At 41.6% G+C, this 72089-nt stretch overlaps 1 long non-coding RNA gene across 1 annotated transcript; it reads left to right on the top strand.

The window, feature by feature from the left end:
* The first annotated feature begins 33687 nt into the window (after nucleotides 1-33687).
* Nucleotides 33688-68048, top strand: LOC134492383 (uncharacterized). The gene is made up of 3 exons (XR_010067436.1): nucleotides 33688-33823; nucleotides 64734-64881; nucleotides 67991-68048. It is a non-coding gene; the product is annotated as an uncharacterized LOC134492383 (long non-coding RNA).
* The last annotated feature ends 4041 nt before the right edge of the window (nucleotides 68049-72089 follow it).

Genomic DNA, 72089 nt, shown 5'->3' with positions numbered 1-72089 from the left:
TTCTTCAAAGTCCAACTTTCACATCCATAGAATGTCACAGGAAAACTGTTGTCTCTACAATTGTGATCTTTGTAGCTTTAGAACAATTGGAGTAGAGACAGAAGATACTGTTTTAGGAGAGTAGGTTTGAATTTTGTCCATTTTAAGCTAGTGACTCAGGAGACCTGGGATCTCTCCCTCCAGAACATATCACAGACAAATTTAAGATGGTTACAGGAAACTTACCTAATGCTTATTTGGCATCAGTAATACATTTATCCTGGGTTTCTTTGAATAAATGTTCAGCTCCAGATAATTTTGTCTAATAATTTTGTCGTTTTGTTTTCAGAGTAACTTTTGATAGACATATCATTGAATCTGATGGGTCTAAAGGAACTGGAGGAATAAAACCTGCAAGTTGAAATGATCATGCTTCCTTTCATGATCTTGATGAAGGACCTTGCCTGTGTTAAGCATGAGGCATGTGCATATCAATCTAAATGGTTATACTGTATATTGTTAGATTGCACTCTCCTCTGTCTTTTTATTACTGTATTTTTTAAAGGTAGCTTTTAATCGTTTTTAATGGTGGAAGACCATGATTGTTACTTGTGTTTTAACTCTGTACGCCGCCCAGAGTCACATGCACGGGAGATGGGCAGCCATATAAATTTAATAAATAAATAAATACATGAGGCAAATGAAGCAGCCCTCTGATCTGTAGCATGACCTTGAGAGATGGGGAATTATTATTCCTTTTCCTTCCTTATAAGGTTAGAGAACATGCAAAATTGGGTTGAGGAATTGTATGTTTCACATTTCACTGCAAGCTTTTCAAGCCAACGTGCAACCCAAAACTGAACTTTAATTCAAAACTGACATTGGTCTATGTTTGTGTGTGTGTGTGTGTGTGTGAGAGAGAGAGAGAGAGAGAGAATTATAATAGGGATTTTTTTGCCATAATTTCATATTAGGTAAAACTGCAAGCCAAAATGCCTATGTCTCCCAAAATGCATATGTCATCATTTGCACCTCCCCAGTGGACTAGCAGCAAGCCTCATTGAATTCAGCAGGATTTATAATATGCATATGATTACATTGCTTGTTTATTAAAAGTAATAGACTATATGATTCATTTACAAATTTTATTTATTTTTTCTCTATCCCATCTTTATTATTTTTATAAATAACTCAAGGCAGTGAACATACCAAATACTTCTTCCTCCTCCTCTTTTCCCCACAACAGCCACACTGTCAAGTGGGTTGGGCTGAGAGAGAGGGACTGGCCCAAAGTCACCCAGCCGGCTTTCATGTCTAAGGTGGGACTAGAACTCACAGTCTCCTGGTTTCTAGCCCATTGGCTTAACCACTAGACCAAACTGGCTCTAATTGCTTAAACATTTTAAATTGCTTAAACATTTTAAAGGTATTGGAATTGCCATTGCCTTAGGATATAAGAGCCAGCTTTTTTAAAGTCCTAAGAAAGACACAAGGCCACAGCTCTAGAGGAACTCTGATTTAAGTCTTAGGAGAAGGATGGATAACTTGTGGCCCTTCAGATATTGTTGGGTGTCCAGTTCCAGCCAGCATGAATAATGGTAAGACCTGGAGGCAAATGACATCTGGACTACCTCAAATTGTCCATCTGCACAAAAGGATCTAGAAAATTCAAAAGAAGTCTTAGAAAAGCAAAGCCAATATAATGGAAGACTCTTGGTACAGCACTTGTCCTCCTTCCATTATGTTTAGACCATTTGAAACATTTTTAACCCTCTAAAGTAATAAGAAATTCTACTGGAGGTGTTACCTCAACATTCAAGATATATTTGATTTGGTATATGGATTTCTTTAACTTACTTCTCACATGGTGGAACTCAAGACAGCATATGTGGGGTCTTAGGTTGCTTCCCATCCAACTATTCAGTTCCAACTGCTTAGCTTCAGCAAGGTGATTGCATCATGACTCAAAGACAGGAAAGAATGTTGTCCCGCTTAAAATGGTCTATCTCTAAATTGTATACAGGGAAGGAAGGAAGCTTATTCTCTGGAGAGAAGAAGTCAATTCCACCCATACTAGAAGATAAAGACAGAGAAAAGGCTAGTCTGCTTTGTTGTTCCCCAATGCGTAGTAGGCTCTTTGCCAAATTCTTTCGAACACCTCTATACTACCTTATTAGGTCTCAGTTGGAAAGAATTTCACTAACAGGCACAAGGTGAGGTAAATATGGTGTTTCCGTGCTTTACCCTTTCTTCTGCAGCCAACCCTCTCATCTTTGGCTCTTAAACATCTGCTTGTTTGAAAAACATTCATAAATAAACACCAGAAATGCCTGAATTGCCGGTCTTCCTTCCTGGAAGAAATTGAACATAATTAATCAAAATCCAGTGTTCCACTGACTCACTGCCTCTGAGAAATAGCATACTCTCTCTTGTTTTTGAACTTGCCATCACATCTCCATACGTATCTAATCAAGATGGCAAAGCAATCTTATGGTTGTGAAGATCTATCCCTTTCTGTGCCCAGCTGACTACAGCAGGTGGTCACATTTGGGTTTGTTAAAATGTTCCTTTACCCTGATGTTAACGAGAGAGAATGCTAAGTGCAGCAACTGTAGAATGTGCAGGAGCACTTAATGTTTCTCTGTTTTGGGGCATATCTGGAGGGAAACAAAGGGACTTTGGACTCAACTTACTCAACACAGTTATGTGTACACGCACATTGCTGGAGCAAGTTAGAAACACAAAATATTGACAGTGAAAAAAAAAACAGGCAGCAATAAAGCTAGCATGAGCTTCTCCTTCCCCTGAAAAAAAGCCAGCAAAAAAAGTTAATTGTTAAAAGTTGAATGCCTGTTGGAAGAAGGTCTGAAAATATGAATATAACAGCCAAGATAGTTCTTATTAGGCTCCTTTCACTAATTCTGGGGCATTTATTCTAACATAATAGCAGAATAGATCAGGAAGCATAAGGCCTCTATCAGGAATTCAACCAGTCTTAGAAGCGCTGCATTGGTTCCCAGTTTATTTCCTGGCAAAATTCAAAATGCTAATAATGACCTTTACAGCTCAAAAAAGGTTTAGATCCAGAATGTCTTAGGGTCCCCATCCTATATCAGTTTGATGGTGTGGGAGAGCACTCACCTCCTGAGTGAGAGGCAGGAGGTGAGGGGGAGCAAATGAGATGCCCCTGGCCGACCAGTGAGAGAGGCCGAACAGGGAGCAGTGTGATTGAAGAATGAATGGGTGGGTGATAGCTGGACCCATATGGCGCTGAGGGCGCAAGCTGGTGTGCCAGAGGGCTTGCCATTGCCCTGTGGGTAACTGAATATGTGTGAGGGTGTGTGAGTGGGTGGAGGGACCTCTACTCCAAGCGGGAGACTCCGGAAGTGCTGGAATGGGGCTAGGTGGATTTGGAGTCTCTGGGGGCTGCAGGGCGGGCCATACTATTGAGGTGGTGACAGGCAGGGGACGTTATGGCGGGAGCCAGAGGGCAGGCTATCTTCGGAGAAGATGCCCCCGGTGTTTGTTACCGGTGGCATGTTCCAGCCCTCTGCACTCAGACCCAGGCCCTGGTCAGCAGACCCACAGGGGCCCTGGTTTTCGGCTGTTGCTACTTAACGCCAGGTCTGTTAACAACAAAGCTCCCCACATAAGTGACTTGATCACTGAGGAGGGGGCAAACCTGGCATGTATTACTGAAACCTGGCTGGGCCCCGAAGGGGGGGTGCCCCTTTCGGAAATGTGCCTGGCCAGGTTTACGGTATGGCACCAGCTGAGACTCCAGGGCAGGGGGGGAGGGGTAGCAGTTGTCATCCGGGAGTCTCTGGTGGCCTTCAGGGGCCCTGCCCCACAAGTGGCTGGTTGTGAGACTGTTTTTCAAGTTGGGTGCACAAGAGCAGTTGGGAGTGTTGCTGCTGTACCAGCCTCCCTGCTGCGTGGCAACCTCCCTGCCTGAGCTGCTGGAGGCCATCTCAGGGTTGGCAGTGGAGTTCCCCAGGCTTATGGTTCTGCCTTCAACCTGCCTTCCCTGGGGTGGACCTCTGAGGCAGCTCGGGAGTTCATGGCTACCATGGCAGCCATGGGCCTGACTCAGATCATTTGCGACCCAACTCGAGACTGGCCTCACCCCGGATTTAGTTTTCTTGTCGGAGCAGTGGCAATGTGACCTGAAGGGAGAGTTACAGCTATCCCCATTGTCATGGTCAGATCACGCCCTGGTGGCCTTGAGATTCTCTTATGCCACCCCCCTCCGTAGGGAGGCAGGACCCATTCGATTGGTCCGCCCCCAGCAACTGATGGACCCAGTAGGGTTTCAGAGGGAGCTGGGGGTTATACCCGGGGATCTGCTGCACGGTCCAGCGGAGGCCCTGGCCACCACCTGGAATAGGGAGGTGGCTGGGGCCTTGGACAGGATCGCACCTGTGTGACCTCTCTTGCCTCATCATACTCGATGCTCCCCGTGGTTTACGGAGGAGCTGAGGGTTTTGAAGAGGACTAAGAGACATCTAGAGCGCCGCTGGAGGAAGACAAAGACCGAATCCGACCGAACACTGGTTAGAGCCGCTATTAAGGCCTACCTGGTGGCGATAAAAGCGGCGAAGCGTCAATACTTCTCCGCTCTTATTGTGTCTGCAGAATGCCGCCCAACGGCCCTATTTAAAATCACTCAATCCCTTTTGGGGAAGGTGGGTGCAGTGACCCACCTACAGGGCTGTGCAGAGGAGTTTTTGGAGCATCTACAAGACAAAATCGCTCAGATCCGCTCTACGCTAGACTCCAAGTGTGAGGCAGGGTCTGCGGAGATACCAAGGGATCATACTTACCATGTTATCTGGGAACAGTTTGATCCTGTTGGACCCGAGAAAGTGGACAGGATCCTCCAGACAGTAAATGCCACCACTTGCCAGTTAGATCCATGTCCCTCCTGGCTGGTGAAAGCAGCTCTGGAGGTGACATGAGGTTGGGTCCAGGCAATGGTTAATACATCCTTGAGGGAGGGGGTGTTTCCAGCTGCCTTTAAGGAGGTGCTGGTACAACCCCTCCTCAAGAAATGATCGTTGGACCCTACTGTACTAGATAATTTTCGTCCAGTCTCCCACCTCCCCTTTTTGGTGAAAGTGGTGGAGAAAGTGGTGGCATTACAACTCCAGAGGATTCTGGAGGAAACGGATTATCTACACCTCTTTCAGTCAGGTTTCAGGCCTGGGTATGGGACGGAAATGGCATTGGTTGCACTTATGGATGATCTCTGGCAGGAGCGGGATCAGGGTAGTGCATCCATCCTTGCTCTTCTTGACCTCTCAGCGGCTTTCGATACCATCAACCATGGTATCCTTTTGGGTCAGCTCAGAGAGTTGGTGGGCGGCGTAATTTTGCACTGGTTAACCTCCTTCCTCCAGGGCCAGTGTAATGGTTGCCTAATCCCAAATACTCAGTCTCACAAGCTCGGGCTTAAAGATAACTGATTTATTAAAGGAATAGTATGCAAATACAGAGAAAGCTGAGAATGAGCCAAAGCGCGCGAAATACAAACTAAATACCCTCGCTTCAACCCCAATCCTGCCCCTCACCCCACCATAGTAACCACCCCCTCCCAGGTGTTGGCAACCGTCACACATCGGCCTGGGAAAGCAACCTTGAATACATGTCATAACCCAAACATACATTCCTGCAGAACAGCAAGGAGATTACAGCCTGGCACGGCTGAAATTCCCCTCCCCGCAAATGACAGACACGGAACAGGAAAGTGACATGTGAAACGTTACGATGTATTCAAACCATTGGAACGATGAACATGACAGCCAGTCCCAGTCGGTGGTGATAGGGGGGGAGAGATCCAACCCTCATCCTCTCCTTTGTGGGGTGCCGCAGGGCTCGGTCCTCTCTCCTCTCCTATTTAACATCTACATGAAACCACTGGGCGAGATCATCCATCACCACGGGATGAGGTATCATCAATACGCCGATGATACTCAATTGTATATCTCCATCCCGGGTGAGGTAAGTGATGCTGTGACTGCCCTCTCTTGGTGCCTGGGGGCTGTAGGGGTCTGGATGGGGAACAACAGGCTTCGGCTGAACCCCGGTAAGATGGAGTGGCTGTGGATTAAGGGTTCCTCCGTATCCGGGACTTTGTCATCTTTAGTTCTGGATGGGGTTGCACTGCCCCAGACAGACCCGGTGCGTAACCTGGGGGTCCTCATGGACTCATGGCTCCTGCTGGAAGAGCAGGTGGCAGCCATGGCCGGAAGGGCCTTTGCACAGCTTCGTGTTGTGCACCAGTTGCGCCCTTTCCTGGATCGGGAAGCCCTTTGGATGGTCACTCATGCCCTTGTTATCTCCCATATAGACTACTGCAATGCACTCTACATGGGGCTACCCTTGAAGAGTATCCAGAAGCTTCAGCTGGTCCAGAATGCGGCCGCGCGGGCTATTTTTGGTGCCCCTAGAAGGGCGCACATAACACCTTTGCTACGTCAGCTGCATTGGATACCAGTTTGCTTCCGGGTCCAATTCAAGGTGTTAATTATCACCTTTAAAGCCCTACATGGCATGGGACCGGGTTACCTGAGGGACCGCCTCTTCCCCGTATCATCAGCCCATCCCACCCACTCATGCTGAGAGGGCTGCGGACCCCATCAATAAGAGAATTCCATCTGGCGGGGTCCAGGAGGCGGGCCTTCTCGGCAGTAAGATTAGCCCCATTGCTTTTAGCCTTCCGGAGGAAGTTGAAGACCTGGCTCTGCCACCGGGCTTGGCCTTCCGGAGGAAGTTGAAGACCTGGCTCTGCCACCGGGCTTGGGGCAGGGAGGAGAATCGACATACTTGGGGTTGGCTGATGCCCTGAACTGCCCCTCCTCCATGATGGTTGAAGAGATCATAGCCTTCTGGATTTTATGAGCTGCGGTAGTTAAGAAATTGTTTTGGTTTTAATGGGGTTTTAATGGGATTTTATTGGAATTTTATCGGAATTTTATCATGTATTTATTTGAGTTTTTATTGTATATTTATTCTGTGTTGTAAACTGCCCAGAGTCCCTCCGGTTGGAGGAGATGGGCGGTGACAAATTTGATAGATAAATAAATAAATAAAAGTCTCCTTGTATTAGTTTTAATGAGTCTCCCCCGTCAAAGCATAAGCATTCGAAGAGTGGGATGTCAACTTTTATAAGAAATAAATACTGTTGTCCCAACGCTGGAAATGAAAACCTATCCCAGGGGTCTAACTTTTTTGAGCTGGAGATCACACCTGGAATTTTGAGGGGCTGGAGATCATGCTTGGAATTTTGAGAAGATGCTTTGAGCATTCTTTAAAAATGGCTAAAAGGAAAGATCTGCCTGTTCTCCAAATTACTATCATGGTGGAGATAAGCATTTACAAAGCACAGATTTATCCCACCTGGTACTGTTACCTCCTCAAGCTCCCTCTCCATCTGCCCTTTGGGCAGGTGGGCATGCTTCCACTGTTTTTCTTTTTGGGCCTTTTTGAATTCCAGAGGCATTCTTGGAAATAAGATGGTGCTGGGGGCTATCCCTCTGACCTGCAGCATGCCAGTTTCCCATCTGTTAATTCAGAGAACATTCTAAAATGTAAAAAATCAGGTGCAGCAGGGAGTCTGGAGGTGTCAAGGGAAACATCCACAGGTATGTGGGTGGCCCTGAGTGCCTCACTGGAGACTTCAGTTTTAGGTATTTTAAAATCAATACATTATTGAAAAAACCAGATTGTGTGTTAACAAAGTTGTTATAAAAATAAATGTTGTTATCTTTGTTTATTATAAGGACTTGCTTTCCCATTCTTCAGTCCTAGGATTTTAAGAGCAGCTTTCTTTTAGCACCGCACAATGATAGGCAAAGATAAGTATGTAAAAGCTGCCATTCCTTTTATAAGGATGTATAAACCCAGACAGAAGGAAGGTGGTTGCAGTGCCAAGCTTATATTAGGGCACTCACATCAATGTTTGTGACAGTTGAATGAGTGCAGTGAATGGATTACAGCCCACAGCTCGGTGAGTGTGCAAATAAGGCATGCAGCCCTTGACAGCAAGGCAGGTACCTGTGCCAAGTGTACAAGAAATGTAAACATCAGGTTGCTATAAAATTCTCATTGCTGAATCATGGATATGTTTAATAAGTAGCTGTGTCCTTTTTTAGTAAAGCAATGTGGTTTACATTTAAGATTATGTTAGCAGTTAGCAGTACTTCTGTTGCAATTCTATTTTCCAGGGGATTATAACTTGGCTGTAAAAGGTTGACTTGGGAGATGAAGTTTAACAGAGACAAGGTCTTGGCTCAGCCATCAATGTGGGAAGTGCTTTTTTGCAGCAAATTTTAAAAACATCATTCCAAATAATTACATAGCAAAAGTATGGTACATGTTTAGCTATTTACAGGGTAGACTTATATGACATCTTACCACGGTCAACCGATATAGAAACCACACTTTTATAAAACCTCAGTTCGTAGGAATATCTGAAAATCTGGAAGCATTCCTCATATTCGCAGCATAGAAAGAAAAGGGGATCAGAACAAGAAGTGACTGTGCATAATCTGATGCTAGACATGCTGCTCAGATTGTACAAAAACAGCTATATTGCTCCCCAGAGATACCACAGCTCTGAAATACGATAACTGCTTCCTTTTTTTCCCCCCCCATTCAGTTGCCATCCCTGCTCCTGGAGCAATGTTGAGATAAAGATTTATACATACAGGGTCCTCTATGCTGGGAAATCCCTGAGACAATATTTTTATATATTTAGAAGAAACTCCACAAGTTAACCCTGTTTCAAGCCCATTTTCACCAGAGATGATTCCAAACTCTTGTATCAACACTTCCTTCGGAAAATGGAACAAAAGCAGATATAGTGTTCACTCACAGTAACTGAAGGTCTTCTCTGTAAGTTAGTTGAATCAGCAGAACAATATGCCAGCTGTCTAAGTTTTAAACATTAGGGGGGAAAAGCTTCCAAGGTCCTTGCCATAGAGAAACAGTTCTGCCAGGACAACAGTTTACCACCCTTTGATGCCAAATGCCTGGAAGGAAGAGTGCACAGAATGGCTGAGACAGCAGAGACAGTAAAATTAAAACTACAATTACAATATTGACAACTACCTTATTTACTTGTCCCCCTCCCACCCCAAAAGGTACTAGAAAGTAATCTGACCACAGATCTCTGCTTGGCTGGGCCTCCTACAGAAGAGGAGATCTGAGATGAACCAGGTGGGGACACCAGGATTATGATGAGACCCAAGCTGGAGGACTTAGAGCAATGTTTCTCAACCTCGGCAACGTTAAGTTGTGTGGACTTCAACTCCCAGAGAATTCTGGGAATTGAAGTTCACACATCTTAAAGTTGCAGAGGTCGAGAAAGGGGAGAAAAGGGGAGAAAGCACGGTAGATACAGGATAAAGAGAGGGTCAAGAGAGCATTGAGAAGACTAATTCCTGGGAAGGGAGAAAGGTGACTTCTACAGCAGCCCCCAAAGAACAGAGGACAGTGGTGCTAATGCATATGCAGGGGTTCATTTTGCTTTCAGGTGGTATACTGGCACCCATACTAAAAAAAAATCTTGCTTGGTTAACTGTAGAAGTCATTGGCTTTAAATTCGTGAAATAACAGTTTTCCTCACATATTCTGATTTCTTTCAGTCTCATAAATATTAGAATTCAATGGTGCCTTTTTAAAAAAACGTAATCCCAAAAATAACGATAAGCACCAAGAGAGCCCACTTCTCCATGCTGTAGGAAGCCTCTCTTAGGGTACATGTACTTAAAAGAAATATGAATTGGGTGATTTAGAAATGGGGTGGCCGGTCTTAGTGTCCCTTTAAGGCTACAGCGTGGCTTGGAAGTGGTGACGTCCCAGCCTCCGGGCTAGCTCTTACCAGTCAAACACGAAACGCTGTTATTTTAATATAAGGGAGGGAGTAACTGTACTTAGTGATTTTTATAATTGTGCTAAAGGGGAAATAATAATAATAATAATAATGATTTATAGAAATAATGTGATTTTGGTTTAATATAGAATAAGAGATTATGGAAAATTTTTGTATATCCTTGCTGTTAAAAGTCAGAAGTCACATCTTTCTGTAATGCTGTAAAAACTTTTCTTTCATGTTTTCATATCTTTTTAGTTTTCTTGTGTTTGTAGTTTTTTGTTTTTTCATAGCTTTTATCTTTCTCTTTTAACTTAATAAAACTCATTTTATATATATATACATACATACATACATACATACATACATACATACATATAGAATTCAATGGTGCCTTTTGGAAAGGCTTTGGGGAATGCACCCAAGATTTTTGCAACCCTCATATAGCCAGCCCACCACCCCATGTCTCAATTTGTGCAGTCCTGATTAGAAGGGCAAAATAAGTTTTTCAGTCCCCAAGGGTTAAAATACGATGGAAAAACTAGCTGCTCTGACCCAGTCAACTTGAGATGTCCGTTCATCAGAACACCAGAGTGGTAACAGCAAAAAGATGTAATTACCTCAACTCCCACTGGGCTGGGTTTGCAGCTAGTAAAGCAGCAGCATTTGCAACAACAGAAGCAAACTCTGATGCAGCAGTGAAGGGCAGATTGAGGAGGATTTACTGCCCCCCCCCCCCATAAATAAACATTCCTGAAAACCAGTCAAGTGATCAGAGGGTACTTTTGGCCCTCTCCATCAGTTTTATCAGTGTGTCCTGTTTAAGTTAGATTTAAGTCTCCTGGAATCTTAAGAAGCCAGGGTCCAACTTTGCATTGATAGGGGGTTGGGCAGGACTTTTGCTAGGTCAAATCAACTTAGGACAAAAGAAAAAGTTGCATGTCACCTGCCAGTCTACGGTGCTATTCCTGTTATCTTCCTGGGAATGCAGGATCTGGCACACATTATTATTATTATTATTATTATTATTATTATTATTATTATTGCCTTCAAGTCAGTTTTTGACTCCTGGAAACTGCCTGGACAATTCCCTGCAGTTTCTTGGTAAGTTTTTTTCAGAAGTGGTTTGCCATTGCCAGCTTCCTAGGGCTGAGAGAGAGAGACTGGCCCAAGGTCACCCAGCTGGCTTCATGCCTAAGTCAGGACTTGAACTAACAGCCTCCCGGTTTCTAGCCTGATGCCTTAACCACTACACCAAACTGGCTCTCCTTATTGTTATTACATTATTATAAATGTAACCATTTATAGTACAAAAAATCCTCACCTTGTTAACAATACAACCCACTACAAAATTCCTACAGCTCTGAAACACATCCAAATAGTTTTGAAAACCCCATAATATAGGGAGGAAGAGCCAGAGGAAGAACAACAAGCAAGTCTGACTTGGCAGACCATAAATAAGGAAGGCCCTTGGTTGGGGCATCTCCTTTTTCCAGTGCTGAGAAGGTTGGAATCAGATACAGGATGAGCTGAATGAGATCACCTTCTCCTTTCCTTCAGAAATCCTTGTGAAGGCACAGCCCCAGATGCCAGTCAGCTTCCTAACAGACTCCAGACATGTCCATTGTCAGGAAGGGAGACCTCTCCCAAGCCCTCTTCATTTATTTTTGCCTCAAAACAATAATCACTTAATCTCATGCATTTGGATATTGACTCTGAAGAAAGCCAGTTGGGAAGGATCTTGCTTTCTCTTATGCCAGTTAAAATTCTGTGTGTGTGTGTGTGCGCGTGCGTACATGCATGCATGCTCATATATATATGTGTTCATCCTTTTAAAAGGTGTGGAACTAATCCAGTTTATCCTTAATAGAGTTGGCAGACGCTCTGGCTCTTGCTGCAGAGGGGACAAATATGTGTTGTTCAGATCCAAAGGAACATTTTCATCACGGAGCACAATGTTTGCAAGAACGAGTCCGGAGACGGCTTTCTCCATCTGTAAATATGTCAAGAACAAATTGGCAGAGGGGATCTTCTGTACAACTGGAATGTGCAGGAAATAGCTGGAACTATACTTATCCATAAAACAAACAGCTTAATTCCCACTGCCACCCCCAAAATGGTTCCTCTCATGTCCTGCTCACCGTGGTGTGGATGGAAGGCTGCCTTCTACTCACTTTTAAAACACAGCTCAAGTGTGTCATTAAGAGGAGGCTGCTCCCTCAGACTAACCGCGGTCACCCAGTAGAACCCTGGGTAATTGAAACCACTTCCCCAGCCTTGCCTTGACATATAATTGAACAGGCAATGTAAATGTCTGTTGAAATCTTGCCAGCATTTGCCATTCAAATCAGGGTATTAAACCTGGCAGGAATCCTAAGTCCCTTAAATACCAAGGCTATCAGCTACCCCTGAGCAAGTCAGCGTTGCAGTGGTGTAGAAAAACAAATATATACTCCCTGAAGAACCTCTTCGATGACTTGCCTTCCTAACATTTTTAAGTGTATGCCATTAAGATGGCAGAGAGAACAGTTGGGAGTAGATTTGCATTTTAAATCTCAAACTGCACTGACCACTTTTTTTTTAATCATACAGCATAGCAGTTCCGTGTTCTTGCTGCTTTTTTTTCTTGCTGGGAAATCCTCGTGAGGTCCAGCAGCCAGATGTGTAGACTATTTAGCCATGACAAATCATGTTGCCTGGGGTGCACCACGAGGAGGCTGCTCTACATTGCACTGAGTTGGGCTGAGAGAGAGGGACTGGCCCAAGGTCACCCAGCCGGATTTCATGCCTAAGGCGGGACTAGAACTCTCAGACTCCTGGTTTCTAGTCCAGCACCTTAACCACTAGTCCAGACTGGCTCTATTGACCACTGTTAGAGGAAGGCAATCTGTTCCATTGCACTTTTTAATACGCAACATGCTTTTCAATATTCTTACCTTGTTTTGTCCTTTCAACATAATAGATCAGACCCGGCAAGTTCAAATGAAAGTCAGTTCCCAGATTCATTCATCACACTGAGTGATCATGCACATGGATTTCAGCATGGCACAGCATGGCAACCCAGCCACTGTGGGTTGGAAGCCATGGGTTAGGGTGTAGTACAATCGTTACAGTAAGTCATTAATGGATTGACTGAGTGGGTGATTAAGATAACACTTTTCCTTCTCAAGGAGCTATGTGAAGCAAACTATGGCTTAATTCAGAAGTCCCATCTTCTTTCAGCTCAAGAGCCACCCCAGGCTTTGTGCAGCATGTCAGAATAAGAGCTTATAGCCACTGCTTCTGCTGCTCCTGCATTGTGACAGCAATATGCAATAATAGCTTTTAAAAACACAATATGCAATACAGTAATAGCTTTTAAAAACACAATTGTCTCTTCACACCCGCAAGGTATACTCTGCCAATTTCTGCAGTGCTGTCTTGAGGTTTTGCAGATGCACCTCATCATTCTCTGCTGTGACACTGATGCATCTAAATAGCATCAGGTGCCCAGAGAAGCCTTGTGGCACTTGGTCTGTGGCTCTCTGCAGATGCTTCTCCAAAAACAAGTCTGTAATAAAAGTATAATCCTTTGTAAGTATTTCTGTTGAGAAACACCTTGAAATATTCCTCCATCTGTAAATAAGCTTCTGCTAGATCTATTTTGCTGAAAGATCCCCCAGCAAAATAGCAAAAATATCCTGAATTCTGGACAAGGAGTATTGTCAGCCTGTAATAGTGAATTGAGAATAGTGAATAGTGAATTGAAAGCCAGTTGGGTCTAGTGGTTAAGGCACTGGGCTGGAAACTGGGAGACCGGGAGTTCTAATCCCACCTTAGGCACAAAGCCAGCTGGGGGACCTTGGGCCAGTCCCTCTCTCTCAGCCCTAGGAAGAAGGCAATGGCAAACCACTTCTGAAATCTTGCCAAGAAAACTGCAGGGACCTGTCCAGGCAGTTGCCAAGGATCAGACATGATTGAACACCAATTTTTTTTTAAAAAAAATAGTGAGTTAGTAGTAACATTAAAATCACTGCAGATCCCCCAAAATCCATTTTTTTTTCAGATATGGGAAAAATAGATATAGTCTATGGGCTCCAACTGACTTTTGAAAAAATTCTCTCAGCTTCCACTCTATCTAGCTATGTTTCTTTTTCTGCATGACATATGGAACTAGGTATGATTTATGAAGCTTGGGTGTGACTCTGTGTTCCTTTTTAAATAATGGCTTGGTTGTTTGTCTTTAGCAAATGGTTTGCTTTCCCTGAGCAACAGGCCATCTGGATACATCCCACTGTATTCCATTTTCTGCAAGTTCTTCCTTTACATTTACATTCAGCTGGTGTGTGTGAACCTCTGTCACAACGATAGCACAGTTTATTTTGACACAGTAATCTCTGTATCTTCAGCAAAGGATCGTTACCTTGCCATGGTGCTGGAGCTTGAGCACCTCAATGATGCCATGAGCTAAACCGTGAAGGGCCACCCAAGACGGGAAGGTCATGACAGAGAGGTCAGACTAAATGCGATCCCTGGGGAAGGTAATGGCAACCCACCCCAGTATTCTTGCCGTGAAAACTAAATGGATCAGTACAACCAGAGATATGTCGGTATACCATCCGAAGATGAGACCCCCAGGTCGGAAGATGGTCAAAATGCTACTGGGGAGGAACAGAGGATGAGTTCAACTAGCCCCAGACGTGATGACGCAGCTAGCTCAAAGCCAAAAGGACAGCTAGCAGCCGAAGGTGCTGGTGGTGAACGGCAAATCCAATGTTCTAAGGATCAACACACCATTGGAACCTGCAATGTAACATCTATGAGCCAGGGCAAATTGGATGTGGTTATTGGTGAGATGTCAAGATTAAAGATAGACATTTTGGGCGTCAGTGAACTGAAATGGACTGGAATGGGCCACTTCACATCAAATGACCACCAGATCTACTACTGTGGACAAGAGGACCACAGAAGAAATGGAGTAGCCTTCATAATTAATAGTAAAGTGGCTAAAGCAGTGCTTGGATACAACCCAAAAAACGACAGAATGATCTCAATTCGAATTCAGGGCAAGCCATCTAACATCACAGTGATCCAAATATACGCCCCAACCACAAATGCTGAAGAAGCTGAAGTAGAGTAGTTCTATGAGGATCTGCAGCACCTACTGGACAATACACCTAAAAGAGATGTTATTTTCATCACGGGAGACTGGAATGCTAAGGTGGGCAGTCAAATGACACCTGGAATTACAAGTAAGTATGGCCTGGGAGAACAAAACGAAGCAGGACATAGGCTGATAGAATTTTGCCAAGACAACTCACTCTGCATAACAAACACACTCTTCCAACAACCTAAGAGACAGCTTTATACATGGACTTCACCAGATGGACAACACCAAAATCAGATTGACTACATCCTTTGCAGCCAAAGGTGGCGGACATCTGTACAGTCGGTAAAAACAAGACCTGGAGCTGACTGTAGTTCAGATCACGAACTTCTTCTTGCACAATTTAGGATCAGACTAAAGAGATTAGGGAAGACCCACAGATCAGCTAGATATGAGCTCACTAATATTCCTAAGGAATATGCAGTGGAGGTGAAGAATAGTTTAAGGGGCTGGACTTAGTAGATAGGGTCCCGGAAGAACTCTGGACAGAAGTTGGCAGCATTGTTCAGGAGGCGGCAACAAAATACATCCCAAAGAAAGAGAAAGCCAAGAAGGCAAAATGGCTATCTGCTGAGACACTAGAAGTAGCCCAAGAAAGAAGGAAAGCAAAAGGCAACAGTGATAGGGGGAGATATGCCCAATTAAATGCAAAATTCCAGAGGTTAGCCAGAAGAGATAAGGAATTATTTTTAAACAAGCAATGCATGGAAGTGGAAGAAGACAATAGAATAGGAAGGACAAGAGACGTCTTCCAGAAAATTAGAAACATCGGAGGTAAATTCCAGGCCAAAATGGGTATGATCAAAAACAAAGATGGCAAGGACCTAACAGAAGAAGAAGAGATCAAGAAAAGGTGGCAAGAATATACAGAAGACCTGTATAGGAAGGATAACAATATCAGGGATAGCTTTGACGGTGTGGTCAGTGAGCTAGAGCCAGACATCCTGAAGAGTGAGGTTGAGTGGGCCTTAAGAAGCATTGCTAATAAGAAGGCAGCAGGAGATGATGGCACCCCAGCTGAACTGTTCAAAATCTTACAAGATGATGCTGTCAAGGTAATGCATGCTATATGCCAGCAAATTTGGAAAACACAAGAATGGCCATCACATTGGAAAAAATCAACTTATATCCCCATACCAAAAAAGGGAAACACTAAAGAATGTTCAAACTATCGAACAGTGGCACTCATTTCACATGCCAGTAAGCTAATGCTCAAGATCCTGCAAGGTAGACTTCAGCAGTTCATTGAGTGAGAATTGCCAGATGTACAAGGTGGCTTTAGAAAAGGCAGAGGAACTAGGGACCAAATTGTCAATATCCGCTGGATAATGGAAAAAGCCAGGGAGTTTCAGAAAAACATCTATTTCTGTTTTATTGACTATTCTAAAGCCTTGGACTGTGTGGACCATAACAAATTGTGGCAAGTTCTTAGTGGTATGGGGATACCAAGTCATCTTGTCTGCCTCCTGAAGAATCTGTATAACAACCAAGTAGCAACAGTAAGAACAGACCATGGAACAACGGACTGGTTTAAGATTGGGAAAGGAGTACGGCAGGGCTGTATACTCTCACCCTACCTATTCAACTTGTATGCAGAACACATCATGCAACAAGCTGGGCTTGAGGAATCCAAGGCTGGAGTTAAAATCACTGGAAGAAACATTAACAATCTCAGATATGCAGATGATACCACTTTGATGGCTGAAAGCGAAGAGGAACTGAGGAGCCTTATGATGAAGGTGAAAGAAGAAAGTGCAAAAGCTGGCTTGCAGCTAAACCTCAAAAAAACCAAGATTATGGCAACCAGCTTGATTGATAACTGGCAAATAGAGGGAGAAAATGTAGAAGCAGTGAAAGACTTTGTATTCCTAGGTGGAAAGATTACTGCAGATGCTGACTGCAGTCAGGAAATCAGAAGACGCTTAATCCTTGGGAGAAGAGCAATGACAAATCTCGATAAAATAGTTAAGAGCAGAGACATCACACTGACAACAAAGGCCCACATAGTTAAAGCAATGGTGTTCCCCGTAGTAACATATGGCTGTGAGAGCTGGACCATAAGGAAGGCTGAGAGAAGGAAGATCGATGCTTTTGAACTGTGGTGTTGGAGGAAAATTCTGAGAGTGCCTTGGACTGCAAGAAGATCAAACCAGTCCATCCTCCAGGAAATAAAGCCAGACTGCTCACTTGAGGGAATGATATTAAAGGCAAAACTGAAATACTTTGGCCACATAATGAGAAGACAGGACACCCTGGAGAAGATGCTGATGCTAGGGAGAGTGGAAGGCAAAAGGAAGAGGAGCCGACCAAAGGCAAGATGGATGGATGATATTCTAGAGATGACGGACTTGTCCCTGGGGGAGCTGGGGGTGTCAACGACCGACAGGAAGCTCTGGCGTGGGCTGGTCCATGAAGTCACGAAGAGTCGGAAGCGACTAATCAAATAAACAACAAAAAATCTCTGTATGCTATTGCAGGCTTATTCACATTTCCTTTTATTCCTAATAGATGTTCCTATAACATCTTTAACTGCAGTGTCCATGAAGATTATGATTTCTAACGAACTCTTAAATGTTGAATCTGCCTCTGTTAAACCCAGTTAATTAAAATACAAAATCTTGAAAACTTTAAGAGGAATGTCCCAGCTTCACTTTTAGTGAATTATGGTGGTCTCTCTTTAAAATGCTTTTTCCCCATGTCTCTCAGTATATGGACAGAGTTACCTCTTCAGAGATAAACATTCAAAAGCCTCTTTCCCCCTTCCCCACAATTTCTCACATACAGCCAGAATTTTAGGAGGAACCTACTGCTTTCCTGTCCCAAAATATTAGGTATAAACCAATGCCTGCAATATCTGCCACTGAATGTGGCTAATACCTCCAAATGCATTTTAGCCCCTTTCGCTAGGAGGAAGATGGAAGCCACCAAAAAAAAAAAAAACCTCCTTAAAGAGGGGAAATTTGGTGCTGTTTGTTTATAACCATTTGAGCATTGTTCAAATGGGATCCATGAATTTCAGCTAGGACATTCCCTATCAATATGATGGGAAGAGACCGATTTGACATCCTTAAATCCATCTGTATTCAATCTGAGAAGTATGTTATGCATGGCAGTGGTGGTGGTGGTGGGTATCTATCTGTTGAACCTCCTTCCTTTTACAACATTGTGACTACTGACAGTATCTTTGACATTAGGCAGAAGCAACACTGCTGCATTTTAAATATTCTTAAACTACACCAAATGAGATTTTGAAGATAAATATAACCATAACCTTCTGGAAATAATGCTGATTGTAGCAAAAGTGCAGATTATTCCTATAAACAACGTCTGTTATGTCCTTGGGAGGAGGAAGTTGGATCCTGTTATCTGTAGAGAAGCTAGACATTCATCTCAGCAGCCCATAATAATATCCTTGCCATAAGTTACTAGGGAATGTAACAAGAATGTAAACATGGATGTGTTTAGGAATAAGAGAGATCTAAAGAAAGAAACACAGACTAGAACTGAGGCAAAGCAATATTTAGTTTCATTTTCATTTTATAGTTGAAATTCCACCTCCTTTTGAGTCCTCCGTTCCACCTCAGGAAAGCTCTGACTTTTAACAGTTTAAACAAAGCACAAGGGGGTGGCAGTGCATTAGGATGATGCCAAAATAGTAAACTTTATCTGAAATGTTATAAAGGATTATATCAAGACACAACACACATTTATGTTTGCTGTTTACGCCCTTCAGTGTGTTGAAACTTGCATTTTGGTTTAAGAATATGTTTGCCTTCCCTATTCATTTCATCATGATTTTTTTTTAATCTGTTCAATCATATCTGATTCTCAGAGACTCTCTGCAGTTTTCTTGGCAAGGTTTTTTGGAAGCGGTTTGCCCTTGCCTGCTTCCTCAGGCTGAGAGAGAGGCCCAAGGCCACCCGGCTGGCTTTGTGCCCAAGGCGGGACTAGAACTCACAGTCTCCTCTAGGCTGGTGCCTTAACCACTAGACCAAACTGGCTCTCAAATTAAATTTAAGCAATATATAAACTTATATGTACTTGCCCAGATCATGGGCCTGGTGGCAGCTCCCTGCTAGCCCATCCCCAAGTCTTGCCTGCAAACATACAAGCTGGTGGTAAAGAATTTATGGAGTATGTATATTGGGATTCAGCTTAGAAATTCCCCTGACTTTAATCTGGTATGGTTTTGGTTTGTATAGCTCTTTTACTTCAAGATTTGGGGGCTTTTTCTAAGATATGGTCTGGGGGTGGGAGAAAACTGAAAAATGCCTTTTGCTTTTCATGCACTTTGTTTAGCCATTCAGTGAAAGCTTTTCCTGCATTTGAATAGGCAGACTGCAAACATTTGAAAGTCAAAACTCATGAAACATGTAGCGTAGGTTATTTCACCATGGATTTATTGCAGGAAAGCCTGGATCTATACCCAAGTGTGCCTAGTGAAAATCCTGTAGTTACTGGGACCCATCACAGAGTGTCTGACCTGCACATCCAGGATTAGGTGACCCTTTCCCATTTGATATTCAGCACATCTCAGATGCTTGCTGAAGCATTCACCTTTCTGACATCCATCTCCAGATGCCTAGAAGAATATCCAAGGCCTCACAACTTTTTTCTTCTTGCTTCCGTATGGATTGGGCCACTGTAAGATTCAAATGTTGTTGTATAAGCTTCTCACGTTTTCTGTTTGTCTTAGAATGGTACAAACAGAAGGAACTAGAAAGGTCAAGGTGTAAAACAGCAGAGGTGTTAGTAAGAGAGGGCAGAAAAAATCAATATGGCAGCAGATGAAGGAAAGAAAAAAAGGCTGGGGTGCTGGGGTGCAGATAAATAAAGGAAATTCCTCATTCTGATTATTTTGTGGGTAGGGAGCGTTGTGTTGAGGAATTTGGTGTTGCTTAGTTTGAATTCAACTTTCAAGGCAGAATGTTCCCCATAGGAATAGGGGAATTTTCAGGCTTCAGGATTGGAAGAGTTTCAAAACTGGTACATGAAAGCCCTCTATTAGGACACCATTGCACACACTGTACTTTTCAGAACCACAGTGCAGTTGCAATTGTGGGAAAGGGAGGGTGGCTCCCATCTTAGAGCTGCCAGTTCTTTTCCTTGATGGCTTTTCTTGCTTTAATAGCACAGAGTTAGAAAAATGTTTAGCAGGCACGGGGGAGGGGAGGAAGGACTATGCACATAGCTGCAATAAGACAAGCCACATCCAGGTGAACACATCCCTGCTGTCCAATTGTTATGAAGAAGAAAAAACTCCTCTGATCAGAAAGTTGGCAACTTTAACCCTGCAGTTTTCAAGACAATTTGGCTTGCAAGGATTCACAGTTGTCACTCTGGAAGTCCAGAGTCTCATTATCAATCACACTTTAGTTCCAACTCTTTTGTATTATTAAGGACCATCTCAAAATGATGGCCAATTTGTGATGCCTTTAAGGGCAATAGAGTAGGAAATGAAGAAAGCTGACCCTTTTGATACAAGACTCTGATACATTTTCCACCAAGATCACAGGTAACTGTTGTACTGTTTCTTATCAGGAGGAGGAGTTCTGTTTGGATGTTCAGTTTCAGCCATCAACATAGTTGAAGTTGGTGCCATCTGCACAACAGTATAATACAATGCGCTCTTTGTTGGGCTGTGGGCTTTGCTTGAACCAGAAGCAAAGCTGGGGCAAAAGGAAATGGCTAGGCTGTTGTGTAGTGCATCTAGCTCTACCAACATAGGACACCATGTTTTTTGGGTCCAGTTAACGTTTTGGTGTTAACCCAAAGAACTTTGGTGAAAGCTACCTAAGAGAATGTGACCCATCCAATGCATATTCAGTTGGCATCAGGGGTGTCTGCAAGGAAGGGTCAACAGCATCAAAATGGCAGGTGTGGCAGGGCTTCAATCACCTGGTCATGCCTGCTCCACGGATGCCATCAACCAGGAAGACCTTTCAGTTGTGGTGCCCATTCTGTGGAATAGCCTCCCACTGTCAAAGAAACAGGCAAAGAACCACACTGAGCTGAAGTTCCAACTCTAGTACTTTACTGCTCTTGCCATTAAACAGAACCTTGCCAGACTAAAGGTACTCTAACTGAACTATGGGTAAGTATTCAGTAATGGCTCTAAGGCGGAGTTACCTTGAACCTCTTAACTTTCCCACCAGCAGAACCCAGACTGAGCAATCTTTTATCTCTCTGGAATGTGCCCCCTCCCTCTTGGGAAGGAATGCCAGCTCTGAACTCCACCACACCCACAGGAGATAAAATATTACCATATTGCTTACCAAACAAGATGAAAACATTTTCATGTACATTTGCATTTGATATTTCATGATGGTACTGTCCCATTGCCAGTGAAAATACGGCTTCTAATTTTATTTATTTGTTAGATTTCTATCCTTCCTTCCAGAAACTCAAAATCATAGCATTCTCTTCTCCTTTTTCCCCCCTACAACAATCTGGGTCTCCCTGGTCTTAGTCCAACACCTTAATGACCACACTGTATTGTTGTATTTACAGTGTACTAGGCACATAACTAATAAATTGTTAAAAGATTTTGGGAATGATATTTGAGAATTCAGTTGGAGGTACAAATGTAATAAGTTGAAGTAAATACATAAACTTCAATAACAGTAAACATGACAATTGCATAGCTGCACTGAAGATGAGAACAATGAGCTACCCTCCTTTTTCTGACAGAGCCTTCAACAATTTTGAAATTTTGGTTTTTTTAATCGTTCCCCGTTAATTCCCTACATAAACAGCAGAGGGAAAAGGAAGAAGAATCTTGACAGAGAAAACTAATTTTGAAACATTAAGCAGCACAAGCTTGCCAATTTTTCTTTTTCTGGCAACCTCTGCTGAGGAACTCTCAGCTCTTCTTAAGAAGCTATTTTTAAATGTCAGGTCAAATTTTACAGTTGAGGCTGAGGAGACCGTTAATGGAGAACACAAGAGCAGGAAGCGGTTTAATATACTACCGAACATCTTCATGTTGGGGTGGCTTCTCAGCACTAAAGTTTCAGGTGGTAGCTTTAGAAAGTCCAAAAAGGACTAACAGGAAGAGTTCATTTGAATACATTCGCTGTTAATGATGAAGGATTTTTTTTTCTTGAACTTGGGAAAATGATCCAGGAAGAGAACAATTTTTTTCTGTCCCCAAACCCTCTGGGAAAATAATGAATTGAAGTGGATGACATTTAATTTTGATAAAGCAGTCCTCACTGTTGGAGATGTTAACAAATCAGCATGCCTCATTAGCATATAGATGAGTTGATCCCATGATGCAATTCTCTATGTGCAAGGAAGCTCTTTGTTGCCACTCCCACTTCCTCTCTTCCTCCTTCTTCACCACCGGGAGAAGGAAGGCAGCACGCATGCTGCTCTCCCTCCATCTCTGGGCACCATGCGGTGGGCCTAGAGTTCCCCTATCTGCACGCAGCTCTTGGCAGCAGTGAGGGCTGAGAGTTCATTAAGTTTAGGGAAAGAAAGAAGAAACAATGAAAATCATTTTTCTACTGAAGATGGATGTAACTAGACCAAGAATAAAGTCAGTAAGACTCCTTTTACTTACTTTTGAAACTACTTTGTCTAAGTGTGTGATTCTTTATGCTTCAGAGGGCTGAGTGTGTAAGATCAATAACTGTTATGAGTATGGATGGTGAGTAGGAGGGGGCCCCTATCCAGGGGAGAAAATGCATGCGTAGTTCAGAGGCTTTGAACTGTCCTTCAAAGAAACTCAGAGCAGACCCATCTTGAGTTTTGGGGTTTATCTGTCTGGGTTTCCCATGCTCCTTCAGTTTGGTAGGATTTTCTGTCTACTATAGCAGTTAATAAACACTAGAGACTGAAATTCTTGTCTCAGCGTGGTTTTTTGCTTAAGTCAGGACAATAACCTGCATTTCTCTAACATGCTCATTAAAGCTATTTTAGATAATACTCTTTTTCTGTGCATAGCTTCTCCACTGTGTTACACTATGCTCCATTCAGTGGTCCTAGCTGTCCACTAATGGCTTCACTCACAATCCATCTACTCTCTACCATGGCTAGTGATTCTCTCTGCTGGAAACTGAGCTTATCACAGGGGGTGGAGTAAGAGGACAAGGCTGGTCACCGGAGATGGTAGAAATGGCAGGAAATGTATGCTACTGCAGTACACCTCACCTGTGAGTATTGAATACAGTAAGAGGGAAAGCTACATGCCGGTCAAAGAGAAAAGCAGAAGAGCCCAAGTGATTCAGGTAAATGTTCTCCCTCAAGGGAAAACGTTTTCTGTAAAAACTTTTTAAATGTACAACATCAATTATATCAAAACTAGAACACCAAGTGAATCTTTAAAGTAGAGCCCATTTAAAGTTGGCAATCTCTAGATAAGATTATTTTAAAAAAAGAACAGGATAGAGAATTCTGGCTCTGACACATTTCATAGATCTTTGAGAACCTGATATCAACCTGATATCAATATAAAGATCAATTTACCATCATATTTTACAGCTGTCGGAAACAGTGCAGCATTAGTAACTAGATCCACAGTGTAACTCTTGGGTTTTGATCACCATGATTGAACAGGGGGAGGTGAGCATTATAAATCTGTATATGCTTTCTGGTGGCCTACACTGGTGGCTTACACTTAAGCTGTGTAGGGCATTGGGAATGGGAGCAAGCAATCTTACAAGCCACTGGCAACGTTCCTGTGAACTGTCCAAACTCAAGATCACTCAAGAGGGATTTCTATCCTCTGGGCTCATAAAAAGAAAGCAGTAGAGAAGTGAACCCACCTGGAATGAGCAGACAGGATACATAAAGAGAAGTTACAGGTCCCACAGGTAAGAGCAGAACATGTTTCAGGAGCTAGCAGGGGTCCCCTCTCAGGTCAGTACTTTAGGGCAGAAGACAAGCCTCCTACACAGGAGAGGAACCCCCAGTGCAACAAGTCTGCATTTGAAATACATGAGGCATTTAAAAGTAGAGCAGAGCAGAGCCCTGGGGGGTTAAACTGCCAGCAAAGAAGAAAACAACGTAGACAAGTTGCACCTGTCCCCTTTTTCTGACCACAGCCTCATCCCAAAGGCCCATGGTTAATATACTGGTCTGCTAGAACTGTTCTTAAAGGCCAGGTCAGAGAATAGTAATATTTCCTTCATCCTTGATTTCATTGTGGATTAAGTGACTGACCTTGTTTGTGCAAAACTTGGGTCAGTGAGTTGGCTGGTCCAATATTAGTCTCACTTGACTATTATTTGGGGGTACTCAGGGCTGCACTGGAACAAATCAGAGAGTCAAGAAAGGGTGATGACTGTGCCTATAGGAATTTCCTCTTCTGTCCTGTCTCTTCTAGAGCCAGTCTAGAGTGCTTATATCTGATCCTGGTCACTTCAGACAGACTGGGTATTCTCCATTCACTCTATGGCCCAGTGGTCCATCTGCCTCAACTGGGAACTTGGCTGAAGGATATCACAGAATGTTAGGGCTGGAGAATTTCAATATTCAAAGTTCAGAGTGCCATAGTTGGAGCAACCTGTGATTTCATGGCAGGCATGAGAACCACAGGTTTGCCCTAACTTGTGATTAGCCCACCCTGTGGTAGGACACACTTTGGCTGTGTGTTTGTTTTAATATAACGGGCTGGAGGATGATAGTTTGCAGCTGGGTTTGATGTGGCCTCTGACGCTCTGGAGGCATTGAATATATTAGAGAAAGCCTCTACTGAGATTTAACTGACAAGTTATTATCACTTTTTTTTTTAATGCAAAAATTACATTTGGACAATATACATGAAATTTGGAATAGAGGATTGGAGTATCCTATATTGCCCATTCAATGGCTTCACTCTTTAATAAATGTTAGATATGATTCTTATGATCTAACCCTCAAAAATATCAAAAAGTACCTTTGGCTTTCATACTTTCTATGGTGGAGATGTAATAAATTTGAAAGAACTTTATGGGCCTGTTCACTTGCAACTCCTTATTGGTTAGATATTATTACTATACTGAACAAGGGTTTTGGACAAGAAATTAAAGGTTAAAGATGTTAATGTTTATTAAATACGTTCCAAAAATCTGAATCTTTCAATCTATGAAGATTAGAAGATTGGACTGTTGAGAAAAGGTGATTATGTAGTGATGGAAGAATGCTGTGTCCCAGACTCCAAATGTTGGCTTAATGAAATATGTTAACTTTCAGCCTTTGAATTTGTTTTGTAGTAAAGGAGAGGCAAGACCAGATAATATGATTCCTTGTAGCCTAGGTTTAAGTCAGGGTTTAAAAATTGAATCATAATGTTGAAATTGAAGACAGTTACATAATTGTAATAATATATAATTGTAATAACAGCCTCATGTGGCGCAGAGTGGTAGGCAGCAGTACTGCAACCAAAACTCTCTCCACAACCTGAGTTTGATCCCAGCAGAAGCTGGATTCTTGGGTAGCGGGCTCAGGTCGACTCAGCCTTCCATCCTTCCGAGGTCGGTAAAATGAGGACCCAGCTTGCTTGCTGGGGAAGGTGACGACTGGGGAAGGCAATGGCAAACCAGCCCGCTATAGTCTGCCAAGAAAACATCATGAAAGCGGCATCCCCCCAAAGTGTCAGACATGACTCAGTGCTTGCACAGGGGACCTTTCACCTTTCACATATAATTGTAATACCTGCCTTTTTTCTGTTCTGTGTGTGTGTATGTGTTCGTATGTGTGTGTGTTGGCAGCATTTTCAGAAGTGGTTTGCCATTGCCTCCTTCTTCCTCGGGCTGAAAGAGAGCTGCTGGCCCAAGGTCACTCAGCTGGCTTCATGCCTAAGACAGAATAGAAACTCCTGGTTTCTAGCCCACTGCCTTTAACCACTACAGCAAACTGGCTCTTGTTTGCTCTGTCTGTCTGTCTGTCTGTCTGTCTCTCTCTCTCTCTCTCTCTCTTTCTCTCTCTCTTATTCTCTGTGTGTTTAAAACCTTTTTTTGTTTTCGGGGCAGGGGTACCTTTTGTTATTTTTTTTCCTCCCTAGATAGCTTAATATAGCCTGTCCTTTCCTTTCCTTTCCTTTCCTTTCCTTTCCTTTCCTTTCCTTTCCTTTCCTTTCCTTTCCTTTCCTTTTTCCATAGTGAGTTGGGAAACCTTATATTTGTTCCCTGGTTGGGCCACTTTATATGGAGATTCAGACTTGCAGCAATTATTCTTCCCTGTAGAATACATAGTCCATTCCCAGAAGCTAATGGATCCCAAAGGAGTCCAAAGAGAGAGCTCTGGGGTGGGGGCGGCAGTCTGGCTATCATTGTGGGTGCTCCTCTCAAAGCCTTGTTCACTTTGTGGAACATGGAGATGACCCAACTATTGTCATCATTCTCCCACACTGTGTGGAGCCTGTCTGGATCATCGGTATATCCCCAGCTGAGCACAATAAAACAAGTCAGGAGGTGACTGGAACACAAGTGGAGGAAAGGTGGTCTCATTACTCATCTCATGTCTTCTGCAACCATTGTAAGGGTTCAGAAGTGAGGGGAGGGGGAAGTTATCCATAACTGGTTAGAAAGTTCTGGAGCTGGTAGTCATGGATTAATTTTGACAAAAAAGGTAGATGCATTAGCAGGGAGGGAGGACTAAATTCTCCTCAATAAATTCATTGGCAGGTCAGTTCTGCACAGGAATCTGGACTTCAGCAATAAGACAGATACAATGCAGTCACAGGCTCAGGGTAGGTGGGCATGGTCTGTGCTTCTCCCTTTCTAAATTCATTTACATAGTCCAAATATTTGGAAGACAAGAGGTTGGGGAGCTTGACATGGTGGCTGATGTAGGTTGTGAATCTTGCAACCTGGGGAGTCAAATATTATGTTGTCATGGTCCCAATGGATATGGGGATAACAGATCTGCAGATGGTCCATTCCCAGTATTACTTCAAGATGTAAGGGGGAAGCTAGTGAAAGTTGCAGAAACTCCTGATGGTTGCCAATGGTGAACTGTGGAGGTTCTATGCACTCCATGAGGGGACTTCAACATAGCCATCAATAGTCTCAACCATAACAGAAAGGTGGACATGCACCTATCTCTCTCCTTTTCATTAGATCCATCAGATAGTGGAAAGGCTTAATCACTTCATGGATGCTGTAATGGATTGGGATGAGGGGTGAGGACCAAACGGAGTGAGGACCAAAACACTGGAGCTCAATCCAAAGAAAACAGGGGTGCTGTTAGTGAATTATTTATCTGGACAGGTGAGTAGTAGTGTTCAACCTGTTCTTGAAGGAGTGATATTCCCCCCTGAAGGATCAGCCTTGCAGCCTGAAAATGATTCTAAATCCATCTTACCATTTTTTGCCAACTTGCTTTAACTTCAGCCCTACTTGGACAGAGATAGCCTTGCTACAATAATCCATACCATGATAATTTTTTTAGATTACTAAAAAGAAGAATCTAAAAATGTGTTGTACATGGCGCTATTTTTGAAGATATTCTGGAAACTTCAATAGGATAAAGTACTGTAGCAAGAGTACTGACTGGAACTGGGTATTAGGAACTTCTTATGCCAGTCTTCTACAATTTTTGCCAGGTTCCATATTGTTCATAGTCCCTCATTCAGTGTGCTATACACAGCTTTCCATGACTTGGGACCACATTAGTTTCATCATCATCATCATCATCATCATCATCAAGTGGCCTCCCAGGAAGGGATCTTTTTAGTGGTGGCCCATCTTTGGAATGCCCTCCACAGTGGGTTATACCTGCTTCCAACATTTTTGTCTTTTGGGCACCAAACATATTTTTATTTTCCCAAATAGGTTTTAATGCATTGGAAATTTAACATACTGCTATTTAGATACTTTTTATTCCAGCTGGTGCTTTTACTGTTTTAATATTATACAGTATGTCTTAATTATTATGCTTTATTCTACATTTTAAGAGAAGGATTGTTCAAGCTATGCTATTTCCTGTGACAGTCTATGGAAGCAAAAGTTGGACTTTGAAGAAGCAGGATAGGAAGTGTATTGACACTTTTGAACTTTGGTGTTGGAGAAGACTTCTGAGAATACCATGGACAGCCAACAAAACAAACTGATGGATCCTCAAACCCAGAGCTCTCACTTGAGGCACAAATGACCAGGCTCAAATTATTCTAGTTTGGACACATTATGAGAAGTCCCAGATCTCTGGAAAAGGCTCTGATGCTGGGAAAGGTGGAAGAAAAGAGAAGAGGACGACCAGCAGCAAGGTGGATGGATTCAGTTACAGTGGCAATGAATGCATCATTGGAAGACCTGAAAAACCAGGTTAGGGACAGATCATTATGGAGAAAATCTATCTATGTGGTTGCTAAAAGACAACAATGATTCGATGGCACATAATCAATCAATCAATTCTATGTTTTCATTGTTTTAGAATGTTGCATTATTTCAATATTTTGTAATTCAATTCTAGGGGGAAAAAACCCTGCAGATGGCATACAGATTTTTAAAATAACACAAATTCAGAGCATAAAAACACCAAAGTGCACCAATGGGAAGGCAATGACAGCAGCCACCAGAAACAACCTTCATTTCTGTGTAAAGTCTCCCAATTGGATGGCCCACCAAAACAGCAAGCTGGAACATCTTCCTTGAGAGAAAAGAACAATCTACAGCTATTTTAACCACCCAGTGCATGCAGCAACTTCCAAAAGTGCAGGTGAGATAATGGGACATATTATACCTCATTTGTGATAAGCAGTCATCAGAGGTGCCTGAAAGGCACAGCTACCCCTTGCTGCTGCCACTAAGAAGTCAGATCCAATATGGGCACCAGCCTCTAATGACGGGATACTGAGATTCCACTGTGTGCGATTCTATACGAGTCAGAGGGGCAAGAACCATTTGTGTGGACAACACTATGAGCCCATTGTGCTTACAACTGGCACTGCCCTTTCCTCCTCCTCCTCAGGCCTATTGTCAAATTATATTAATTAGGTTTCTGATTTATAACTCAGCATACAGAGAATTCACTCTTTCCAGAGTGAATGAAATCAATGGGAAGGCTTTGTTGGCCAAAAAAAAAAAAAAGGCAGGGGAGAAGAGATTAATTTGCATGTTAGTGGTAAACACAGCTTGGGAAAATCTATTTGGTTATATTCAAGCCACTGGCTTTGAGAAACAGGATAGGAGCATGCTATGTAGGTAGGAGGTAGGAAAAGAGAAACTTGGTGATATATTAGCTAAACATTTCAGAACCAGAATGAGGCCTTCAGCCAGCTGATTCACATATGTTTCCCATGAACTTTCTCCTGTTTTGGGTGGGGAAAGTTCCCTTTCTGGCTTCCTGCAACACTTGCTCTGCCACTAAGCGGAGGGGAGGGATGCCCTGCCTAGCTGTAAGGCTAATACAACTTTATGGCAAGCATGGGCAACCTGTGACCTGCAGAATGCATGCAGCTTGCCAAAACTAATTTTGTAACCTCCAAAACCCTCCATATTTGGCAGCAAAATAATGGTTTCCAGCAGCATAATTTGGGACCTTTTTTTTTTTTCTGAATTAAGCCCTAAATGGAAGTGTTAAACCTCTGGAAGGCTTGAAATTTTATTGTGCGTGTTCGTGTGGGTGGGTGGGGGTGTTTTAAAAAAGTATCCAAACCCCATGAAAAGACATCAGTTGAAAATGTCAGCCCCACTTCTGTGACATGACTATATAAATGCCAAATTCCTGTGGCCAGAAAGACCACCACCACCACCACCATCATCATGGTATTTAAACAATTCTTGGATAATTCTTAGGTATTGGGGATAAAACTGGAATTGATCCTACATTGCCATCACTTGCTGAGCATTCTTCAGAAGATAATATAGTGATGGGGATGAAGATGAGGATGGTGTGTAGCCTCCTCCATTCCTGAAGGGAAAAAGAACTGCCTGCTTCTCCTTTATGAGCAGATCCAGTGGATCTTCATCGCCAGGCATCGTCTAAGGCTATCCCTGTTATATGGCTGCCCTGCATTTATCTGCTTGAGGACACTTCAATAACACCATCATTTGGGGGATAGTTCACAAATTCCTAAGCTGCACAATTCAATATGAAACACAATAAAAATATCTGAAATACAAATTAACAGCCCCATTAAAAAACAAAAAACAGAACCAACAGTCCTTTAAAACCCTTGTTTAAAAGTCAGCAAGAATCAAGAGTGCTTAGCCCACCTCTGCAAAGTATGAAGGGCAGCCAAGCCTGCCTTAAAAGAAAATCCAGAGAAGTAGCATCGCCCAGGGCAAGTAAGCTGATGGGGAGAAGCTCCTCCTCCAGGTTACGTAGGACTTTGGACCAAGGCCCAAGAGTGTGACTTAATGTCATGAGTGCCGTTGAGCTGAAGACATCAGCACAACGGCACACATGACAATAACGAGGAAGCAGAGGAAGGGGCTCAAGATAAGCATAGCACGCACAACAACAGCCACAGACTTCAGCCGGAGGAAGCAGCCATCAGAACACAAAGGAGAAAGAAGAAAAGACAAAGGCTAGGCAGATCGCGAGGCACACCCAAGCTGTTAGCACAAGCGCAACGGAGATCGCCCAGCTGACAGCAATCACCGGCTGAATGAGGAAACCGATGATGGGCGATCCCGGGGCACCAGCTGGGGCCTCGCAACCCTTCACCTACCGGCAAGACAACGTGCAGGACAAAGGGGGGATGACGTGACCCAGGGTGAGGGGGCGCTGACCAGCGCGGGGTATTTAAACCCCGCACCGGCGCGCTCCCCTCACTCTCAGCTTTTTTCGCAACTGACACTACCTACAAAATAAACCGGAACCTGCTCTCCTTTGAATCAGCGTCTGTGTTTTACTCTGCGGTAGGCAGTGCATGACACTTAACAATCCATTGCAGCTAATGCTTTAAGGGCTTCTCTTTGAGAATCCCTGTATTCTCTCACAAAACACATAGCCCTTAATAAAGAGAGAGCGAGTTTGGTGTAGTGCAGTGTTTCCCAACCTTGGCAACATTAAGTTATGTGGACTTCAACTCCCAGAATTCCCCAGCCAGCAAGGCTGGGGAATTCTGGGAATTGAAGTTCACACATCTTAAAGTGGTCAAGGTTGGGAAACACTGGTGTGGTGGTTAAGGCGCCAGGCTGGAAACTGGGAGATCAAGTCCTGCCTTGGGCACAAAGCCAGCTGGGTGAGCTTGGGCCAGTCACTCTCTCCCAGCCCTGGGAAGAAAAAGGCAAGGGCAAAAAACTACTTACCAAGAAAACTGCAGGGACTAGTCCAGGCAGTCGCCAAGAGTCCACACTGACTCAAAGGCACAAACACACAAACACCTTAATAAGGAGGATCAGTAAATTGGATGACATTTAGTCTCTTTTACAATCAACAAAAATCTCCCCAAAGCCTGTTTTGCCAGCCAGATTTGCCTTTAGTTTAGGATTTTAACTGAGCAAAAAGGGTTAAAATTCCCTGTTGGAGTCAGAAGTTGCAGGGAATGCAAATGAGCAATGAAGGAGCTGATCGTCCACACACCCCAAACATCACCCACCTCTTGTGGCTTCCCCTCCAAGTGCCCCTCCTGCCTCCACTTTTCCTTCAAGAGGGAAAGACAAAGCAGGAAATGGTGGGTTTCATCAAGGTCTGCCAAACACAAATTTGTCAAAATACATCTTGATCCTTGAACCAGCAACTATCCGTTCCTTATTCCTTATCAGGGAAGTCGGGGGGTAGGGGCGGAGGCTCATCTGGAAAGCTCCCCACCTCTTCCCCACCCTAATTTTTAGTTTTCCAGGCACAGTTAGAAAAATCAGACAACTACTCACAAATAGGTCTCCTAAGTAACTTGGCTCACAGGGCTTTCATTCAGGTTAAATTAAAAGAGTGGCAAATCATTTGAAGAGAGCCTGGGAACTTCATTTTGCCAAGCATTCTCAGTTTATTCCACTCGCCTTGGGGGCTGCTCTGCTTGGGTTTGGTCCCAAACCCTATTTCAGAAAACAAAACCAATCGACTTTTCTCAGTCATCCCATTTTCCCCTCCTCTGGCAATGCTGGAGATTTTGCAGCCAGTCCTTGAACTACTAGTTCCAGAGCAGGTTGACAAAACAAAGGTTGGAAATCAGCCACCCGTCGAGCTCCCATTCCATATAACCTCACATAAAGTTTCCTTATTTATTTTAAAAATGGTTGAACCACCATTTCTCCCCAGCAGATTCCAGGGTGACATGCAAGCATCGGAATCCCAAACTGAAACAGTCCTGTAAAAGCAAGCAAGCAGGTCAGGAATAATATTTAGCCAACAAGCTATTCATGCACAAAAACAAGGACCTCAGTTAAGATGCCTGAGCAAATAAAAATATATCGAGCTGAGGTCAAATACTGTAGATTCACCAATTTTATTTCCTTACTTAAGGAGGGCATTCAGAAGCTGAGATGCCACCATGGAAAAGGCCCTCTTCTTTGCAGGACACGATATGCCTTTTGGGGAGTGGTGGGAGTGGTGATACCCATCTGATTATTGTAATGCACAGGTACATATGCTGATGGGCAGATCAACGGGTACTCCTTCAAGATAGTTGGATCCCAAATCATTTAAAACATTAAAGGTAAGTGCCAGCACTGCATTGGGTTTGAGCATAGATGGGCAGGCCATTAGATTCTTTGAAAATTTATCTAATCCAATTGTATACTGAAAACTTACACATGAGTTACACTTACTGGGAACTAAGGCAGTATGTTAACCTGCCTCTTCCATCTAGGAGGCAGATTGGGCAGAGGGGTTGTATTGTTTCAGACCCCTAACGTCTGACCAAAAGCAATAAAAAGAGAAACGAAAGCAGCAGGGGCAATGTTGCAAGCACGACCCTCTTCTCAAACCGTTCCAAATTCTCTTAAACCTAAGTATCTGCCTTCACTTTAAGAGTGCTTCTAGGCAAGTTGCACCAGCAGGGGCACGAGCTTGTCATCCTCATGATATCACGATCAGGGGATGGGACTCATTCCAAAACTGTGCCCAGTTCCACTTTCTCCTATGCCCTAAAAGTGTGTTTACTCAATAACCACATCATCAACTATCTAGGCCTTGTAGGAAACTCAGGGTAACATGGACTTGGATTAATTTGGGGATGTCTGTTCTCACTGCTGTTCTGACATTCAGGACGTTATTATGGTCCATTCTCTTAAGCAGGGGAGGCATGCTGAGAAGTTTGCTGATCAAGCCAACATCTAAGTGAGTTGGTTTATTTCTGCATCTCCACAACTTGAGTAACAAATAAGCTGACAGTATGGCAACCTCCTTAATACTTTTGGACAGATGGTCATGGTGAGAACTAGATTCTGTTTTGCATGGCTCTTTCACCTGCTCCCTGCATGAGAAACTGGAGAACCTTCACATCACCTCCATGTCACAAGATCAGGGTGAGAGAGCAATTTTGTTTTCCTCTCCAGGTTGTTTTCTCCTGATTAATAAAAATAGCTCTTACATTTCTGCTGCCTTCGCTAGGATGGTGAACATTTTTATTATTACAGGGAAGAGAGGAAGCGATGTCCATTCTCACTAAAGGAAAAGAAGATCCCATCTGTTGATCAATAATGCCTTACAAATGATGGCCTTCTTGGGCACAACAAGGTGGATGGAAAAGAGTCACAAAAGCTATACCTAAGCAAAATACAATTGAATCCCAAGAAAACATATGGCTTTTGCTGTAGAGTAATAACGTATTTCCAAATGTTACAGATTTAAGAACAAATGAGGGTGAAAACTTCGAGCCAACATCCCTTTCCTAAAGATTAAGTCTGGAGTGGTTCTCTGACTCATCATCCTCCCCAAGTCCCTGCTTCAGGAGAAGAAGGAGAAGAGAAATTTGCTCTCAATAGAAAGAGAGATTACCAACAGACAGCAAGGTAAGGACAGTCTGCAGTCTTACATGTTGCCTGAAATAGTTTTTAAAAATTAGTGTGTACAAGGAACTATGGTAGGAGACTAAGAAATGGATTTCATCTCTCCCTCTCTCACATACACCCATATATGCAGAGAAAGAGATGCCAATGTCCATCTAACTAAGTACTGCAATCATTTTGAGAATGTTGAAATTGTTCTATTTTTTACTTCTTAATTCAGTCTTCCAACTAGTTCCAAAAAATGCAAAGATTCCAGCCACACTTCTTGAAAAGATACAGCGCACATGTTATTCCTCCCACCCCCTGCCCATTCAACCAGATCTGTTGTAAAAAAACAGAAAAAAAAGAAAAGCCGAAGAGCGACTCGCTTTACCAGTACTGTACAATTATTTGTGTATGCACCACACTTTCCATACCTGCTTCAAGCTGCCAAGATGAAGGATTTCAGTGGAACATCTAGCCTTCAGTACCAAACATGGACCACAGTTAGAAGTTTCTGTTGTATTGTTCTCTGGGAACGTTCCATCATGGAGAAGAAAGCCTGATCAACTGAATGGCTTCTGAAGAGGGAAAAAAGGTGCTCGTTTCCCAGTGTTGTGACATACATCAGCCAGTAATGGCTCAGAGAAAAGTGGACAATACCATCAGCTCATATCTGCACTGGGTACTCCTGATTATTTTCCCTTTGTGCATTTTGGGCAGGCCACTGCTGCTTCGACTTGCAACCTGCCATGACATCTGCAAATGAGCACCTGTTTCCCCACACCCATCACTTTTGATGCCTCATGCTAGAACCGTGTACACTGCAACCCCATCTTTGCTCAAAGCAACGGTGCAGAACTAGAGGAATTTATCATGGAGTCCCAGATACGAATCTTCTGCTGGCTGCTTTGTATCTTGTTACTGAAGGGAAAGTGGTACTGTAATATATGCACACCTCTCCTCTCTTTTAGGGCCTCAGTGATGATCTAGAATGCTATCTTCTAACTAAGGATTTTTGCAAGAACTGGAGGTACCTACAGTATAGTGCTTGTGTCTAAATCTGTGGTAGGGTGGGTTAGGAGCACTATGTATGGTCAGCCTGTGAAGAGAGGAGTCCAAAGGGAGTTGAAATTGGTTAATATTAGGTCAAAGATCACCAAAGCCTCTTATCACTTCCTCTTGCATCTTCCACTCCAGACAGTCTTGAAAACATAATCACTTTTTCAGCCAAAATCTAACTAACAAGGAAAACTAAAACTCTTTGTCTGGAGAAAAGAAATTCAGCTCCTACAATGGTTATTTTATGCACAGGTGTTTAAAAAAGGCTGAATGTTGTGTCTTTCATAGGATCTACATAAGGCAAGGAAAAGAAATAAAGAATTTTATTTATTTATTTATCAAATTTGTCACCGCCCATCTCCTGCCACTCATCCCAAGCTCACAACAAGACAAGGGAAAAACTCCTTGTATTGGGGTTGCCAAATATGTTCTTCCATCTTTGATAGGAAAATGTTTTGAATCATCTGGATACGATTATTTGAAATATGGCTTCTGTTTTTACATGCCAGATGCTTCATATTTCTACAATTGTGTCTTTCAGAAATTAAAATGTGCAACAAATAGGGAAGGGGAGCAGATTGGGATTCTATCACAACATGCATTAAAAACAGCACAAATAATTGCCAACTCCCCACCTATGGCAAGCCACCTATCCTAGTTAGCTTCTTGTTGCCACCAGTCTTGAGAGTTTTCCACCAAACTTTGACAATAATGTGATGATGTTGTGTACCTGAGGTTATAGTAACTTTTAACGGGGTCTAGGATTGCATCCCAAAAAGGGGCTGACCTACCCACAAACTGATCCTTTAAGAGGCAGAATCCTCTACACCAGTGTTTCTCAACCTCGGCCACTTTAAGATGTGTGGACTTCAATTCCCGGAATTCCCCAGCCAGCCTTGGCTGGGGGAATTCTGGGAGTTGAAGTCCACACGTCTTAAAGTGGCCGAGGTTGAGAAACACTGCTCCACATCTTCTAAACCCATTGCAGCAAATGAGGAGTTTGCTGGAAACATGCTTGTTTGATTGCACTCTTGATTATAGAGTGGCATGGAATTCTTCAGATTGCAAAAGGCTCACAGCAACAGTAAAGTCCACATTAAGCTACTGAATACTCCCAGGAGAGGCTGAAGATGGAAAGAGATCCACGGTGTTCTCATCACTCAGTCTCCATCTGTTGTCCGGAAGAGCTAGAGTTAGGGAAGCTCGTTCTCCAACATTACATCACAAGCTGTATTAATAAACACCGAAAATGTAATGCAGTCTGTTCCTCAGCACCTGCCTCCACGTGTCTGCTTCTTGACACTTGAATGGCAGGCAGGTTGTTCATTAAGTGGACTTCACAGTACTGTATTCACCTCACTAATGAGGTTCGACTCTGGGGTTCCCGCTTAGACATAATTTTTTTTAAAAAAACAACAATAACAACAACAAAGGAAAGCAGCAGCTCACTCATCCAGTGGTTTGCAACCAATATTCTAAGAAGATTGGATGACCAATTTGGTCTCTTGGTAAAGGGAGCTCTGGAAGGTCAAGTGACAGACAGATCTGGTAGCTTAAGATGTCCTTTTTATCTCAACTCTTTAAAATATGTATGCCAGAACTATAATTAATCCCACTGAAACTGAGTACATCATCCTGACAGATCCATCTGATGTGGTGCAAAAGGCCAAAAAGATTTTTTTTAAAAAACGGTTCAGAGAGTGCTGTTTGATTTCTGTAATGAGGGAATTTAGCACCCTTCTAGTTTGTGTCATGAAAGGAATTAGGCAGGAGTAGGCCTGAAGCATAAAGGGAATCTCAGGGAGTTTGCAGAATTCAGAAAAAGTTAGGCAGATTAGTTTTTTTAAAAGCAAGACATGGGTAAGCCTACAGTGTTCAAAAAGTACTTGATAGAGCTTTGGGGTTGGAGCATCAATGAAACTTAAAAGAAAGAATCAATGCATATACTTCCAGAGGGTGCCACAAGTGGATCTGACACATTCCTTGGTGAATTTAGTAAATATATGATCTACATCCACCACGCTACTTTTGGAGAGCCAAGACTGTATGTTTCTCTCCTCTGATTCCCAGATGGACCATGATCTTCTGAGTGAGTTTTTCCAGGCGTTCATGAAGCAACTCACTGATAAATGTGGGGGAACTCAGAAACATTCCCCACATCTCTACATATTTTGGCTCACATTAGAAGTTCACCATGAATGCTGAACATTCTGCTGTTCCTCAATTCCTGTAGCCTGAAACCACAATTTGGCTAACAAGGGATGGATGTCATACTTAGTATTTCCCCTTCAGCTTAAGGGGAGAATATATAAATTGTCAAAATGCTATGCAAAGTTTCTTTCTTTCTGTCTCTCTGTCTCTACCTCTACCTCTCTGCAATGAGACCATAGGAAGTTTTTTTAAGCTATTGAGAACTTGGTCCTTTTTCAGATCATAGGGACCTGAAACAGTGTATCAAGCTAAAGTTAATAAAGCTGCAAGAAATATTTGATCATAAGCAAAGCACCCTTCTTCAAAGAATTACACTAAAGCAGCTGTATCCTTTGCAAAGCTGTCCTAGCCGTGCTTGCATGCACTTGACATGCTGCATGACTCTGGACAGCTTTCAAAGCTGTCTGCATAAACCTTGCTATTGACCCGCCTGCTTTAGCACTTTGCTAAGATGTGTGCAACCGACTTTACAAAGCACCTTTTGGAAATGGTTTGCAGAGCCCTAAAAGGTTTTGGGGTTCTTTTTTTTTTTACTTTCCTTATGCAGTATGAAATAATGTATTACACCCACTCAGTCTTATAATGAAGGAGTGCAATTCAAGGAGCCTTTTCAGAGCAGGGGTGGTGACATCATCTGCCAGAGTCCCCGGGTATTGTTGGGTTCTCTTTGCTCCAGTAAGTGGACAAGGCTCTAGCCCAGCCTTTCTCAACCTTTTGACCCCAGAGGAGCCCTTGCTATATTTTTTAGCCTCAGGGAACCCCTGCACCTTCAGGCTCAAGTATAGGCCAGAGGTTACAAAATTATTATATATTCGTTTCATGTGTAGGCCTGTATATATGCATTAACAGTGTCCTTAAACTGAAAATAAAGAATGAAACTTACCTCTTTAATGTGAAGTTGCCTGAATTTGAAATAATTTTTCAAATAAATCGTGATCTCCCAGGGAACCTCTCACAGAACCCCAAGGCTCCACAGAACCCTGGTTGAGAAACCCTGATCCCAAGTACAGGCGCAAAAAGTGTGACATGGTGCCACATTGTCTAATCAGCCATATCTGACCCCCTTCCTCCAAACCTTGTGCCTATCAGTAACAAATCCCACTCCACCACTACTTTTCTCTGTCTCATCTACTCCACTCATGTGTAGGTGAGTCTTGTCTCTGCATGTTTATATCTCTGTATATGTATGGAAACTTTCATTTTTTGTTTATATACTTAATGTATATAAACAAGAGTGTTTGCATTTTTAATTAAAAGCAAAATATTGTATTTTGATTGGTTGTGTAACTTGTTCAAGCACAGTATGTTTTAAACCTGAATCTGTACAACTGTAAGTAAGATGCACTGAATTGACTGGCATTTCCATCTACCTAACTATGCATTGGGTTATAATATTGCTCCATAAACTTAATTGTTATAGTTGTTTGAATGGTTGCATTTTAGGAGGGGGGATTTTTAACCAGGCCAGTGTTTCTTTGGCATAGAAGGTAAATGAAAAACACTATCAATGACATTGCATGATTCTACACTTCGGGATGTACCACCAATCTACTGATGATGTCACAGAGAAGGGTGAACACTGAGGTGACCAAAGGGGTCCAAGTTTCCTTATGTTGTATGATGGTTTTCTTCACTACTATTTTGTGGGAAGATTCTTTTAAGCACTGCAGCTGAAGAGGCATTCATTGATTAAGTCAGTGTCAATTCCTAGCAAACACACAGATAGATCTTCTCCAGGATGATCTGTCCCCAACCTGGCCTTTCAGTCTCCCAATAGGGCACCCATGGCCACTGAAATTGAGTTCATCCACCTTGCTTTTTGTCATCCTCTTCTCTGAGTTCCTTTCCCAATGTTATAGATGTTTCAAGGGAACTAGGTCTTTGCATAAAGTGATCATTTGCATAATATGATAATTTGATCATATTTCAAGTATCATTTATTGATAATCATTAGTGAAGCAATTCTGGTCAGTGACTGTAATAAAAATATTCATTCATTAATTTATTGAATATCATTTCAATTATCATCATATGATAATTTGCATAATATAATAATTTGAGCCTAGACATTTGTGCCTCAGTTTCTTGGCTATCCATGCTATTCTATCCATGGTATTGTCAGGAGTCTTCTCCAAGACCAAAGCTCAAAAACATCAATACTCTTTCTTTAAAGTCAAACTTTCACTTCCATTTTAAAGTCCAATTTTAAAACAATGCTCATCATCTTCCAATCCAGTCTCTCTCACTATATATTCAACATATGGGTTGAATATATAAGGGGAGAGTATAAAAGCTTGTCTCAATCCTTTACCAAACTGGGGCCAGCCTTTTTCACCATGTTCTGTCTAGTCTATGGCTTCCTTTCCTAGGTATAGGTTCTGTATGAGGACAATGAGAAATTCTGGGATTCCCTGTTTCCTAAGCAAATTCCATAGCTTGGCATGGCCAACAGAACAAGGACTATCTGCAGTCAAGGAAGCACATATTGACTCCTTTTTCATATTCTTTGGTTTCCTTGAATATCCAGTGTGCCTCACCCATAATGTCTCTTGTTCTTGGCCTTTTCTAAAAACAGATTGAATGTTTGGAATTTCTGTTTCCATGCAGGACTCTAATCTGTGTTGGATGATCCCAACCATTATTTTGCCAGTGTGTAAAATTAACAATATTGTACAATAGTTTGCACACTCTGTTAAGACTCCTTTCTTTAGTATTGATATCTAGACTGACTTCTTCCAATCTGTTGGCCACTCTATCAATCTCCAGATCTGCTGGCAGTTAGAATCTTTACTGGTTCTTTTTCTGTTGCTTGCCATATTTTATGGTTCCATCAATTCCTGTAGCCTTCTGACTTGACTGATCAGAGTGCTGATCTAACTTCATCTTCTCATATTCGAGGCTCTTATAAGTAGGGAGTATCTTGGATCCAGGATATCTTGGATGTTGACATCCTACCATACTGAATTACAGCATCCTTCTTCCATCTTTGTTTGATCTCTGAATCAATTATGATCTGACCATGGTTGTTTATTCATTCAGTCGCTTCCAACTCTTCGTGACTTCATGGACCAGCCCACGCCAGAGCTTCCTGTTGGTCGTCAACACCCCCAGCTCCCCCAGGGACAAGTCCGTCACCTCTAGAATATCATCTATCCATCTTGCCCTTGGTCGGCCCCTCTTCCTTTTGCCCTCCACTCTCCCTAGCATCAGCATCTTCTCCAGGGTGTCCTGTCTTCTTCTTATGTGGCCAAAGTATTTCAGTTTTGCCTTTAACATCATTCCCTCAAGTGAGCAGTCTGGCTTTATTCCCTGGAGGATGGACTGGTTTGATCTTCTTGCAGTCCAAGGCACTCTCAGAATTTTCCTCCAACACTACAGTTCCAAAGCATCTATCTTCCTTCTCTCAGCCTTCCTTATGGTCCAGCTCTCGCAGCCATATGTTACTACTGGGAATACCATTGCTTTGACTATGCGGACCTTTGTTGTCAGTGTGATGTCTCTGCTCTTAACTATTTTATTGAGATTTGTCATTGCTCTGCTCCCAAGGATTAAGCGTCTTGATTTCCTGACTGCAGTCAGCATCTGCAGTAATCTTTGCACCTAGAAATACAAAGTATTTCACTGCTTCTACATTTTCTCCCTCTATTTGCCAGTTATCAGTCAAGATGGTTGCCATAAACTTGGTTTTTTTGAGGTTTAGCTGAAAGCCAGCTTTTGCACTTTCTTCTTTCACCTTCATCGTAAGGCTCCTCAGTTCCTCTTCGCTTTCAGCCATCAAAGTGGTATCATCTGCATATCTGAGATTGTTAATGTTTCTTCCAGCGATTTTAACTCCAGCCTTGGATTCCTCAAGCCCAGCACATCGCATGATGTGTTCTGCGTACACGTTGAATAGGTAGGGTGAGAGTATAGCCCTGCCATACTCCTTTCCCAATCTTAAACCAGTCCATTGTTCCATGGCCTGTTCTTACCATTGCCACTTGGTCGTTATACAGATTCCTCAGGAGGCAGACAAGATGACTTGGTATCCCCATATCGCTAAGAAGTTGCCACAATTTGTTATGGTCCACACAGTCAAAGGCTTTAGAATAGTCAATAAAACAGAAATAGATGTTTTTCTGAAACTCCCTGGCTTTTTCCATTATCCAGCAGATATTGACAATTTGGTCCCTAGTTCCTCTGCCTTTTCTAAAGCCAGCTTGTACATCTGGCAATTCTTGCTCCATGAATTGCTGAAGTCTACCTTGCAGGATCTTGAGCATTACCTTACTGGCATGTGAAATGAGTGCCACTGTTTGATAGTTTGAACATTCTTTAGTGTTTCCCTTTTTTGGTATAGGGATATAAGTTGATTTTTTCCAATTTGATGGCCATTCTTGTGTTTTCCAAATTTGCTGGCATATAGCATGCGTTACCTTTACAGCATCATCTTGCAAGATTTTGAACAATTCAGCTGGGATACCGTCATCTCCTGCTGCTTTGTTATTAGCAATGCTTCTTAAGGCCCACTCAACCTCACTCTTCAGGATGTCTGGCTCTAGCTCACTGATCACTCCGTCAAAGCTGTCCCCAATATTGTTATCCTTCCTATACAAGTCTTCCGTATATTCTTGCCACCTATTCTTGATCTCTTCTTCTTCTGTTAGGTCCTTACCATCTTTGTTTTTGATCATACCCACTTTTGCCTGGAATTTACCTCCAATGTTTTGGAGGTAATTTTCTGGAAGAGGTCTCTTGTCCTTCCTATTCTATTGTCTTCTTCCACTTCCATGCATTGCTTGTTTAAAAATAATTCCTTATCTCTTCTGGCTAACCTCTGGAATTTTGCATTTAATTGGGCATATCTCCCCCTATCGCTGTTGCCTTTTGCTTTCCTTCTTTCTTGGGCTACTTCTAGTGTCTCAGCAGACAGCCATTTTGCCTTCTTGGTCTTCTCTTTCTTTGGGATGTATTTTGTTGCCGCCTCCTGAACAATGTTGCGAACTTCTGTCCAGAGTTCTTCCGGGACCCTATCTACTAAGTCCAGTCCCTTAAATCGATTCTTCACCTCCACTGCATATTCCTTAGGAATATTAGTGAGCTCATATCTAGCTGATCTGTGGGTCTTTTAGTCTGATCCTAAATTGTGCAAGAAGAAGTTTGTGATCTGAACTACAGTCAGCTCCAGGTCTTGTTTTTACCGACTGTATAGATATCCGCCACCTTTGGCTGCAAAGGATGTAGTCAATCTGATTTCGGTGTTGTCCATCTGGTGAAGTCCACGTATAAAGCCGTCTCTTAGGTTGTTGGAAGAGAGTGTTTGTTATGCAGAGTGAGTTGTCTTGGCAAAATTCTATCAGCCTATGTCCTGTTTCGTTTTGTTCTCCCAGGCCATGCTTACCTGTAATTCCAGGTGTCATTTGACTGCCCACCTTAGCATTCCAGTCTCCTGTGATGAAAATAACATCTCTTTTAGGTGTATTGTCCAGTAGGTGCTGCAGATCCTCATAGAACTGCTCTACTTCAGCTTCTTCAGCATCTGTGGTTGGGGTGTATATTTGGATCACTGTGATGTTAGATGGTTTGCCCTGAATTCGAATTGAGATCATTCTATCATTTTTTGGATTGTATCCAAGTACTGCTTTAGCCACTTTACTATTAATTATGAAGGCTACTCCATTTCTTCTGTGGTCCTCTTGTCCACAGAGTAGTTCTGGTGGTCATCTGATGTGAAGTGGCCCATTCCAGTCCATTTCAGTTCACTGACGCCCAAAATGTCTATCTTTAATCTTGACATGTCACCAATAACCACATCCAATTTGCCCTGGCTCATAGATCTTACATTCCAGGTTCCAATGGTGTGTTGATCCTTAGAACATCGGATTCGCCGTTCACCACCAGCACCGTCGGCCGCTAGCCATCCTTTTGGCTTTGAGCTAGCTGCGTCATTGCGTCTGGGGCTAGTTGAACTCATCCTCTGTTCCTCCCCAGTAGCATTTTGACCATCTTCCAACCTGGGAGTCTCATCTTCCGATGGTATACCAATGTACCTCTGGTTGTACTGATCCATTTAGTTTTCACGGCAAGAATACTGGAGTGGGTTGCCATTACCTTCGCCAGGGATTGCATTTAGTCTGACCTCTCTGTCATGACCTTCCCGTCTTGGGTGGCCCTTCACGGTTTAGCTCATGGCGTCACTGAGGTGCTCAAGCTCCAGCACCATGAGAAGGTAACGGTCCTTTGCTGAAGGATCTGACCATTACTTTCCTTTAATATACCCATTTGAAGTTGGAACTTCTTTCTGTGTTCAGGGATCTTTTAGAAGACTTACTTTGTTTTTCCATATTTATTTCCATCTTCAATATCTTTACAGATGTGGTTGTAATATTGCTTCTTGTCTCTTCTAACAGCTCTATGAAACTCTTTGTTCCTTCCTGAGATCTTTGTCTTTCTTGGCTTTGGCCTTGGCTTCTCTTTTCTTCTCAGCAGTTTCTACCACCTGTTCTGACATCCAGTTTGCTTTCTTTTGTTATTTGGTTTTTGGCAGTCTCTTTTCACATTCATCCTTAACAACTTCTTTGAATTCATTCCACAATTCCTCTGGTTTCCAATCAATAAAGTTCAGGACTTCAGCGTGATTCCTGAAGTTCTCCTTAAAAACAGTGGGTATATTCTCAAAATCATATTGTGGAAACTCGGTGTTGTCTTCCCACTTTAGCTTGACTTGGAACTTGCACACGAGTAGTTTGTGATCTGTTCCACATCAGCCCCGACTATGTCTTTGCTATTATAATTGGGCACTTTCTCCTCTTTGTACCAATAACGTAGTCAATTTGATTTCTGTATTCCCTGTTGGCTGCTCTCCATGCATATAGGCATTATTTGGGTTGTTTGGACAGTCCCTGTGGACTTTATTTAATGCTCTCTACCTGGTTCATGAATGTAATTTTGCCTCTTGGGGCAATGATGATGCTTAGAATTTCCACGATTCAGAACCATGATTTCAAAATTTTGGAAAAAACACCCCAGTGTTTACATTTTCTGTAGCATTGTTCATTATTTTGCTTATAGATAGTAATGCTGGAAGATTATTCATTTTGATATCATCTTTGACAGACTTTTATTTTTATTTTGCTTCTGCTTTTGTATCCAATATTTTATTTGCTATGATACTTTCCTGCCTGCTCCTTCTGCTGCTGAACTGTTATTGAATTTTGTATTTGCATATTTGGTGGCATTTCCACCCATTTTACATTATTGGACTGATAGAGATTTACTATACATTGCCTTGGTAACAGTATAGATTGTTCCCACTTCCATAAACAAGCAACTTTCCTCCAAGTATTAGAGTTAATACCACAAGATTTATGGTTGTTTTCAAAGTGTACTTCTTTTAGGACAGACCTGAATTTAAGACTTGGCTGCAATTGCAAATAAATGTACTGGTTGGTTTATACTGAATCAGCAGAATATAAACCAGGACACCTTTCCTGGCACTGTAGGCAGATGCAGTTACAAACGTTTGGGATCAGAAAGTTCATCTATCCATCTCTGTTTTGACAGTCGGAATCCTTTTTCCTTTTCTTCTCTTTTCTTTCAAATTTAAACTTAGTGGAGCTTCTGCTTTTCCCTTTTTTCTTTTAACCTTCTTCAACATAACTTCATCTTGTTCTTACTAAGATTATTGTTTATACTTCTGTCCAAGTCTGGAATCCTGGAATCCATTTTCACTCATCTGTGCTCCCCCACCCCGTCTTCAAACTCTTGCCAGGACTAGAATCCCTGTTTTCTTAGTTAGTTCCCTTTTAATTTCAGACATTTATTGTTATCACACTTTTCCTTAGTCTTTCCAGCTTCTTCTCCTTTATATCTTTCTCTCCATTATCCCTAACAACTTTTCATTACCTTCAGTAATTCCTTTCTTTTGCTATGGCTGGATTCACACATGATGTTAAACCATACCTAAATACACCCCAGTGACTCCATGCATTAAGCTCAAATCAAACAAATCACATTATGACTTAGAACAGTGTGTGAACTCTTTGTTTAAACTGTAAAGCAGGGATGGGAACCTTAACTATAATTCCCAGCAGCCCTAGCAGCATGACCAATGGTGAAGGATCCTGGGAATTGTTGTTTAAGAACATCTGGTGGCTGCAGGTTCCCCACGTCTGATCTATATCCTTCTCCTTTTTTGTTCCATCATTACTAATCAGCTGATAACTCATACCCCACCCCACCCCAAAATAGCATTCCTTCACCTGTATCTCTTTCCTCTTGCCATTTCATCTCTCTGGAAAGCCCTTCCACCTGACAACCCCATTCTATCCTTCTGTTGTCACACTTGTCTGGAACCTGAGACTGAAAGCATGTAAGCAGGACCTAAATAATTTTTTTGACCAGTGCCTCGGGACTGGAGCCATTATTGATCACAAGAAAGCCATTCTCTAAGCCCATCACTTTTGGTTCCTCTCCACCAACTCTGTCATTCTTCTTCCTTGTTTGGCATTGTTCATCTGCTTTCCATATTACTGACCTTGGCTTTTATTTATGTGGCCATGGAATTTCTCTCTACATAGATTCCATCAAACCAATCTGGTTGCTTCTGTCTCAAGCTAGCTGGTTTAGCCTGTGCTTCTCCTTAATAGTCTTTTGTCCAATCATTCTGTTTCAAGGATCGCAGGTAAAAACAAAACTTTGCAATATAACTGCCAGATATTCAGTATCAATATTTGCTCATGTCACACAAGGATCATGTTTACTTTTCCCCACATGAAGTACATTAACAGGATAATCTATACCTTCTCTATGATGTTCTTACACAAACAGGATCAATGTTCTTTATCCCCCGGAAATCATGACTTCATTACAGTGAGTAGATGTATGTTGGTTTCCTCACAGGAAGTATAAAATGCAAGGTATTCCCTTGTCAAGTGTGAATTTGGAAATGCTTTGTAAAATAACCCAAGCTCAGTTCTGAGCATCATATCTACCTTTTGGTCTTGCTAAATATGCAAAATAGACAAGGGTGCTAATCAATCTAGACATATTGCTAGTGATTCACCAGCAAAGTCAAGAGGAGGCCAAGTGCAAGAAACTATATAGATGTCCTGTTCAGACCACAAAGTGGCCAGGCAGGTTTATTATCAAAACCACTCTTTATTAAATAACTGTTTACAATAAATAAGTCCTTATGGTCAAGAGGTAGGCTGGTTCCGATCAAGACCAACCAGGTAACAATGGGGAAACTGGCAAGGTTGCAGGAGGAGACTGTGGTAAAACAGCGGAGCGGGATTTGCTGATGGGAGCTGGAAAGCTGGGAGAAGCTAGGGCACATGGCACCACTGGAACTGGAGGCGATCATCCATGATCTGAAACCCCACTCAAACTAGGCTGGCACCGGAGAACTAGGTGAGACTGAACTGGAACCACTGGGCAAGGCTTGACTCTAGAGGCTGGACTGGACCGAACTAAGCAAGTCAGGCTGGACTGAGTACACTGGGCTGGAGACTCGGAACAAGGCTGACAGCTCAAAGCAAGGCTGGACTTGGCTGGAGATTCTGGTCTGGTCTGGAAGCTTGGCAGAAGACTAGACTAGACTGGAGGCTCTTGGCTAGGTGGAGAGCTTCAGACACGACTGGACTGGACCACAGGTTCTAGACAAGGTTGAGAACCTGGTTCATGACAAGATAGGCCTAAAGTTCCTGAACAATGTAGGGCAACCAGGATGCAGCTAGGCTGGACTGGAGATCCTGGGCAAGGCTGGAGGTTGAAAGCACGACAAAACTGTACTGGAGACTCTGGACAAGGCTGGGAGCTGGAAGCACGATAAAGCTGAACTGGAGATCCTGGGCAAGCCTGAGGACTTGGAGCATGATGAAGCTGGACTGAAGGTTCTGGACAAGACTGGAAGCTAGAAGCAAGGCTGGAAGCGTGCCTGGAATGTGCCGAATGGTGACGGTGAGGTCCAAAGCTGGACACGAGGCTGAGGTTGCTGGATTCGGCAGGGAGAAGATCCTCTGTGGCAGCAGTAGCAGGATACAGGTCCTCTCCAATAGGAAACACTGTCGTTGATTCCTCTCTGGCTACAGACAAGGTTTCCGATGCAGGTAGGGACTCTTCCACTGGGACTGCAAGCTCGAAGGATCGGTTGTCTCCAGCAGCTTGCTCTTCATGCATCTGCCTTTTATGCCAATCCTTTGTGCACCTATTCCCTTCTGCCATCAATTGGGCTGCCTTCTCCTTCACATGCTTTTCTGCATGTCTTTCACGTGCGCTGATTGGAGGATTCAAATCCTCCACTGAAGACTGGCCAATCAGTGTTTGTGACTTTTCCCATGCTGTTGAGTCATTTCTGGGTTTTGCTTTCCTGATTTCTGACTAGTAAGTTTCTGTTTCCCCCTCTGACTCAGAAAGAGTTTTGTTTTCTGAGTCAGAGGTTGGCTGAAACCTCACAATAGAAGAAGAAATTATATAGATGCAACCACAATAATTTATAAGCTTGGTTGAGGTTGGAATTCAAGGGAAAAAAATACACAGTTTTTTGAACATTGCATTTTAGGTAAGGATTTTATCACTGGTATAAATAGAATAACAACCTGTCCATCACTTAAGGGCATTTCAAATTTTCAGACTCCAGTTGAATGATTTATGACCTAAAATATGGTTCACACATAGACTCTGTCCAGCATGGTGGGAGACAATGAATTAATCTGCCTTAACCAACATGTGATTATTGTGAATAAGCCATAATGTGCGAACCCAGCCATTATGTTTATGTCTTAGTGTCATGCATAAATTGGGCCATTATGACTTGTTCAGTGAACCATTGTTTTAAAGAACTATGACTTAATAGAGTGTGAGAACCCAGCATGTGTATGATTCATCCCCTTTTTGTTGATGGAAGGAGGAAATCACATACACTCTATGTTGTGTGTGTGTGTGTGTGCACGCAAATGCACACATTCCTTTGAGTCAGTTTTTGACTCTTTGTGACTGCCTGGACTAGTTCCTGCAGTTTTCTTGGGAACATTTTAGAAGTGGTTTGCATTCTTCTTGAGGCTGAGAGAGCATGACTGGCCCAAAATCACCCAGCTGGCTTTGTGCCTAAGACGGGACCAGAACTCACAGTCTCCTGGTTTCTAGCCTGATTCTTTAACCACTACACCAAATTGGCTCTCCTGCTATTATATCACATGACATACCTATTAAGGAAACTGGTTTCTTTGGTTACTATTATACTCTGATGAGTCTGTCTTTTAACTTCAGGGATAACCTTATATTTACAGCTATATAACATACTATTTTAAGAGATGTGTCCAAGAATGCCATCAATTCCTCTTAATACCATCTACCAATAATTCTACTTTCCATCATCTGCATAGTCCTATACCCTCAGTCTACATAGTCCAACTCTGCATTTGGTTTCTTGTTCATTCAGGAGTTTGATGGAAGGTTAGAGACTAGTTTTCAAAGAAAAAGATTATATTTCTAGAACAAATATTTCTCATATGAATGATCTGGGCTCCAAAATGGGAGAAGGCATAACACTGGAGCCAGGGGGGTGGTCCCTGCAAAGATATATGAGCATAAATCTTACTTTGTGGGGAACACAAATACTGTCCCATGCAAAAAGAAAGAATAAAAATGACCCAGAGGGCATACTCTCTGAGCTGTATTTTTTAATATTAATATTTACGTTCCTAAAATTCTGAAAACCATTCCATTCTCATTATCCTCAGGTTAACTGATGCTGTTTGGTGCTGTTAGCTATCTGCACTCCAGATCATTTTTGCATAGCTGACAGCTTCAAACAGAAGATTGTCAGTTCCCTACACTGGTATTTTCCTTGTTTACATTGTTACTTTGTAAATCACTTAACTCCTGGCAGACTGGAGTGGTGTTTGGTTACATTGTTAGGGTAATCAGCACTTTGGAGAGCTCCCATGACATCATAAAGCAGCTAGTTTTAAAAATGTAAATCTTACTGCATGAAGAATGTCACAACGTTGATTTTAAATATATACAAGTAAAACCCCCTTTTCAGTCATGCTTGATTCCTGGTGATTTCATGGACACATTCATGTAGTTTTCTTAGTAATAATATGGAAGTGGTTCTTCTTCGTTCTTCTCCTTTCTTCACTGATGTTTTTTGACTTCCCAATCTAGATTACAGCTCTGGGATTCCAAGACAGCTCCCATCCAAGGATTAACCAGGCCTGACCCAGACAAACTCAGCCAGGTGCCACCACCTGCTGAGCCTAGTTTATAAATCATAAGATGACTACAATATAATCACAAAACTGCTCAAAAGAACATCAAGTTCTCAAATTATTTTCCTTTTTCACAGGACAAGTGAAAAAAGTAACATGAAATCCTTGTGTGCATTATTACTCACTTGTGATAATTACACACTGTATGCACACCAAAATGGTGGTGAACTGGGAACATGTGGTCATTCCTAGCTTCTACTCTATTTGCATGTTCTGAAATATCAACTGCATATGCTTTGGATACAAGAAATAATAATATGCAGGCCTCAGTCTGGAATAGGTAACATTCCTTTTCTTCTCTTTGGAGAGCTCATTACTGATAAGTTTAAAGCTGATGTTTTTGATTCAGATATTTTTAGGAAATTGGCAACTAATCCTAGAAGAAAGATTTCCAAGCATACAATCCCATGTGCTGAAGACTTACTGTATTTTATGGAGTAATATTTGGCTTGCTTACAAGTATAGTAATATGTTTAAATGCGTAACAGAATAAAATAAATTAATAGGTAATAACTGCAATATATAGTGAACTGTCTATATTGTTTCTCAGTCCTAATCAGATTTATTCAGGGATAAATCTTAGATGTGGAGTGTAAATCCTCTGACTTAACTGAATATGTGTTCAGCTTTTATTTAGCCAGATGGCAATCTATTTCTCTTCTGTTATGCCAAACCACTGGATAAGAGAGAATAAAGTATCTTCAGAGCAATTCTCCATTTTCCCCATTCTTTGGCTACATGAAGATCCAGTTTATATCTAGTAAATCATCTCTATTTTTAAAAGATCCAGGAGGGGGAAGAGCTAGTCACAGTGATGTCTCTGAGTTCTGTAAATTACATGTAACAGGTTTAATTAGTGCACATAGCCCTAAATGTCAGCTCCAGATTCATATATTTCCACTATTAAATCCTGCTTGAATTAAGAAATAGTCAGAAGATTCTTAAGCATAGTCAGCTATTATCATTTTTTTGGAGAAAAATATACTCATCCTCTGTCTTGTGATTTTCTGGTAAATTTTTCTCAGTCAGGTACAAATCTCTGGTTCTTCAAGGTGATCCAGAGTTCCTACAATATTGCAGAAATCCCTTTCCTATTTTTAGAGAAAGAAGTATTGGTCTCAAAAATTGGGAGTCCAGATTAGGCTACTGAAATGAGAAAAAAAATGTGATGAGGTGATAGCAAGTGAATTTTTCTTTGTAAAAATATCATTGCTGGGATCACATGGCATGTGGTTTGTTTTAACCATGTTTTGTTGAACAAACCACAGGATGCTAAGCCATAAACCGTGACTTTCACATCATACTCCCTGAGTTTAGCCATTACTCTCAACTCTCTTAATGAAAACAAATTTCTTGAACTGACAATGTGCAATTCTAAAAACAACCCTACTATTTTCCTTTGGTCTTAGCTGATAATTGTACACAAGTGTGAGAAAGAAACCTACAATCCTATACACTTTGGAGTAAGTGTTAGCAGAGTGCTAGAAAGCATTTGGCCCAGGAGAGATCAGAAAAGTCACACACCAGGCATTTCTATAAAAATAATTTTATTTACAGAAAACACACATATTTAAAGGCTGTTTGCTGAGAGGAGAGATTTCTCTCAGCTGCATATTCTCTGCAAGCCTACACAGAAGGGAAACTGAAACTAAAACAAGTCCAGGCAAGTTCCTCCCCTTAGGCAATGCAACCATTAACACGTGAAAAGGGGACAATTAAATTCGACCTCTTCACCCGGCCAGAATGATTAGTTACCATAGTAAACTTAATCTGTAGTAGAAAACATATTAACACTCCCCTTTTTATACTACAGAATGAGATGCAAACCAATTTGCTTTGTTAACTCTTTGTGTCTTTCCATTCACAATATTTTAACATTATCTCCCCTTTGGTTTAACAGAAAGCTACCATCCTTCTTCCCGTGTATTTCCAAACCTAGGTTATTTGTTACAGTTCCAATGCTTTTTAATGTGAAATGGCTTTTCATGCAGGCTTCAAAATCAAGCCTTTGTTTTTCTGTTGGTGTGAACAGCAGCAAATCATCAACATAAATGCACAGATACAGACAGCCTTGTTTGTCTTTCTTCATATATACACATGGATCTGCTTTTCCTTTTTCAAAACCAAAATTCTGCAGTTTTTCATCTAATTTTTGGTTCCAGGATCTAGCAGCTTGTTTTAACCCATAGATTGACTTCTGCAGTTCACAGACTAGATTCTCCCTTTTTTCATAGCCAGGGGGTTGCTGCATGTATAATTTGTGGTCTAAATCACCATAGAGAAATGCAGTTTGAATGTCATAGTGGTGAACTGACATTCCTTTGAGTGCAGCAATTTTTAACAGTAATCTAATTGATTCACCTTTAGTAACTGGTGCAAAAGTCTTGTCAAAGTCTAAATCTTTCCTTTGAGTGAACCCTTGTGCAACTAACCTTGCTTTATATTTTTGGATTTTGCCATCAGCATCCCTTTTCAGTTTGAAAACCCACCTACAACCTAGACAGCGTTCATTGGGAGGTAGATTTACCAGTTTCCATGTTTTATTTTCTTTCAAGGATGCTAACTCCTGTTGCATGGCAGAATGCCAATTTGTGCAATCTCAGGTGGTAAAGCATTCACTTGTTCTAAAGACTCAGGTTCTGTGAATATGTGAAAAGCCTTTACTGTTTCAGCCTGAAAACGTGATGGAGGAACGCCTTTATTACTCCTCTGAGATCTGCGAGGTAATACAGGGCTTAAATTTTGACTCCTATCACTTTCCTGAGAAGCATCTATCTCATCAGACAGATCTTCAGTTTGCTTTTCTGGTTTAATGTTCTCATCAGGCAGAAGATCACCATCAGCAAGTCCTTGCTGTTCTCTTGTGGTGGTCAGATCAACTGGAGAGCTAGAATTTAATATCCCCCAGTTTTGTTCAGCAAAAGAAGCGCTTTTGCTAATTATTAATTTCTCTCCCATTATGAACCTGTAGCTCCTCTGGCTTTGTTCATAGCCAACAAAGATGGCTTTCTTTGTTGTGGGGCCTCCTTTCCTTCTCTGTTGTTTTGGAATGTGAACCCATGCAGTGCTACCAAACACTCTCAGATGGTTTACCTTTGGTTTCACACCATAAAACAAATGGAATGGAGTGTCCTGAATCACAGAGTTATACAATCTGTTTTGTACATAACAAGCAGTAGATATGGCCTCTCCCCAATACTTAAAGGATAAATACGAATCTTTAAGCATGCATTCCATTGCATTTTGCAAGGGTCTGCCCTTTCTTTCAGCAACACCATTTTGCTGAGGGGTGTAAAGGTTAGAAAGAATTTGTCCTATCCCCTTTTCAGCTAGGAACCTTTTGAATTTGTGAGAAAGGTACTCTCCTCCTCTATCACATTGGAGTGCAGATACAGGCCTAGGGAATTTTCTATTTGCCCATGTCACAAAACCTTTAAATTTCTCAAATGCCTCATCTTTATGTTTTAAGATGTAGATAAATGTGTATCTTGAGAAATCATCAGTGATGGTCATTGCATACCTTGCTTGTCCAAGACTTGGAGCAAAAGGACCAATAATGTCAGAGTGTACAATTTCCAAAGGTCTAGTTGTAACTCTGTCACTGTGCTTACTCACAGGAGCTTTTAGTGTTTTGCATTCTTTGCAAACCTCACAGTCTAAGTATTTGTCACAGGGTTTTATCTTTAGGTCAGCACACAGCTGTGGCATTTGTGCTATATACTTGAAATTAGCATGACCAAATCTCCTGTGCATCAGGTCATGATATGGCGTGTTGCCAACTGCAGCCTTGCAGCTTGGCTTCCTTGCATTTTGCACAATGTACAAGGAGTCTTTTAATATACCAGGAGCACACAATTTTCCATTTTTACGTATCTCACAACCATTTTTCTTAAATGTTATGATATACCCTGTTGCAGCCAATTGTGCCACAGATAAAAGGTTTGATTGTAAATTTGGCACATACAACACACCTTTTGCAGTTTCTCCCAAGCAGGATAAATACAAGTCACCTTGTCCCATAATTTTGGTCACAGACCCATCAGCCAAAGATACACTTTGTCTTTCAGTTTTAGACAGTGACACAAAAGAGCTTTTACAATTACATAAATGACAATTGGCCCCAGAATCTAACACCCATACATCAGAATTACCCTTCTCAACAACCTGTGCAATCTGGGTTGTCTGAAGAGCCTTCTTCTGTGTTGCCCTTGTGTTCTTCTTCTCTGTCTTTCTACTCTTGGGTCTCAAGGCACAGTCTTTCTGCAAATGTCCAGCTGAACCACAAGTGAAGCATCGCTGGCTGGCTAGTGCTGTGGCCTCAGCTTCCTTTCCCTTCTTTTCCCTTGTTTTCTGGTACTGCAGCTTTCCAGAAGAGATGGGGGGGATCTTTCCCCTCTCTTCTCCCATTCAGCGAGTAAGCGCTGTGTAACATACGATGGGGTGAGGTCTGCTTCAGGCATAGCCTCCAGGGTACAAATCAGCGTGTCCCACATTTCATTCAGTGAGGACAGGAGGATATAGGATTTTGTGAGAGGTGTAAATTCCATTCTTCTCTCCTGCAACTCAACAAACAGCTGCTGAATATAATGCAGGTGCTCAGGAAGGCTATCTCCTTCTGCAAGGTAGGCTTTTTACAGCTTTTTTGTCAGGGTAACTTTACTCCATGCTGTTGCCTTTACATATAAGTCTCTCAAAGCGTCCCAAAGTTGCTTTGCAGACTGCATACCTCACATGTGGACTAGCTGATTGTCCTCAACTCCCAGGATAATGGTGGCTCTAGCCCACTCATCCTGTCTAAGCCATTCAGCACTGGGATTTGGGGGGGGTTTGCTCACCAATTGGCAGCCAAAGGTTCTCTCTGCGAAGATACATCTCCATCTTCAGGGCCCAATTCAAATAGTTGGTCTCTGATAGGCACTCCAGAGGCATCGCTGAGGGTTGGGAGGTAGCCATGGCTTCTTCCTTCTTTTGCAAGTCACCTCAGCTGGCTTCTTTGTCCTGTAGACTGGCAGTTGCTGGAAAATCTCCAGGTGGCTCCAGAGAAAATCTTCACAGGTCTTTGCTACCTGCCTTTAAATTGTGCATGAGGTGTGGAGCTGATCTCTCTATTCTCTCTGGGTTTTACTGGGCTTACTGGGCTGCTTAGTGGGCCCATAACCTGTTGGCAGAGTGCTAGGAAAGCATTTGGCCCAGGAGAGATCAGAAAAGTCACACACCAGGCATTTCTATAAAAATAATTTTATTTACGGAAAACACACATATTTAAAGGCTGTTTGCTGACAGGAGAGATTTCTCTCAGCTGCATATTCTCTGCAAGCCTACACAGAAGGGAAACTGAAACTAAAACAAGTCCAGGCAAGTTCCTCCCCTTAGGCAATGCAACCATTAACACGTGAAAAGGGGACAATTAAATTCAACCTCTTCACCCGGCCAAAATGATTAGTTACCATAGTAACCTTAATCTGTAGTAGAAAACATATTAACAGTAAGTACATTAAACCCACTGTGGCTGGTTTCCAAGTGGTTGTGCACAGGATTGCAGCCTCAGGGTATAATGCTCCCCTGAGCTTTATTGTTTACTTGGCTCAGGTTGGGTGGTGGATTATGGGAATCTAGGAAAAGACGGGACTACATTCCACAAGCCTGAGACCGGGTTCCCTTGCCTCCTGTGTGTAATTGTCAAACTGCATGTAATTGGCAAACATGTCATAGTGCTGAAAATAACATCAACCAGTTGGATCTATATGTTGGCATATCTTTAAGATCAGGATATCTTGCTCTGATGCATTAGCTTGCTTTAAAGTATCATTCTAAAGCTTTCAGAATTATTATATAGCCTCTTGAGGCATGGAAATTATGAAGCATATGAAAGCTGAGGGTTTTCATATGATGCAATGAATTTGAGTTTCAAGGGGAAATTATAAATGATATTGTGAGGCTCCTAATAGATTTTGGCAATGCAAATTATTTGTCCAACTCAGATTCAGATTTACAGTAACAATGTCTGGAGGAGAGGAGAGGAGAGGAGAGGAGAGGAGAGGAGAGGAGAGGAAGATGTAACTGTCCTTTTAAGGGAAGCTGAACTTGTTCAGATCTGGGGCAAGAATTGTTAAATTAATCCTATTGTATGGGATGTGAGAAATCCACATTTCTGTCTGAAAATGGCAGGCAAGTTAGAACTTTATGGGAGGGAACCACACCAAATTCCACAGAAGTTGGTGTACAGATTTTCAACCAATGCTCCTTTGTAATTTGATTGTTTTATTCCCTGAAACTTTGTTGTTTTGGCACAAAATGTACTGAAATTTACAGTGCTATCAACTCCTATAGTAGGAAACACCCATACTAATCAGAAAGAGAAACTGATAGTGTATGTTTAAGCTGCAATTCCACAGACATAAGCAGAATGTCTGGAGCATCTCCTTATATACAGGTATATGTGATGGATCTTGATTTCAGGATATAAACTGAACATTATTTTAGCAGTTTTTAATCATATATTTCATGTGTGACTGCAATGGGCACACATGTGCATACTGTTGTTGTAAACTGCTGTGAGGGGGGCATATAAATGTTAAAAATGAATAATTATTACAACTTCAGTTTTAACTATTCATCACATAACACGTATGGGCTGGGTAGAAACATACGTGCAACTTCCAAGGTTTCACAGCCAACCAGCAGAGAACTTTCCAGGCTTGAAATCCAAGTTTTCATTAAGAGAAGGGAAATAAAATCACACCTCGCGGACCTGTTGAAAGGATGGACATGCTGGCAGATGAGAAACTGTGCCAGTGGATGCGTGCGTGTGTGAGTGAGCAGATGTAGGGCTGACATAGGCCATAGTTGCTCCTTTGCACAGGAAAGCTCTTCTGCCTCTGAAATTCTCAGATGGCATGGCAAAGGCTCTTCAGAGGTCCTGATGCCAGCGCTAGAGCTCCTCCATCCAGGGATGGGCCAAATTTCTTCCTGACCTTGAAAAACTCTGCAAGTATATATTGCTAATACTAAATAAAAATTAAATAAATAAGGAACCAGGAAATTGAATCAGCAGTTTGTTTTCAATGGACTATGGGACAAGTGTTAATGTAAGCCTCCTGGGTATGTGTCATTATACTGCATACACCTCCTAACTGATGGGAAGCTGGCACAGTATTTTGGCTTGCAAGAGAGCCTCTCAGTTAGAGATCCTAGCTTGCCCAGAATATCATGTCCATGCTTGGAATAAAACTGGGATACTGGCAAAATGTGCCCAAATTAATCCATACTATCTTAACCACTGGGAGGAAATGCTGTATGTGGTACAGGTGTGGCTGAGCTGGTAACCAAATCCATACCTTCACTATCTTACTAAAAATGTTATCTGAAAGATTTGATTGACCAGGGCTGTGAGAAGCATAGGAGGTCAGTATCTGTGGGCCCTTGGGCAATGACAATGGCATATGGAAATTGCAGTTTGGAATATAAGGGGACTAAGAAGCAAAGAGCATGAATTACTGAATAAAAAGAAAGGAAGAAAAATAGATACATTGCATATCTGTGAAACTAAGGGAAATAGTAAGGATGCATTAGATCTGAAAGAAGGATGAATGATTTGGTGGAGTGGAGCTCATGGGTAGAGTCAGTTTGGTCTAGTGGTTAAGGCAACAGGCTAGAAACCAGGAGGCTGTGAGTTCTAGTCCTGCCTGAGGCATGAAAGCCAGCTGGGTGACCTTGGGCCAGTCCCTCTCTCTCAACCCAACTCACCTCACAGGGTTGTTGTTGTGGGGAAAATAGGAGGAGGAAGGAGTAATAAGGATGTTCCTCGCCTTGAGTTATTTATAAAAATAATAAAGGCGGGATAGGAAATAAATAAATAAAAATAAATAAAATATGCAGGGAAGTTAAAATGTATCTTAATTATGAATGAAAGGGCCAAAACGTATGTCAGTATGTAGCTGTTGTGAGTGCATCTGAAAGCAGGAATCACTAGATTACTGATACTTGTATGTTACGCTCCAATGAATGGAGATGATGGAAGAAGGAAAGATGAGTTTGGGGGGAAATTGTAGAACATTCTAAATAAGTGCAATCCACAGGGGAAACTATTTTGCTACATGTCATGAATAGATATGTGAAAACAAGAAAATGAAGTATAGAAAAAATGATCGGCTCTTTGGAGATCCAACAATAAATCAGAAAGGTGACGGTTTGGTGAGTATCTGCTTAGATAAAGGTCTATTTTATTTTAATACATGGTTTACTCATAAATTTATTAACACATGGCAAAGGAATTAAAATAAATTTAATAACATGATTGATTTGACTGTTCATGATGGTAGACTGAGAGAATTAGTGAAAGATACAATGCTGATGAAACATGCTGATTGTGGGACATATTATAATTGGATTTGGGGGGAAATTGTCATGGAAGAAAAGGAAATAAATCAAAGAAACTAGAGTGAAAACAGAATGACTGCAGGAAGACAAAGTTACGAGTCCTGTTTTAAAAAGGAACAACGGCAAAACTAACAGCATATATACATAATATAAGTATAACTAAATTTAAGCAAGAATGATTCCCATACATACAACATATCACACAGTTCAGCAAATATAATCATCTACACTTTGGCTTCTAAGGGGCTTAAATGTTTACAAATAGTGCAAATTAGCAGATGTAAAAAAAAGGGAGAAGTCAGAAATTTAATAGTTTTTTTTAATTACTCTTTTTTCTTTGTCTTCTATTGTTCTTCCTTACTTTCTAGTATTTTAACATCTTTTCCTTTTTCTTCTTTATTTCTGATATTCTAAGGTATCTAAATAACAGAATGTCAAGAATTTAATTATACTATATAAATATCATTGTACTGAAATAATATAATGTATCAAGATTTATAATAACACAATAAAAAGGGGGGGGGGAAAGGAACAAAAAGTAGATTAAACTCTCAACAGAATGAATATCAGGTCAAAGAATATGGAACCTTAGAAAAGAGTTCAAAAAGGGCCTATGATGAGCCTGCTTTCAGCCATAAGTTTTCATTGGCTCTTTACATATTCCTACATTCATGCAGACATCCAATCACGCTGTACTAACCCTCTGCTGATAAGGAACTGGGAATAAAAAATAATCTAAATTATCATAAGACATAGTGCTTATAAAAGAAGGAGGGTTGGCAAATACATAGATGGTGAAGTGGGAGGTCTTAAAATACCCAACAGTTTGTTGGGAAGAAGAATAAAGGCTGTTATAGATGGACTGTTGGTTTTAATCCAGAGAAAGAATGGCTAGTAATCCTAAAGCGGATTGGGTAGTGTGTGTACCACTGCAGGTTCATCAGTTTATAAGTGGTTGGAAGTCCACAAAGTACTCAAGGGTAAAAGGAAAAGCAGTGTGGGACAAATTACTAAGCAGTGAAGATGTTTGCCAGAAAACAGATGAAAGAAAGAAGATCAAAGGTTTACCTGTCAGGGGATTACCAGCTGAATCTAGGCCAATTCTCAGTTCCTTTGGGATATGTGGAAAATTGCTTACAAGTTCTGTAAGTCCTTTTCCTAACTTTAGAGGGGGTAGTTTTAGTATTCAGCAGCACTGAGAGGTGCATACATGCTATGTGCTTATATCATAAGCCAGACTGCTCACTTGAGGGAATGATATTCAAGGCAAAACTGAAATACTTTGGCCACATAATGAGAAGACAGGACACCCTGGAGAAGATGCTGATGTTAGGGAGAGTGGAAGGCAAAAGGAAGAGGGGCCGACCCAGGGCAAGGTGGATGGATGGTATTCTAGAGGTGACGGGCTCATCCCTGGGGGAGCTGGGGGTGGTGACAACTGACAGAAAGCTCTGGCGTGGGCTGGTCCATGAAGTCACGAAGAGTCGGAAGCGACTGAACGAATAAACAACAAAAGTGCTAAGATATCAGTGCCTAGAATGGCTTCAAACTAAAAATTAAGAGTCCAGGGGAAAATGCTTGTCTCCTTCACTTTTATAACAGCTCTAGTGCTGGAAGAGAACTGTTCACAGTAGAATGCAAAGCAGCTAGGGGGTCATAAATCATGTGCTAGCTGGAAGCTAGGAAACTGAAACTGCTTTTAAGTTAAATAAAATAACAGGAAAAACTGGAATACTATGTGGCACTTTCTTTCAATCAAATCATTCTCAAACCCATGTACGTACTTTGTGATAGTTCTACAAAAGTAAGTGGAATTACCTATTAGTGTATGTACATACTTCCCATTAGAGTATGAAAAAAGTAAGCTTAGTGGAATGATGAAGTGAAAAAGACTGTGGATGAGGAAATGCGCATATAAGAGAATGATGATTGCAAAACATAAGGATAAGTTTATAGAAAGGTTTTGAATAATGAATATGGGGAGAAAATGATAATTGAAAAGGATGTAGTCAAAGGGGGACAGAATGGTTAAGATTAAAAGATTCAGAGAAAACAGGGTGATTTTTATTAAAATAAAAAGTTGTTCTGGAAGTGGGTGAAGAAGGAGCCTCCAGTAGAGTGACTGCAGTCATACAGTAAAAGTGATGAAATGATTTCGGGTGACACTGAAGTGAAGGGATGTTGCAATATTTTGGAAATTTGTTATTAATGTGAAGTATGGGATAGAAATCAATGCTATAACTGTTAGTATCCATGAAAAAAAATGAAAAGAAAGTAATAAGTCAGTGAGGATCAAATCACACACACACAAACACACACAAACCTTGTGAAGGGGGGATGAAAGGTGAAAGGTCCCCTGTGCAAGCACCGAGTCATGTCTGACCCTTTGGGGGGGGTGCCGCTTTTGTGACGTTTTCCTGGCAGACTATAGAGTGGGGTGGTTTGCCATTGCCTTCCCCAGTCATCACCTTCCCCAGCAAACTGGGTGCTCATTTTACCAACCTCGGAAGGATGGAAGGCTGAGTTGACCTTAGCCGGCTACCTAAAAATCCAGCTTCCTCTGGGATCGAACTCAGGTCGTGGTGGGATAGAAAACAAACAAACAAATAAATAAAGATGTAATGGGTTTAGAGGAAGGGGAAGACCAAGAAAGTTATGGTTGGATTGAGCTGATAAGATCCTCAAGGAAGGAAGGGAGGGAGGGAGGGAAAGTTAAAGAACAAAAGGCAGTGTAGGAAGCAGGGTGTGGATGGAGTGGAAGCAGGGATGATTTGCAAGGATTGAAAGGCATGGAGAGGGATAGGGAATGGTGTTGATGTAAACTAGATTTGACTAGGTTTCCTATCTTGTATTTATCTCATGCTTTTAATTTCCTTTGCTTACTATTTTTTACTTCTTTTTTCTGCACCCTGCATATATTGTTGCTTCCTCTGAAAGTAATCAGCATAATAGTGATATGTATAGATCTAGATCTAAATCTAGGCTAGTGGAATTCTGTTCTGTTTCCTAACCAATAGGTTTGTGTATCTTACACACCACAAATAAAAGCTTCCATAACTATGGGTAGATTTGAACCTGGGTCTCCCCAGTCCTACTCCAGCTAAAGTCAAGGACCTGGGAGACCCAGGATCAAATCCCCTTTTGGCCACAGAAGCTCACTCGGTGACTTTTGGCTAGTCATCCTATCTCAGCCTTCCTCACAGGATGGTTGTTGTGGATGAATTAGAAGAGGGAGTGTTCCATACACTGCCTTGAGCTCCTGAAGGAAAGGTTGGGTATGCATCTAACAAACAAACAAATATAATTTATATTTCCAAAAATATTAAAAACATTTGGTTGTTTCTCCTTCCCAGCAAGCTTTGAGAGAACCCTTAGGGCCACCTAATAGCACTCTTGATGAAACTAAATTTGTACACCTAAAGGCGTTATCATACTCCATTTAAAAATATAATCTGGGAGAGAAATGGCTCAATGAACAACTACATTTTTGCCCCTCTCTCCCTTTTCATTTCTTGAGCATCAACTATCTTGAGCTGAGCTCTTGGACATCTGTGAGCATGCAACTACTTTGGAAAACTTCAGTTGGCCTAATAAGACTTTCCCTCAATATATGGTGGAATCTGTTTTGTTTCAGATCTTTTGCATTCCTCCTCCAGCTACTATACTGATTAACAATCAAATACACATGAAGTACATTACACTACACAAGGAAGAGGAGAAGGAGAACAGCATCACAACCAAGGGCAGCTTTGTAAAGAAGCTAATCCTCCCATTCACGTAATTCCTCCTCACACTTATTTTAGCAGTCTCAGTTTTCATGATACCTGGCCAAATTGGGGCTACAGCCTTCACCAAATTTGTTATTTCCTGTGAAAGAGGCAGAGGGTTTGGTTTGGTTTGGTTTCGGTATCCTTCACAACTGGTAAACTGATTTATCTGGGGAGAAGGGAGGTCACTGAACCTTGATCAATGGGTAGCTAATGCTTCATTTTCCTGTATTTTTAATAAAACTTCCCAATTTGCAGTTATGTGAGAACTCATTTCCTTTTTCTTATTTACATTATTCTAATAAAAGAAAGAGCCAGTTTGGCGTGATGATTAAGGCACCAGGCTAGAAACCAGGAGACCGGGAGTTCTAGTCCCGCCTTAGGCACAAAGCCAGCTAGGTGACCTTGGGCCAGTCACTCTCTCAGCCCTGGGAAGTGGGCAAGGGCAAACCACTTCCAAAAAACCTTGCCAAGAAAACTGCAGGGACTAGTCCAGGCAGTCTCCAGGAGTCAAAAACTGAGGGAGGGAGGGAGGGAGATGGAAGCAGCAAGCCCTTATGTAACCGTGAGCATACACAGGGATTTTTTAAAAAATTAAAAGAGCCTTAAAATGACTTCCTTCTTCCCTCCCCCAGTTCTGAATGGGATTCAACTCCCAGTTCACTCCACTTCAAAATGCATTATTTATATCCACTTGAAGAGGCATTATTTACATGTGTTTACATTTATTGTAATAACATGTAAGCTTTTCTGTTTGAAAATCAATAGATTCATAGGATGTTTAATTGACTGGAAAGCAGTGCTGTGCCAAATGACTGCTTCCCTTCAAACACAGTGAGCTTCATGAAAGGGGTGAAAGAAAGTGGAACAAACATTTGGCATAGCATTAATTTCAATCCAGTTATATAGCTGAGCTGAACAGTGCATGGATCCAAATAAATACAGGAATAAACATCAGATTCTCCCCAGTTATAAATAAGCTTCTTATACTTGTGACTAGGAAAGCTGCTGCTGCTGCTAACTTAAACTATTCACCCAACAGAAGGAATATTTGTTGTACACCTCCCAAAGACGCTTTGTGTGAGATGGGTGGCCATAGAAATATGATTAATGAATCAATTAATTAATTAAAATGCGGCAGAACCCTATAGAGATTAAGAACTTGTTCTCAGCTTTTCCCCTCCAAGCTCACCCTGTACAGAATGCCCAAAAAAGCCCATCAAAAATCAGTGGACCAGTGGGGTTCCTGGATAGTGGTGGCGAAAAACAAAGAAATGCCAAGGATAGCAGGGAAAAGAAACAGTCCGTCAACATTTTAAACATGGAGAATGAAGGGATCAAGCCAAAATGTAAAGCAAGACTGGTGAACCTACGATTCTTCAAGTTGGACACTAGACTTCATCAACATCACCAAGCATGGATCATAATCCACCTGTAAAAATAAGCAAGACTTTCTTGCTTGCTTCCTTCATGTGACCAAAAGTTGGAGTGCACAAACATTGGAGGAAAAAATTAAAGAATGTTTGGTTTGCTATTTCAACCCAGAAGAAATTCTGAACTCTCAATTGGCCATGCTGGCAAAGGATGATGGGAAATTAATTTCAGCACCACCTGGAAGGCATTAGATGACAAGCACCAAACAAATTCCATTGTGTTGCTGGTGGAGAACAAATGGAGGGATACAAAGGTGAAAAACGTATCAGGTTTTATCACTGGACTTTGAAGAGAACAGTCTTAAAGCAAATTCAATAGATTTTATCAATTTTATCGAATACTATAGATTGTTCAGCATTTCTTATGCTTTTGAGGAAGAAGAAACTCACATTATAATTGAAAATGTACCTTTCTTGCACACCCAGTCTATACTCCACACTAAACTGTCATGAGCAAATAACGCTATTCTGTGCTTTTGCTGTTCTGGCTCCAATTTCTCTTTTTCAGTCACACACTGAGTGGCTTTCTCCAGCCTGATGCCTTCCTGATGCCCTGGATTACAATACCCATAATTCCTGGCCAGCATGGCCATTAATATATTTAAACATATCTGGATGACATGTTTAGGAAGGCTGCTATTCAATGCACACACTCACACTGACACACACATTTATTAATTGCTGTTGGTTTCTAAGCGCCATTTTCAAAGCAATGAAATGGCCTAAACTGGTGGTTCAGAAGCAATATACGGAAGCAGGTCACATAGAGTTTCATATTAGACCAATTTTTGACATTTTAGATTTACAAAAACATTTGGTAGGTCAGATACACAAAGAAAAAAACCAACTCTCCATGCTGATGGGAAGGAATGGGAGATGCTAGAAAAAAAGACACACCCAAAACATTGCAATGTAATGTACAGTAAATCTTGTGACTCAAAGGGTGCAAAAGGTCAATGCATGCAAAAATAAGTGAGATAGGGATATGTGCAAAAGCTGAAGAGGAACAGTGTTCTTTACTGCTGAATCATTGAAGACTAAAATCTAAAAAAACAGCAGCTACATTGGTGGGGATGCTTCCATGTAACCTAAGCCAGAACTGCTTGGCTATACAGATGGAGAAAATGCAGAAGTTTTTGGATGACTCAACTGAGTCATCCCAACTCTCCCAACACCCACTCTAACAATTTTGTAAATTCTAGATTTGCTTAGTCACTGAAAGGTCTACCAAAGAATTTTCTAGGCTAGCCCTTCCCCACAGTGATACCCTTGGACCAGAAATCTCTAGTAAGCATGTCCAGCATCATGAAGTTGGATTCCCAAATCTGTTGGAGCAACAACCCATTCAAATTGTTCCCCAATCTGATGTTATCCATCTGCAGTAGCCTGACTACAGTTTGGTTGGAGATGATGGGAGTTACAGTGTAAGAGGTAGGAGAAAGCTGAGCATAGCTATAGCACAGACATGAACACTGGTTTAATCATACTTTCTCTTTCCCAAGGTACTCTAGAACTGTAGTTCAGTAAGAGGGATTGAGGGACCAGAGGCCTGCCAAATGATAATTCACAAGATTCTTTGAGGAAAGTCACAATATTGAATATAAAAATAAACTACCTCCCTTAATTCCCCAATAAAAATAGCAATTTTGCTGAGAATTCTGGGAGTTACATTTCATACCTCTGGAAGGCATCCATTTGGCAAAGGCTGTGTATACAAATGTAGGACAGGGGAGTGCACATTCTGAGGGGAAAAAAGTCCAACATTAATTAGTGTTCAAACATCAGGTCTCTATAGACCTAGCTTATCTTTGCTGCTTGCTCTTTATTGCAGCATGAAAACTGGGGCAGGAAAAGGACTCTCAGATCCATAGGACAAAAGATACAGGATATTGGGATATTTCTACTTTGCTCCAATTGCAAAAAGTCAACCTCTGACAACTGTGTGCCAGCCATGAATCATCAGAAATGGAATACCTGAGGTAAGCTTTTAATTAAAAAAAAAAAAGATGTGGCTTGGCAATGTTAAACAGCTAAGTCAGGATCTGACTAGAGCCATGCTATTGTTCATGATTGACCACAGTCATGGATCTGTACAGCTGTTGGTTCTGTGCTTCTTTTTCCACACCCTGAATTCACAATCTATGCTTACACCCTCTGTCCTCCTGCAAGACGTGTTATGCTACAGTAGAATAAATGTCTTTTTCAAAAAATAGTGTCTAGACAGTTGTCTGTGCATGATCAGACAATGTGACCGAACAAAGAAGTCAATGGAAAAAGGTTGTGAGCATCTGCAAACTGCAAAAACAAAGTTATCTAGCACACTGTGGCTAATCTGTGCAGTGAACACTTTTGATGAGCAACCATCTCCCTCCACACCCTCACCCACGCCCACACCAAGAATGAACTCTACAGGGGAGGAGAATTTTATATAATTTTTTCAGGTGTTGCCAGTATCAGCTGTCCTGAAATGAGTTTGGTTATATCTCCAGTATCAAGACAGTGTATCCATGTGAAAATCTAGACCAAAAGTACTGTAAAGCATGCAGCTGCCGACAGGCATATCCCAGAGACAAGCCAGGATGGGAGAGCTTAGTCATGCTAATGGTGATGCCTTTTTACCTGGCTCTAACATTATATCTGTATTTTCCAAAGACTCACCTTATTTCATTTCTGATACTGCATTTTAAATTATAACGAATAAACTCCAAACTGGCATCTACACAAATGGTGGAAGTAGAGAGAACCCTGAACACTGAATTTTTCAGGAGCATGTTTATTAAGATCATTCCTCCTTACAATTTTTTTTCTTTCGTCCTCCTTTGTGCTGCTGCTATTTGTGTGACAATTAGTAAAGAGAGATTGTGGAAAGTCCTATTTTTTTCCACAGGAACAATGGCTGTGTTCACTTAACCACTGCTTACAGAATTCACTGTAACAGAATCCTGGGTTTGCAAAATTCATTGAATCATAGGCTAGCCAACAGAGGCTGGATCTGCAAAACAGGGCAGACTGAAATGTGGCTGGCTCCTTTGTGGTTCAGTATGTTATGTGAATACAGCTTATAACTGGGAGAGTAAAGAGGGGGGTAGAATTTGGGTAATAAGCTCTGTGATTAATAAAGGGAAAGAATAGGAAATGCTTCTGGGGCAGAACTCCATAGCTTTTTATACAAAGAATCCCAGGCTTGATCACACGTAGGGCTAGAAACTGTCTCTCTGAAAGCTTGGAATTTGGAAAACCATTCCCAGACAATTATATTCTTGAGCTAGAATGGACCTGTGGACTCATGCATTGTTAGAGGAGCACCTATGTTTTAACATGAAAGTAACAGCCTAAGCTAAAAAGAATGGAGTAGAAGGGGAGAGTGGGAAAGAGAAGCAGCCCTAAAAACAGACTAACAGGACTCGGGTTGTTAACACAGGGAGACAATCTGCTGACTGTTCCAGCTGTTCCAATATATCAAGGGAAATATCCGGGGGGGGGTGGCGGGGGAGACAGCTGGTGTGGCATATCTTTAATGCCTAAGTAGATATTAGAGAAACATTGCTAATCATTATTCAGAGGATTCCAAAGAACATTTACACCCTTTGTCTGCATTCTTACAGATTATACCGGAACTTGCCTACTGTTCTCTTATGTCACCGCCTCTTGCATTTCAAACTCCCAATGGCAGCTCCAAGACCCACGCCATCTTGTATCAACCTATTTCACCCCTACTTTCCTCTTTCTGACTTCCTGTTTAGATTAAAGGTACAACTCGCAGCAGAGCAAGCACAACCCTCTCCCTGGTTGCCAAATTATCCAGCAGAGATTGGTCAAATCCACAGAGGTTGTAAACAGGAACCTCCCACCAAAATGTGATATCATCGTGTTAAGATACAGCTTTGCTCCCCAAAGCTAGGCCCACATCCTTTCTAAACTTTTCTAAACTTCAGTTCATCCTATGGTGACCTGCCCAGCTTCATGACATGAAGATAGTTTTGTGCATTAAGGAAGAGGGATAAAAAAATGGGAAAGGCAACACAATAGTTTTCTGCCAATGAAATAGGTTTTACCCACTGTGGGAACTTCTACCCATAAAACAGCGAGGCCAGGCTTGTGGGTAGGGGGGAAAGGCCAACACCAGAAGAGAATTAATCACAGCACTAAAGGAAGGGGCACTCCACTGATGCAAGTGAAGCTAAATGGAATAAAACTTGCAAAGATTTAAAGTGTTATTTTTTTCTTTAGTTAGAAACAGAACGGAGGCCCATGCAACAGCAGTAAATAAGCTAAAATATAGTATAATTTAACCCAAGAAAAATCCATCAAGAAAATGTAGTGTAATTGAACCGAGGAAAAAGCCATCAAGAAAACATAGTATAATTTACCCCAAGAAAAATCAAGCCTTTGTGTTCAAAGACAAATATGTAGCTTTTGCAGCTTCATAATATACCAGTCCAAAGGTTCTTCTGGATTATCAAGGCCCGACACACTTTAATTGCTCTGCCTTGGGCAACTGTAATTCTAACCAATGCTGTAATCAGAAACTTAAAAATCACTGCTTAAAAGCTACAAATAAATTAAAATATAACAGCTAGTGGAACAATTAACAAATGATTCTCGATGTCCTTGTAATTAAATCATGTAATAGTTATTATTCAGCTCTCCGGCATTCCGTTTTCTTCAGCTGAATAAACCAGAGGAGGGTTTGGGATCGGTGGGTTGGGAGCTGTGTGGGAAGAGGGTGAGTCCTCTCATGGATAGGCAACAGGGACACAGAGTGAAGCCACAAAATGATACTAGAAGTATTCACTACTACAATATTATATTATAATATTGAATTCATTAGTACACCAGTGACTATTGATAAGTACAAAAATTTAAAGTAGATTTTAATTTAATTTTTTTCTTCTTTCTTTTCTGTCTTAGTCTGAATTTTTAGTTGGTTTGGGGATATCTCTTTTCGATTTTTTTAAAAATTAGATTAAATATTGTCTTGTTAATTGTGAATGTGTAAAATAATTTGTTATTTTTTAAAAAAAATTACTTCTAGAAGTAAGAGGACTCTCACGCTGCTGTTTTGTTTTTAATGATATATTGGTGCAGCTGAAACAGTACCAAGAATTGCTACAGTAGTTTGGGAGAAGACAAAAAAACAAGGAAAACGTCATTTCAAAAATAAAAGCAAAGTTCTCCATTCCCCTCTCTCCCTCTTTGTCTGCCAAATAAAATATGTGTTTCTCTCTCAAAAGAAGAATTTGATTTTTTAAAAATAAAAATAGTATTTAGATCTTGTACCCAATTTCTTTTACAGACATATCTCATGTTTTGTTCAGCTTCTGCAGATTCCATTTTGAATATGTTTTAAAATCTCTTTTTTTTTTCGGGAATCCGTCTACCATGTTATTTTAGGGTTGTGTATAGGGGTGAGGCTCCACGCTTCATGTTGCACTGAGCTCCCAGGTTGCTTAAACCAGCCCTGTTAAAACTAGGACAGCTAAGGGAAATTTAAGCCAGTCTCTCTCACAGGCCAGGGACAAAATTACTCTGAAGTCACCTCACAGAGTTACGGCAGAAGAAAGATGTTGCCAGAGCATGTTCATGTTCTGAGGAGGTGAGAGTGGGGAAAGACCCTTAGGATTTATAAACTGTATACTTACCTCGATTAAATCAAAAGCTAAAGAACTGGAGAAGCAATGCATGGCTTTCTTTTAACCTCCCTGAAACAATATGCTCAGATTTTCATCAAAAATAGCTTAGGCCATTTAAATTATTACCTCATCACAATCTACAAACTCTCACACCTCCACTAACTTCTCTGAAGCTTTGCCATTACCTTTGCTATGAGAGAGAGCCAGTTTGGTGCAGTGGTTAAGGCACCGGGCTAGAAACCGGGAGGCCATAGGTTCTAGTCCCCCGTTAGGCACAAAGCCAGCTGGGTGACCTTGGGCCAGTCACCCTCTCTCAGCCCTAGGAAGGAGGCAAGGGCAAGCCACTTCTGAAAAACCTTGCCAAGAAAACTGCAGGGACTTGTCCAGGCAGTCACTGAGAACTGGACACAATTGAATGGATTAAAAAAAATGCTACAAATAGAAGAAGGGTGACATGGAATAGTGTATTGAATTGTGAGGAATTTCTTTTTCTGAAGCAAGGTAGACAGAATCAGGCCAGGCTGCACACAGTACCCCTTTTCTGCCTTTCGCTTACTTTCATTTTCCCAGAAAGAGACAGGAGAATGTAATATCTAGAAACATCTACTTCATTATAGACTCTACATTTAAATCAATCAATCAATCAATCAATCAATCAATCTCCCTCTCCCTCACCCCAGAAACCTGGGATCACACTTTCAAAATTCAGTGACAAAATTACCAAATTTCAATAGCCCAGTTTTGCCCCATTTATCATGTCTGGGGACATAAGGATGGGAATGGGAGTTATCCAGCTCCGTTCTTGGCCTTAACACACCCTCAAAATGCTTAAAAATGGGCCCAAACAATGCAACTACATCACTGGAGGGCCTCTTGTGACCTTCAGAAGATCAGGAGGCTGGGTTGTGGCTCCCAACCACTCAAGCTTTAGCTTAAAGAAAGTATTTACAACCTGGATGGATGCTAAATTGCAACCAGCATTATCACTACCTTATTTTGTATCAGAAATGGAGGAGGGGGGGCTTAAATAGTTTCAACAAATTTATTCTTTTGGTGGAATAACTGTGCCACAATAATTTCCTGAGCAAATCATATTTCATTAAGCATATTGAAGACTGAGCATAATTTTCAGCTACATACTTTATACTGAATGATTTCTAATTAAGAACACATGGCAGTTCAGTTCTGTTTCAGCCTTTCCAACAAGCTCTCTTTGAATCTGTTCTCACAGCAACTCTTGCAGTCAAGGCTGACCATTCTCCATTTGGCAGACGTTTCTCAAAAGGGAAAGAAACCCACATATTCTCAAAAGTGCTCTACATAACAAAAGCTGGCATGCAAACCTAATTGCCTAAAGTGGATTGATATGCAAGTTCAAAAGATGTTTGCATATACATGCATGTACACATATATATGGTTAGGCTTGTGGAGCAGCCCTTGAAATGCTTTGTTTATGCAAATAAAAAACACAAAAATAATTGTCTGTGTACAGGTCCTCAAAAGCTACTTGCTGGATTTTCCTTGTTGTTTGGTGGAATATCTCTCCTCGTTTGACTTAGAGACAAGACTGAATGTTACTTAATAAATGTGATGTTTGAGGCTTGTATTTTAACACTACACACAGGCCTCTCTCTTCCCCTCTTTTGAATGCTTAGACTTCAGAGCCCTATTCCTTATTTCTCTCCAGCGTACATCTGTGTTTGTTATTTTTTGGCCTGCAAAGCTGACAATGTGCAACCCTATTTGTGTCTTCCAGAAAAAGAGCACAGTTTGTTTATCTGTCAGCTAGCTATAGGTGCCAGCATGTAATGTGTACAGGGTGAAAGGAAAATAAATGGAGCTATTATACCACATGTAGTCTTCAAATCCTATAACTCTGCATTTGTCTTTATAGCTGACCTAAATGTGGAGCTCCAGAACACACATTCTGCCGTAGTTTTTAATGAGTCGGCTTTTCATCACTTTGGCAAATATTATTGTTCAACATATTGAATGTGACTTTGTTGGGACTTAATCCCACTCCAGTTCTTTTCACAGAGGCAGCCCTGGTCCTCAGGAAGCTACAAACAAAAAGAGGAAAATGCCCAGAACGTTCAAAGGGAAATACCATTCAGACATATGGCATATGCCCCGTTTTCCTTAGGGAGAGCTATCATATCTGGGCTGCAGAAATACAGATAATCACTAGATTTCAGCAAGAAGGGTATTGGCCTGGAATAAGGTAGGTATCAATTATCTCAGCTGCTTAACCCTTTCTCACCCACTTCATTTACCCTGACTAGTGCCAGCCATTTTCCACAAGCAGTCTCAAAGATGGGGAAAAAATCCAGCCTGGGGCAAATCCACACTGAATTTGATACATGTCATTTCAGAGAGAGACACACACACACAGAGAAATAACTCAATAAAATCAATATAGCTCAAGAAATAGTCAATTGCTGTCTGATTTCTACTTATTTACACAGTGTTCTTTTTCTCTATTAGAGGCACTAGTTTATTTTGGTTATTCCCAGGAATCAGCAGAATATCTGATGGCTTCAAAGTGAAGTGCACTGATTTGGGGCTCTGTATTAAAGGTTGACAGTGCAAAGGAAAGTTGCAAATCAGACGAGGAAAAATGAAAGTGAAGGCACAATTGATAGTGGAAAAACAAACCCCAAGAGAGGTAAATCTCAGTATGTCTAGGCATGATTGTTTTGAAAAGCATCTGTCAGAACATCTTCCCCACATCTGGCAAAGGCTAGTTGGATGCTCTCCTGTTTGTCTTTATAAAAATATTCCTTCTTTGAAAGACTTGGGAATTCATTCTCAGCATGAAGAATATTCATGTTCACATTTCACATACAGCATTTCAGTAACCCTTATGAAAACCTTGAAAAGAAAACTAGCACTTTCATCATGGTGCAGAGAGGAGAATATATTTCAAACACTAGTTCAGCTCAAATGTTACATGTTTTCATTCCGTACAGCACCACATACCAGTTTTGTTGAGCGTGAGCAAGGTAACTGTATTTAACAGAAAATATGTTTTTTTCCTAGAAAATTCTGGAAATTCTACTTTAGTGAAGGGTATTAGGATTTCTTTCAGATGGTCCACAGCATCTTACCAGATTATAATTCCCAGAATTCTTTAGAGAATAACTCTTTTCAACAGTTAAACTTGCATAAAATCTATATAGTTCATAATGCTATATCATTAGCTAAGTTAGTGGGAAAGAACAGCAGCCTTCTCCAGATGTAACTAGGATACAGTTGTTTTGTACTGCATTTCTACTTAGTCTAGCAACTCCTAAAGTAGAGTAAAACATGAGATCCAATCCTCTAGCCTGTGGCTCCTTTTCTGACTTCTGATTATCTAAAGCCTGGTAGACTTCAGTGTGACCATAATTGCATAGCCCTATGTTTTTCTTCCTTTCTTTTTTCCCTCTCTCTGTTAGCTGGGATTTTCTTCCAGACCTGAATTTGCAGTGATGTCAAAGCCCATGAATCCCACACTCAATAAAACTCAATGATGAAGTTTAAAAAGGGCAGGTTCCTCATGCACTGCAGTTCAG

This window comes from Candoia aspera, chromosome 2 (assembly GCF_035149785.1).
Source record: "Candoia aspera isolate rCanAsp1 chromosome 2, rCanAsp1.hap2, whole genome shotgun sequence".
Taxonomy (NCBI): Eukaryota; Metazoa; Chordata; class Lepidosauria; order Squamata; family Boidae; genus Candoia; species Candoia aspera.
This window is presented reverse-complemented; position numbering and strand designations above follow the sequence as displayed.